General features: G+C 34.0%; 3 protein-coding genes across 4 annotated transcripts; all 3 read left to right on the top strand.

Moving 5' to 3' along the window:
* The first annotated feature begins 21,637 nt into the window (after positions 1 to 21,637).
* Positions 21,638 to 31,155, top strand: LOC110115169 (oligopeptide transporter 4). Its single transcript, XM_020848319.2, has 6 exons — positions 21,638 to 22,203; positions 22,509 to 22,606; positions 28,102 to 28,665; positions 29,637 to 29,889; positions 30,000 to 30,182; positions 30,248 to 31,155. The coding sequence occupies exons 1-6, from the start codon at positions 21,667 to 21,669 to the stop codon at positions 30,860 to 30,862; spliced, it is 2,250 nt and encodes a 749-aa protein (XP_020703978.1). The 5' UTR covers positions 21,638 to 21,666; the 3' UTR covers positions 30,863 to 31,155.
* Positions 31,156 to 33,224: 2,069 nt separating this feature from the next.
* On the top strand, positions 33,225 to 40,158 carry LOC110115188 (probable plastid-lipid-associated protein 3, chloroplastic). The gene is made up of 3 exons (XM_020848358.2): positions 33,225 to 33,902; positions 38,562 to 38,757; positions 39,700 to 40,158. The coding sequence occupies exons 1-3, from the start codon at positions 33,265 to 33,267 to the stop codon at positions 40,015 to 40,017; spliced, it is 1,152 nt and encodes a 383-aa protein (XP_020704017.1). The 5' UTR covers positions 33,225 to 33,264; the 3' UTR covers positions 40,018 to 40,158.
* Positions 40,159 to 41,669: 1,511 nt separating this feature from the next.
* LOC110115177 (phosphoribosylglycinamide formyltransferase, chloroplastic) lies at positions 41,670 to 65,425 on the top strand. 2 transcript variants are annotated; one of them, XM_020848343.2, is made up of 7 exons: positions 41,670 to 41,916; positions 42,046 to 42,428; positions 48,447 to 48,558; positions 48,810 to 48,986; positions 57,568 to 57,694; positions 58,344 to 58,471; positions 64,624 to 65,425. In XM_020848343.2, exons 2-6 carry the CDS (start codon positions 42,062 to 42,064, stop codon positions 58,446 to 58,448), a joined length of 888 nt encoding a protein of 295 aa, XP_020704002.1. In that variant the 5' UTR covers positions 41,670 to 41,916; positions 42,046 to 42,061; the 3' UTR covers positions 58,449 to 58,471; positions 64,624 to 65,425. The 2 variants fall into 2 exon arrangements, with proteins under 2 accessions (XP_020704002.1, XP_020704000.1); XM_020848341.2 differs by having other exon boundaries at positions 58,335 to 58,471.
* Positions 65,426 to 72,089: the final 6,664 nt, after the last annotated feature.

Raw genomic sequence — 72,089 nt, 5'->3', positions numbered from 1 at the left:
TTTAATGCCAATTATTCTACCATCATTAAAGCTTTGCAGGTCTCACAGTTTATCTTATAATTTTTTCTCTTAAAATGGGATATTTTTCTATCACACAACGATACCGATGCATTCTTCCACTTCAACCAATCCAACTTGTGTTCTGTTAATAATATCCGCCATCTACTTCACCAACGCTTTGATATTAATAATAAATCACGATGAATCTAAAACGGTAACACTTTTTTATGATTTTATCAACCAATGTCACAATCCCACACTAATCTAATATTACTAAAAATTAAACCTTCTATGTATTCTAGTTTTAATATACCCAATGAATACCTTTAAACTTCAAAATGTTAACTTATAAATAAAGTTTTCCTTCAATCCTCTCTAGTCTTATCACAAGAAGAGTGTAGATTAAGCAAAAACTATGCATCATGGTAGCATTTCCTATTCAGATGACTACTAAAACTAACCATAAACTAAAGCAAAAAAAGATATGGCTAAAGCTGGTTATTTATATATATTCAAATAAGAAATTTCTTGGTGCCAACACTTGTTTTAAACATAAGTAATTAGCTCATGTATAAATATCCTTAATGACTTGAAATTAAGTATTTATAAACTCATTTATTTTCGTATAACTACCAAAGGCAACTTCTCGTTATAATTTTGTATCATATTTTTCTTTAAATCAATAATATTATATATAACGATCCTCCTTACTCCTCTTATAACTTCTCCATCGAACCTTCTTCAACAAAAAGTACAACTTCCATAGTAGACCTATCCAGCGGCATAAATCCAAACTAATATTAATGAGAAACTATTAGTATATGTCGTAACCAACGTTGAATTACTCTCTCCTGTGATTTTACTGTATGGAAGTTGGCTTAATTCTTTTTTAAATTCCAATAACTAATAAGCTATAATGGATTTATAGTACTTTCACTTAAAAAATACTTTATAATCTTTGCAACTAGAATGGTCTATTTTTTCTCATAGAAAATAAGCAATTTAAGTTTTCACATCTCAATTCTTATAAGTAGATGAAGATTGCCCTCCTATTTTTAATAAGTTATTAAAATTACAAAATTATAAGCTATAATAATAAATAATCTGATTTTAATCATATCAACTTCATATATCCTTCGCAATCAGAATTGTTCGTAGCAATGTATTCCACATAGCTAACACATTACTTCAAGCAGATAAGATTGATTCTGTATAGCAAATTCTTACTGCTTTTTAAAATAATTTTTTAATACAAAATTTTAAATTTTTGTACTAAAAACTACTTTAAAAAGCAGTAAGAAGACATCCCAAAGGAAGCCCGAATCTTTCAAACTCAGTTTTGGTCCCGTTCTGAAACTTTCAGGTTTGGTAATCCCAATAGTTAACTTAGGTGCTCATGTTGCTGTTTATATTAAAATGTAGCTTTTTTTTTTTGGGGTAAATTTGGGGCAAAGCCCTTCTATTAAAGTAAACAAATTACAAATAACATGTGAAAAGAAAACTATAATCTAAGGATTCTCAACAACAAAAAGAGAATCTTAGATTCAAAAAGAATGAAAGTAAAACCAACCCACCAATAGGAGAAAACAAAAAGCTTATCCAAAGCAACAAGGACTCAGGATACTCAGTGCAAATGCAGTCGAATTGAAGGGTCGGCACATGAGTAAAGCCCCTGGTTGCCAGGGTTGACCGTCCAAGGGGCAGCTGTAAAAAAACAGCATTCATCATTGTCCATACAAAATCGGTCGAGAGAGCAGCCTCAAACATCCTTCCAGTTGGTAGTTTTTCTTCGTACTGCATGCATAATTTTAGCTTTAACAGTCTCAGAGCAGTCAAAAATACCCCCAAAGATTCTATCATTTCTTGCCCTCCAGATGTAGTAAATGACAGCACATCCAGAAAATAAGTAAAAATTAACTCGGTTTTTGCTAAAACCCTGCTCTAATATACTGTCGAGGGCCTGGAACAGATTTGGCTTCATCAAACGATTTCCCAACCAAGGTAAGAAGCTCTTAATAATATAAAAAGTAAAATTGCATTCAAAATATAAATGCCCAATACTTTCATTTTCAGTTTGACAAAAGCAGCAGTTTTGCTCAACAGAGATGCCACGAGAAGCTAAAAGATCTGCGGTTTTTAAACCTTTATTGAATGCCATCCAGGCTAAAGCAGAAAATCTCAACGAAGCTTTTTTATGCCAAATAAGATTATGCCATTGAACCTTAGGCGTATGCTCAAATAGTTGGATCTTAAAATTTTTAGTTTTTGGGTCAGAATGTCCCAGCCAGGAATGAAAGCCCCGATCAGTAATAATTTGAACTTGCAATATCTTAGACACAATATCACTGTCAATGCATTGGGGCAAGACCCAGCTCTCCCCATCATTAAATTTTTCCACAGTCCAGTTTGATAAGTAGGAAAGTCTAGCAATCTTATGAGCATCATTAAGAATAGCAGCAATAGAGTGGCCATTAACCCAGGGGTCCCAAAGAAAAGAAAGCATACTATTGGGATAAACCGAGAGAGTGAGGCATTGAGTGATGCTGGAAGCTTTAGATGCTAAATAATTCCAATATAAAGAGCTTTTACTAGCAATGGGTTTCCACAAAGAGTGGTATTTAGATCTCCACCAAGAGAAAAGAAGATTATCCGAATGGAGAAATCTCCAAATGATCGCACATCCAAAAGCATGATACAGAGTGTCAATAGAGTCAATACCCAAACCACCATTCTCCTTCGGAGTACAAGTATTATTCCATGAAATAACATGTAGTTTCCTCAAGTTTGTATTCCCAAAGTATAAAAATCTGGAGCATAACCGATTAATCACTTTGCAACACCCTTTAGGTAAAATGGCACCACGTATCCAGTAAGCAAGGGTGTTGGAAATGGTAAACTTTATAAACTGTATTCTACCAGCAAATGAGAGAGTTTTAGCGGTCCAGCCTTCCAGTTTTTTTGAAATTCTCTGAATGAGGTGCTGAAAATCACAGTTTCTGAGTTTTTTATGGTATATGGGCAATCCGAGATAAGTGACAGGGGAGTTAGCTTGAGTGATATTAAGAGCTTCACAAAAAGCATTAGCCTCAGGGGAATCTTTAGAGAAAATAACAGTGCTCTTGTGGGGGTTGATAAGCAACCCAGAGGAGGACCCAAAATCATCAAGAATATTTTTAAGATTGAGAGCATTAGCAACCTGAGCTTTCCCAAACAGAAGAAGGTCATCCGCATACATTAAGTGTGACACAACACAGGTACCATGAGAGATGGCCGAGAAAGTGGAGTTAGAGATGGCATTCTCAATTCTATTTGAAAGATCGTCCATAACAATGCTGAAGAGATAAGGAGACAATGGGCAGCCCTGACGGAGACCGGAAGTAGTGTTAAAAAACCCTTCCAAAGAGCCATTGATACACACAGAAAAGTGAACATCAGAGGTACAAGCTTTAATCCAAGAGATAAATAAATCAGGGAAACCTTTATCAGCCATACGTTTGTATAGAAAATCTCTAGAAACAGTATCAAAGGCTTTAGTGATATCAAGCTTTGCACAGAAGTATTTGTCTTTGCTGTTTTGATTGAAAATCCCAAGAAGTTCAGATGCTAAGATGATATTGTCAGAGCTAATTCTTTGATGGATGAAACCACTTTGACTAGGATGAATGATAAAAGGCATAACTGTTTTCATCCTATTAGCAATAAGCTTCGCAATGATCTTGTAAATAACATTACAGAGAGAAATGGGTCTAAAATCTTTAATATGATTGGCGTGAGGAAGTTTAGGTATGAGTGCAATAGCTGTTGCTTTAACATGTTTAGGCATATGACAAGAAATAAAGAAATAGTTAACAGCTTTATAAATGCGAAGTTTAATAGTTTCCCAGGTAGCTCTGTAGAATTCGAAGGTAAAACCGTCAGGACCTGGAGCAGAGTCTTTCTTTCCAGAGAAAATAATGTATTTGATTTCTTCTAAAGTAACGGGTGCAGTAAGTGAAGAAATAAGATGAGCAGGGATCACATTACCAACCGGGCTGCTCAAAGATTGAGCAGAGGAGTTCTCAGTGTTGAAAAGATTGGAGAAATGGTTGATAAAAGCTTGAGAGATGCCATTATGGGTGTTGAAGCAACCCATATCAGTATTTATTTCTTTGATGCGGCTATAGTTCCTGACAGCATTAATCTTTGAATAGAGGAATTTTAAATCATCCTCACCGTGAGTAAGCCACCTAATCTTGGCTCGTTGAGCAATCCAGCTAGACAGTGTGGAGTGATAGTAATTGAGTTTGCTGTTGACATTTTTCAGATTTTCATTGAGGTGACCATCCAGAGGATTTTCTTGGATTTGACTGATAACAAGATTTTGAAGCTCAGATGTTGACCTCCTTTTCGGCATCGGTCACTTACACTATCTTATCTTGCATTTTGTAGATTGATCCACATTCTTGTATGTTGCATCGTTGTTTCGATGAAGAGTCACTTTGTGTATGTTATCTCGGCTCGTCATTGGCCTTACGATTTACCCCTTTTTGATCACATGTTACCCTGTTTTATTCTAAAATACATGTGGTCGGGTTTATAACGATTCGAGGTGATTTTACGCATTTGAGCCTTTATCGTGCATCTTTGCTCCGTATTTAATATCTTTTGATCTTGATCATGTTTTGTGAAACGAATTATACGAGCGTGCCCGGATCATCGAGACCTTTTAAACTAGTCCGTTCGAACTTGAATCGGACATCGTTTGGTGCGTGTCGAGGCAAGAGAAAGTGAGATTATTGTTATTATTATAATTTTTTTTAATATAAATTAAATGTAATAAATTATGTTTATATTAGAATTTAAGCATAAACTATATATGTAAATATACTTTTGAATAACTTAAAGTAAAATACATATATATCATAAATCAAATTTATAAGATATATATAATGAGAATTAATTCTGATTAAATTTGAATTCAATTTGGCTTGGAGCTAACTTTATATGCATTCTCAAATTAAACCGTTTCTTATCTAACGGCTGAGATAAAACTTCATAGATAATATTTGCTATGGGCCCTTTGATCAAGGGTTTATTGGAGCTGTCACTACGTGGAGAGGATTGGTTCAATTGGCCGGTTCACAAGCAAGCCTCCAATGCCTTCAGAAGTTCAGATTTACAAAATAGTAATATCTTACAAGAGACTGGCTCTCGATTGGTGGGCGATCCCCATTCAGCTTTTGGTCCGATACTCAGAACAAGTTCAGAGATAGGATAGGGGGATCTCGGGCCCGGTTCCATGAGGAGGAGGAACTCCACTCTTACCCGGAGAGGCAGAGATGGGATGCAGTAAGCTCTCCAACGGCAGGATCCTGGGTTGGGAGAAATCCTTCCTTCTCAACTCTATGGCTACAGGTCCCCCTTCTTCGTGACGGGACGGAGCTACGGAGATGGAAGAAGAGTGACTCCCTAACCTCCATTTCGCCGTCGGTGTGACCCAAGCCCACGTCGGCCATTCACATGCTGCCGGTCATCGGATCACCAACTATCCTCCTTCCAGCCACCGGCACAAGCTCCCTTGCTTGGGCTCATGCCGAACCTAGCCTCCGACGTCGCTGGCCACAATCTGGCTTCTACGCCTACTGACGCCGGCCCGATATTCCCTCCGGTCACGAGCTCCATCCAGTACCGACGCCGAACCCCCTGACCCCTTCTGGTCGTCGCCGAACCAGCTCACCCACATTTTTCTTCCTTCTTCTTCTCCGACTTGAACGAACAGACCCTGAAGCATTGAATATGCTCGGAGCAGATAGCAAGGCGCTAGAAAATACTGAGCTCAAGATTCAAATTAGCTTGTTGTCGCTCAAGTCCAAGTAGAAATGTAAGTCAAATTATTTGTAATTCCATTTTTTTTAAATGTTTGGTACTATGGATCGGATCACTCTTAAGCAATATAATAAAAAGAGGTTGATAGAAGGTGCATTATTTGATTTCCCATGTTTCAGTTGGTGTAGTTTGAGACTTTTGATTTTCATCTGGTAATGATGAAAATTTGTATTCTCATATTTGCTTGTTATTTAATGAATATTGTTATGCATATAAGTGTCAGATTTGCTTAACTCATCGGAATATTATATTAAATATTGCTTTAAATCCTTTCGGTGGATATCAATTTTGTAAAGGTTGCTAGATATTTTTGTTTTGCTAATTGTTGACACTTACTATGATGCAAAAGAAAATGAAAGTGGCGAATTTCAGATCAATTCAAACTTATGTTTACGTCAAGAAAAAAAAAATAAATTGCCCATATTTATTTATTTATTTTTAATAAAAAAAATAATAATCAATGAATTCATCTACTTACTTATTTATTTATTCATTTATTATTATTATTATTATTTAAATGAATATTCTAATAGATATTTAAAACCTTCTCATATTTTTAAGTTTAATATATATAATAATTATATTTTAATCTATAGAATGATGATAGTTTGAGATTACATTCTGACGTGATAAATATATTGTTTCATGAGTGGATTCAATGGATTAGGCTACATATCATAATCTATTGTGCACCTTTAGTATAAATTCTCTTATCAAATTCATCGCAGTAGAGTATGAAGAGTGCTTTTGTCTCACTATTTTCTTGATAAATATATTTTAGTGGTCTTGGCAAAAAGAGTTTACTATTTTCTTGTTATAAAGGGCCTTTGCGAAGTTGATTTTTTTTTATTAGAATTTCTAGTTGAAACAATAATGAGGCGGTATCGAGTAGTTTTATTTTGTTAATAATATTTCTACAAGCGATTATTTGTTACAAGTTTGGATTTCAATTACTCGTTGTGCTTTGATTTAGCAATCATGGTCATTATCAAAAATCTGATTGAAACATTGCATTTCCTTTTAAATGAAATTCTCTTTTTAATATCATTCATAATAAAAGATGAGTACATATATGTATATATTTCACCAATTTAGGTCAATAGAGTTCATAATTCTTGACACAAGTAATTAACCTTTCTCATGATTTAATTTTATTGAGTAAGTACTATCATTGCCCTCCGCTTTATTATGTCTCGTTGGATACAAATTTCTGATGCCAAATTAGTTATGAAATATAATATTTATTTATATGCTTTTGATGAGATCATACTGAGGGTTTATATATACTAATTTATGCTCAAAGTTGTGCATGTGTGTTCTTTGAAAGGTTATGGGAAAGAATTAATGTCTTGTGATGAATTATAAAACGTTGACAGATTCTTGTGAAAAGTTATATAGTGTTGGAATGTCCTTGAGATGGGTTATACATTGTTTTTAAAAAAAAATCTTTGTTTAATTCACTCACATTTATCATTTCTCTCTTTCTTTTGTATTCTTAGTATTTATGTGTTGAATATACATAAGTTTTTTTTTTTAAATAAGTTTTGTTAGTGAATGTCATTATGTTTAAAAATTTTGTTTAGAATTGAGATGGTTGTATGTCTTTTAGTTTCTCATGTGGAGTTTATGTACATTATTATTCTCAAATGCTATTTCGAATTTCATATGCATATGAATTTAGATATTAAAATATATGAAATTCTGACACCTATTTCTCTCATCGCCTTTATCTGCGAGGTACATTTGGTGCTAATGGAGCTGCTGTGACGAAGGAGCCTACATAAACAAATCAGTCGCCCCCATTCATTCCGGTGGGGGCGCTACGGGCGGAACCACCGGGTCATAGCCCCCGGTGCTGTAAGTTTTCTTAAAAACTTAGAAAACTTTTAGGGGCCTTAATGATTGCACGATCCCTACCCTTTAGGACCATTTAGAAACTTCAATTTATAATTATGATTGCTTTCTTTTCTTTTAGATCCCTAAACCTACTGACATCTGTACGAAAGTCCTAAGGGTTAGAAAACAAAACATCTTTTAATTCCATGACTTTAGTGACACCTAAGGACAAAAATTAAGGACTGAGTCTTAGAAAATATAGACTTAGGATGCATGCTCCCCATAGGGTTGAGACATTAAAACAAAAAAAAACTTAGTGACACGCTTTCTTAGGTTTGATTTTCTTTAATCCACTAATAATCAATCGATGAAAATCAACATTAATTCAATCCTTTAAAATACACTAAAACACTTAATTTTTACTCTAACCATAATTAAAATTTCATAACCATTAAAAATATAAAACCTAAACCAATTATAACTAATCTAATAATTAACTCCTAACCAACCTAAAATTTAAAAGAAGTAGATTTAATTAGGAGATCAAATCTTAAACTAAAATTCATTAGGATAAGATATTTCTAAATATCAAACTTTAGATCAATTTCTAAAATCAACCAACAAATTTGATTAATAAAAATGATTAATACTTTTTTTTTTTGCTACTTGTGTTAGCTTTTTCTGTGGTGCTTTTCTGTGACGGTTTTCTAGTTTTCTTTCTGCACTGTTGTTGTGAGCATTAGAATACCCATAGGTTAGGCACGCTTTTTCATACTAATGCTGTATTCATGCAGGTGGCCGTGCTTACACAGCGTTAAAGGGGGCTAAAATTAATAATAATAAACGTATAACTGTTTTAGGTACCTGCTTCAGCTGCTTAGCCCCCAATAATCAGAGCACGGCCAAGTGTAATTTATTTTTATTTTTTTATTTTTTTATTTTTTTGCATTTTCATTCATATATAACTGCGTGGACGATTTTTCTTGGATGATTTTGATTATAACTGCTTAGGATAACCCCTGCAGGAGAGTCTAGATTTTTCTTCTCTTTCTGATGTAATGTATTTGATAGTAAGTTTTGTGAAAATCATTAAAATAAGGCATTTTAGATGTATAGGAGTCCAAAGGGAAAAGAAAACCCTTACAGGGGGTTTCCTTTTTCATTTGGGCATCCTTTTGGAGCATTCACTACAAGGAGCCCGAAGGACTGAAGATGATCCAAAGACGAATCAAGGAAGTGAAGAAGAAGACTGAAGAGATAAAAATGCCTTATTTTAAGATTTGCGTCGTTTCCGGATTGTTGTCGGTGGAGCCCGGCCACCACTACTTTTCTGTACTCTGTGATGTAATATTGTATGGCACTTGCCATGGACTTTGGAGACTTTGTTTTGTTGTCTTGTTGTGTTTACTTTGTTTGCGCATTCGAACTGCATGCTTTTTTTCCTAAGTTTCTTAAATTGTTTTGTTTGGGTGTGGCTCGGACAGAGTCAGCGTTAGGCTCTTTAGGATGTTAAATTTTCTATAAAGTTAAAATTTATTTAAGCAAGATTAAAAGTGAATATAGGATTAAAATCAACCAATTTTTCTAAAAATTAATGCATGATTCTTTTAAAAGAGTCATTTTTTTAATTACAGTAAATAAGCCCTGCTCACTTTACAGTGACTACTGGCCAGTCCTGATTGGCCTTACCTACACATGCATAGCCTTGAGTCGTCATATAGATTTTTCTTTTGGAACATAGAGGGATAGTTTATTTTGCATAAGCATAGTACCATTCATAGTCGGGCTTGATACTCATTTCTTTTTCTATCTCCTACCACTCTTGCATTTGCATAAGACTTGATAACATGGATTTGATACGCTAGGTGGAGTTTAGTTGGTACCCCTTTCCGAGCAGGGTGGTAAATCCAGGTCGGGGCTGCTTAGATCCCTAGTGGGGTTTAAGTTATAAGTCCCCTAGGTGTGTCTCTTTCATCTGTGTTGAATTCTGAATCCGTTATTTCCCTTAGGATAATAATCTGGTATTCGATCTTTTAAACTCAAAATCTTAATTATATCTTTATTCATTTAAAAAGTCTAATCATCGTTAAGGATAAAGAGAAGAGTTTATCTTCTTCAGAGTAGAACTTAGGAACTTTCTCTGTGCACCAAATCAAGAAGAAAATAATACACCATCCTTAATCGAGAGTTTTTTTAGATCGAGGTCTATGATGTAATTAACTACCGGGGCTTGCGCCCGTAGGAAATCGATCCCCACAATCAAATAAACTCTATTCGAGCTGATGTATCGAATAGGAGAAATCTCGTGAATTTAGAGTTATATATATTATTATCCATCGAGGTGTGTAGGTGAAAGCCGCTATCCTCCATGGCTAATCGTATCTATAACTCCATCTGCTCTTCCATCGGCCTGCTTGTGTCGATTGTAAAGGCCTACGACCATTTTGTCCTACGGGATAGTGTGGTCGTATTCTTTGCATTCGAACCCCACGAGCAGAATCCTTTCGGAGACCCACATCAGACAAAGTGTCAATTTCCTTTTGAATGTTGTTTGAGTTAGCCCAAGTCTTGTGTTTGATTTTGTTTTTGAGGGTTTTGAGTTTGTAGCTAAAAGAGCTAAGGGGGTTGCTGTCATTGGGCTGAGAGAAGGTGTCCAGTAAACAATGCTAAAAATCGGGAAAATTGGTGCAGTAATTCTTGAACATGAATCTGTGACCCAAAAGAGCCTCACCCGAATTCATAAGAAGAATTGGGGAATGATCCGAACAACTAGGGTCCCCCACTTTGTAAAAGGAGTTAGGGAAGGAATTAAGCCAACTGTTATTAACCAACACACGGTCAAGTTTGATGTGTATAGGGTTATTGTGCTGTTGGTTAAACCAAGTGTAGAAGTGACCTACAGAAGAAAGGTCATGCAGTCCAGCATTAAAAATCAAATTATTAAAGTCACCAAGACTGGTGCTAGAGAGTGGAATTCCTCCAGCTTTCTCGTTGGGCATCCGACAACAGTTGAAATCACCAATGACCGCCCAAGGATTGTCAATATCGTTTGCAATGTTGAGTAAATCATTCCAGAGAGTTTGCCTTTCCGAACTAGAATTGCTAGCATAAACCGCAGTGATAGCAATGGTGGAAGTAGCATTCAGTTTAATGAGTCCGTGAATCAGTTGGCTGGTAGAGTGAATTGAATTAAAATTCACACAGGCCTCATTCCACTTAACCCAAATTCGACCAGGTTTGGAGTGGTGAAAATTATCACTAGAGCGTTCCAAGGGGAAAATTTGATGTTGTTTTTGAAACCAGGGGTTGGAGAGGTTAGAAGAGGAAGTTTTAGCTTCTAAGATGAAAAGCATATCCAAGTTGTGGGCTTTCACCAAATTTCTACAGCACAAAACCTTTTCATGGCTATTAAACCCACGAACGTTCCATGCTGCTAACTTGGGAGGTTTTACTAGCATTTGGGGGTGGAGGGTTTTTTGGCATTTTTGCCACGGGTTGATTTTTGGTTTTGGTGTTGTTGTGTATTGGGCTGGGAATTTTGTGATTTGCTAGAGTTTGAGCTAGTGGAAGGTTGTTCTGTGGAAAGCGGGATGGTTGGCTGGTGATTTCTTGGGGAGGTTTGCGGTGGACTATCATGATTTTGGTTTGTAATGGGTGTGGTGGAGCTGGGTATTTGAGCATGGTTTGGGTTTGTAGTCAATGTAGTGGAGCTATGAATTTGGGTGGTCGAAGTAGTGGGTTCATCTGAGGGGTCTTCGGCCAGAGCATTGAATTTGTTCTGGGTCTGGATTATGGGTTGTTTTTGCAGAACTTTGGCCGGGCTTGTCTCGAGGAGGGTTATCAGTTCCCCAGAAGGAGAATTGAGGTTAGGAATCATAGGATTTTGATTTGGAGTGGGGTTTTGAGTCAGCATTTCAGCTTGAGAAGATTGTTGAGGGTCCGATTTATTGGCCAGAGTAGGTTTAGGAATGAGGAGGCGTGGCGGAGGGGTAAGCCTTGGCCTGCGACTGGTGCTTCTACCTATAGGTTTATGGGCAGTAGGCGGTCGAATGATGGGATCTTTGGGGCATAGAGTAGGTGGGTGCATGATAGATCCACATTGGGAGCAATGTTCTGGTTTCCAATCATATTGCACACGCAAAGGAAAAGATTTTCCATCTACAGAATAGTAGATTTCATCAGGAAGAGGCGATGAACTGGTTACTTGCACACAAATACGGGCAAATGTCAATCTGGTTTTAGCGGCAGTAAGAGCGTCAACAGCAAGTGGAATACCTACACTCCTTGGCCTATTGGTTGAGAGCTTAGGCTTCTAACTAAGAGGTTCAGGGTTCGAGTCTATGTGTATGCGTTGTGTGAAGGTATACTGCTAAGCAACAAGCAACCGACCCAACAACACGACAGGAGTTGAGCATCTAAATCTAAATGATAAAACACCTGGAACACTTTAAAAGTAGAATGATACATCCAGACCTCAATAATAGATAAACCCCACCCAGAATAACAAAATAAGCAAAGCATAAAATAAAGAACAGCCTTGGTCGAAAGCCAAAACCCGACCACCTGATGCACAAGCCACAAAGCAAAAGAAAGCCAAATCATTTAGATCTAATATAAGGTAAGCCAATCTTATCCAGATTAACCAAACCTTTTAACTAGTGAGGAATATTGACCGAATCAAACTCTTTCTCCTCCTCCAACTTGCTACAAAGTTTAGCTAAAAAATCATTAATCTTCCCATGACTAGTAGCTTTAGAAACAATGAAGGTACTTTTATTTTTGTTGATATAAAGACCACTCAAATTTTGAAAATCATTTAAATAGTTAATAAGATAACGAATATTAGACAAAGAACTATTGGCAAAAATGATAAAATCATCGACAAAGCTAAGATGAGTAATAGGGATACCACCCATCGTACGATAAAGCAAATTGGGATACTTTTTATAAAGAACCTCCAAACCCCTAGAAAAATAGTCAACCGCAATAATGAATAAAGCAGGGGAAAGAGGATCCCCTTGACGCAAACCTTGACTAGAATTAAAAAAACCATTACTTTTACCATTAATAATAACAAAAAAATAACAATGCTCAATACTATTTTTAATCAGTAAAATGAAGGTTTGATTAAAACCAAAAAGAGCTAAAACTTCGTATAAAAAATTCCAAGAAAGGTTATCATAAGCCTTAGTAATGTCCAATTTGAAAATACTATTACCACCTTTCACTTTCGCATTGATATCGTAAGTCATTTCTTGCGCGAGTAAAATATTATCAAAGATGCTTCTACCTTTCACAAAACCAGTTTGGTTTTGGGAAATAATTCTAGGAAGAAAATGAGCAAGTCTAGTAGCAATGATCTTAGATATAAGCTTATTAAAGAAAGAACATAAACTAATCGGTCTAAAATCATTCAAGTTATTGGTCGCCTCTTTCTTAGGAATTAAAATAATGTTAGTAGAAGAGAAAAATTTAATATAAGGCTTACCCGAAAAGAACTCAAAAACAGCGTTCATAATATCCCTTTTAGTAATATGCCATGTCTTAATAAAAAACTTAGTAGTAAAGCCATCCGGCCCAGCCACAGAATCCACATTCATCTCCTGCATAACCTTCCAAACTTCATCATCAGACGGATTCATAGTAAGAAATAAGTTATCGGTCTCCGAGATACAAGAAGGAACAATATGAGTATTAAACATATTAGAAGAAACAAAACCACTATTAAAAATATGTTTAAAGTGACCCACACCAGAATTTAAAATAGAGTCTTCCTCTTCCACAATAGTACCATCATTAGTACAAATTTTGAAAATATGATTCCTGATTTTCTTTTTATTAGCGAGAGCATGAAAAAAATTGGTATTCCTATCACCTTCGGCCATAAATTTAGTAGTAGCTTTTTGATGCCAATATATCTCTTCCTGTTCTTGCAAAGTAATAAGATTGCACTTAGCAACATTAAGCTCAGAAAAAATAGAGCTTTCAGGGTTAAGTTGAAAAGATTTTTCAAGCTCTAAAACCTCATTCTCAGCATTCTTAATGTTAGCAAATAAATTTTTAAAAATATGTTTGTTCCACCATCTCAACATCTGCTTAAGTCTACTAAGTTTGTTCCATAACCTAGCCATACCTGAAATATTGTTATTAGGAAAAACAGGAGCCTGCCAGTTTCTCTCAACAGCATTAAAAAAATCAAGATGAGAAAGCCACATATTTTGAAACTTAAAAGCAGAAGGAATAAAATTGTCTTAAGGGAGAAGTTGTGGGGGTGCTAATTAAGATTAATGGGTTAAATTAGAGTCTAATTTGAATGTAATTTGATGTGAAAGTAGTCTATTTGGCTCTAATTCATATATTAAACTGGTCAAAAATCTCAATTTGAATTCAAGAAAATAGGGCATGACATAGCACTTCATGATAAATAATTAAGGTTTCGTTTGCGACGATTTTTTTACTGTTTCTTAAATTAACTTTTTAGTACAAAAATAAAATTTTTTGTACTAAAAAACTGCTTCGAACAACGGTAACAAAGCAATCCCAAATGAAGCATAAGTTTTGCTGCATTAACTTGATTTGAAATAGATGTGGTTAGTTGACTTTGTTTTGAACATTATAAATTAAAAGCTAAAGTTTATAATGTATAGAACATAAGTTTTAAAATAATTAATAAAAAAGAAGAATAAAATGAATTAATTTTTTGTTTTTGTTTTTTGGATATATATGAGATTAAGCATCAACATTAATGTGTGTATTGGGATTGAATTTGCTGAAAACTACACAAAAAAAGGAGTTGAAAAAGATTTGTCGACAAAGTGAGGTGTGTTTTAGGTTATTATCAAAATTATTTACTTGTAAGTGTAAAAAAACTATCCGACTCGAAAACCGACTTGAGAAATTTGTTTTAGGTTAACCCGCACGATTATTTTTTATGTTGGATTCAAGTTTGAAATCTTAACCCGATTAATTTTCACGTTGATCCAAAAAATCAAATTGACTCCAAATTGACTTAATTTTCATTATGGCACAGGTTAAACCGTTTCGATTAAATGGATTATTTTTTAGGCGTGCCAATATTAAAAAAAAAAAAAAGTTCGATCTACATGATACATGGGTCAAACCGGTTATATTTAGATTAAATTTGGGTCAAACATATTCAAGTTCGATCAACTTTAATTCAGATTCAAACCTTACCTATGCCAACCCAAATTGACATCTTGACGTTTACTCCACTCAATTCAAATAGCCTTTAATAATTAATGGGCTAAGTGCTCACTTGATTTCGACATTAACAAATATATTTTAAAACTAGATAAGTTTAATATTCATTTAATTATTTGATTAGATGTGATTAGAAGTTACTATGATTTTAATATTTAAGGTATCTTTAAAAATAATTTCACATTCAAAATAAATAAAAATATAATTATCAACTTTTGAAATAAACTCTTCATTTATAAGCAACCAATTAAATGAGCCATAAGTAGAAATATAGTATTTTATAATGAGATGAGGATTTAAATTTCCTACTACTTGATAATAGAGTTGTTGGATTTTAAAAATATTTTCTTAAGAACATATTATAAAATGTATGTTATAGTATCTACTTGAATACAAGGCTTGGATGAGAAAAATAGGGTTACATTAGGTAGACAATAATTAGAGTAAAATTTGTCAAATAGTTTTGACATGAATCTTTTGATATATTTCTTAAATATATTCGTTTAATTCTTAAAACTTTAATATATATTTATGCTAAAGTATTTCTTAAAAGCAATGTGTACGTTGTATGGCCTTATAAATACAACGAAAAGTGTGCGAGTACTACTGCACCAGCATCTGTGTGCAGTGTTAAATAAGCTAGTGTTTCTACATCATGATGCATGAATGTGGGCAAAAAAGCTAGTCCATGAAATTAGAATTAGGATAAGAACTTGAAAATTGGGTTCTCTTATAGGAAAAATAATGGAATTAATAGATATTATGATTCATGGGAATATAAACATTCTTTGTATTCAGAAAACTAAATGTATTAGAAAACAAACTAAGGAAATTGATAGTTTACGATTAAAACTAAGATATTCATGTAGGAGTCATATTAGAATTGGTGTATGTGTGATTATAAATAAAAGTTTGAAGGATAATATTATATAATTTTTTTTGAATCTGAGATATAATTATAACTTTAAAGATCGTTTATGCTAATATTATTAATATTATAAGTGCTTATGGTTCTCAAATAGATTTGAATATGTATTTAAGATTAAAATTTTGAAATGACTTAAAAATATTAATACAAAGAATGTCAATTAATAAATTAGTTTTAATTGGAGGAGATTTAAATATATATGTTGGGAGAGTGGTAAATGAATTTAAAAGCATTTATATTGATTATAAGTTAGGAGTGACTAATGAAGTTGATATGATTAAAACAGATTTTATTAATTATTATAGCTTATAATTTTGTAATTTTAATAACTTATTTAAAAAAGAGACGGGCATTTCATCACTTATAAGAATTGAGATGATAAAACTTAAATTGCTTATTTTCTTATGAGAAAAATAGACCATCTAGATTGCAAAGATTATAAAGTAATTTTAAGTGAAAGTCTATAAATCCATTATAGCTTATTAGTTTTGGAATTTAAAAATGAATTAAGCCAAATGCCATACATTAAAATCACAGGAGAGAGTAATTCAACGTTGGTTACGACATAATACTAATATTTCTCATTAATATTAGTTTGGATTTATGCCGCGTAGGTCTACTATGGAAGTTGTACTTTTGTTGAGAGATTCGATGGAGAAGTATAAAGAGGGTAAGGAGGATCTATATATAATATTTATTGATTTAAAGAAAACATATGATAAAATTATAAGAGAAGTGCTTTGGATAGTTATAGAAAATAAATGAGTTAATAATACTTATATTCAAGTCATTAAGGATATTTATACATGAGCTATTACTTATGTTTAAACAAAGTGGTTTGACCAAGTAATTTCTTATTTAGAATTATATAAATAATCAGCTTTAAGCCCATATCTTTTTTGCTTTAGTTATGGTTAGTTTTAGTAGTCATCTCGAATAGGATGTACCATGATGCATAGTTTTTGCTAATCATACTCTTCTTGGTGATAAGACTAGAGAGAGAATTGAAGGAAAACTTTATTTATGAAGGTCAACATTTGAGTTTAAAGGTTTCATTTGAGTATATCTAAAACTAGATACATAGAGTGTAATTTTAGTAATATTAGATCTAGTGGTGGGATTGTGACATTGGATGATCAAATCATTAAAAAAGTGTACGTTTTAGTTATCGTTGTTTATTATTCAAAGCGATTGTGAAGCAGATGGGGATATTATTAACAGAACACAAGTTGGATGGTTGAAGTGGAGAAATGCATCGGGTATGTTGTGTGATAGAAAAATATCCCCAAATTTAAGAGAAAAAAATTATAAGATAACTGTGAGACCTGCAAAGCTTAATGATGTAGAATATTGGCCATTAAAAGTGCATGAAACAATTAACTTAAGTGTTGCATAAATGTGGATGCTCACATGGATGAGTGACTATATACTTAGAAATGGAATGCAAAATGAGTATATACATCAAAAGGTTGGAGAAGCTCTAATGACAGATAAAATTAGAGTAAGATTCACCTTACATTAATTGTTGGACTTTCTATGACCAAATTAATTAGGAGGGTAGATATATTAGATCCGGTTTTTGTTAAGAAAAGTTGAGGTAGACCTAAAAAGAGTTGTTTAAAAAGTATTATTAATGATATTTTTAATTAGATTTAAATGATAATTTTATTCTTAACAGGATATAATAGAGAAAATGGATTCATGTAAGCAACCCCACGTCGTGGGATAAAGGATCGATATTGTTGTAGAAAGCAAATTCCTCAAATCTTAAATCTTAAAAAGTCATTCACTTTATTTTGATATAAATATTATCTGAAAACAAAACCTTTTTTTTTTTTTTTTTTGAAATATTCAAAATTAAGGTGACCAACTAAGGTAAGCTTTAACTTGTTTATCAATGTAAAACTCATGGTAGACAGTAGTGTGTCCAAAGGAGTTGACTTTGAACTAGAGTTAAACATTTTTTTTTTATATAGCTAGAGTTAAACTATTATTTTTTTTTTTATATAGCTAGAGTTAAAATATTAAGGGTTTATTTTTTCTTGCATCAATTTTGTTTTTTACTTTAATTGTTATACATTCTGTTAGTGTATGTTTATTATCTTTATTTTATTTTTCAAAATAAATTTAAGATTTTTTTAAATACTTAAAAATAAATTTTAAATGTTTTCAATATTTTTAAAACAAGAACATATTAAAAAATATTTCATTATATATATATATATATTATTGCACATAAAAATATTTATTTATATAAATATACATATATGAATATAAATGTATAAAATTTATATATTTATTCACACATATAAAATATAAATACATATAACAACATAAACTCTATGTACTCTTCCTAATACTAAGATTTTCTCAATGTCATGGGCCTAATTAGGCCTGCTAAATGAAGCCTGGCCTTGAAGGCCCACAAATCTAACACGTAAGGATCTATTTCATTTCGCTTCTATTTTTTATATACATAAAATTATAATTTTGCATCTATTTTTTAAAATAAATTTAAGAGACTTAGAAATATTCATAATTTAAAATTGAATTTTTACAAACATTAATGTTAATATTAATGATTAATTAAGATAAGAATTGTTCAAGTTATTTTTTACGAATCTACCTAAGATTAATTTAAAGTATCTATGGAACAATTAATTTTTGCCACTTGTCATTACAAAATAGTAAATGCCCTAAAAATCTATCTAATACTTTTTGGATTATGTGTTCCAAGTCTTCATTATATTTTTTCTTTAAAAACAAAAAAATTACATAAAAAATATGAGAATTTTGAAATTATAGTGTTTCAAACAATTTCTCTTTTAAACTTTCATTAGCTCTAATTTTGAAAAATGATTGGTTTTTTAGCTGAAGTTGATGAGAAGGTTGATTGCTACAATTTGATCAATCATGAAAATAACTAAAGTCAAATAGTTTTATTTATGCTTTGTTTAGGACAATTTTCTTACTGCTTCTTAAAATAGTTTTTTAATACAGAGATTATAATATTTGTATTAAAAAACAACTTTAAGAAGCAGTAACAAAACCATCACAAACGAAACCTTAATCATTTACAACTTTGATGATGATTTTAATTTGAAACCCTAAACTTTAATTGCATGTTGCTTGATCTTTATGTTGGTTTATGTTTTAAATTTTCTTTAGTTGATCTTAGACTTTGTCTAAAAATGCCTATTATAATTTATCTCTTATTTAGATTTTGTTTGAGATGACTTTTTTTATTACTTTTTAAAATAGTTTCTTCAGTATAAATTTAAAAAAATATTATTCTAAAATCTGCTTGAAAAAATAGTATGAAGCATTTCTCACTAGTAAGAGAAGAAATAATAATAATAATAAATTAAAAATAAAAAGTTAAAAATATCTTACCATGTATATATATATATATAGTAAAATAAAGATTATGAATTGGTCCATAAAACATTTACTAGGTCGCTTTAACATTGATATTTTTTTGGGAGATATTTTCAAGGGTTTTATAGACTTTGAAGTTTATAATAATTTTTTAATTATTATTCAAAGAAAAATTATAAATATAATAAAACTATATATATATATATATATGAACATAATGAGAAAAGTTGTTTAACTCGTCAAAACGAAAATATATAATAGCTCATGACTCGCTTCAATTTGATTTTAATATTAATTGGTGAAAGAATAATATATTGCCAATTGACAAATGATGATGAGAACAAAATGATAAAAATTAAGAAAAAAATTGTGGTAGGACATACTGAAATAATTTATATTAGAATGGGCTTGAAACCTAGCTATTGTATTTGCTTTTATATTAGAGCTTTGCTTTCAGAGTAGAGCTGCATATATGAAAAGTTTGCATTGAATTAATCTCAAAGCAAATCCAATATATATACTTTTTAAAACTTATTATGTATAATATATATCTAGCTATTCTAATATAAATTTTATTTTAATTTAAGATGAAGATATCATTGAAGAGATCATCAATATAGACTTATGGTGTATAGCTCTTTCTATTCTAGAAGGTAAGATACATCATCTTCTCGTAAATAGCGTCAATGATTTTTAATTCGACAGAATACGACCTGATCGTGATCCTCAAGGTTCGCTCCATCTCTATTATTAGACCACTTCAAGCCATTGTTATTGTCAAACAATTGCTGAGCTCAGCAATTGTTTCCGGGAGGTAGCAACCAAACATTGCCATATGACCATTATCGTGATCATATCATCTTCTGATTACCTTCATTAAGTCATCACTTGGCCATCCTTATTGATTAACCACTAAATCATATCTGGAGCACCTCATGGTCGCCATTGTCCGACTATGAGTTTTTTATCATCATTGCATCACTTTGATCCTCTAACCACCCCTTAACTAATGCCACCTTATTAGAGTCCATTGATAATAGTTTACCTATTACGATCCTATGATCATCATCGCCCAACTATGATCCTTAGATCATGATTGTTTGTCTATAAATTTTTAACCATTGTCACCCAATATATATATAATTCATATTATAGATTTATATTTTTGTAAATTCATACTTAATTATTTGTTTTAGATTTTCCATTTTTATTATTATCATTTAATTTCATTTTAAGAGAGAAGTTTTAGAACTTTAAAAATTACAACTAATTATATTCTATTTGAATGATTATAAATATATAAATAATTATAAAATTAAGAATTTTAAAAATTAATATAATCATTTTTTATCTGAATATTCCATACAATTTTTTTTTTCAAAAAATCTTAATGGCAGTACTTCATCATACACACATTGTACAAATTTCTGCTAGTTATTTTATCCCACATCACTAGGAGATTTATATTATATTTTAATATAGCTTTTATTGTATCCATAAGTTAAGAGGCACGTGAGTGGTGGAACCATGTCGCCATGATTTGTTAGTGATTAATCCATAACAATTCAAAATTTTTGAATATATATTATTAAATAAGATATATTATATTTTAATTAATTCATTCAATAAAATATTTTCTATTTAATTAAATTATTTAAATATGTTTTGAATTGAATTAGTTAGTTTTTTCAAAAACAAGGACAAATTCAACGATTGGTCCGTTGAACCGGCACTTCAAATGGGTTCTTACCGATTTGATGCTGCATCAATTTTTCATGAGGATCAAACCGGTCATAGGACCGGTTCATGATCAAATCATTTGGTTCACTCCGATTTTCCAAAAACATGGAGATCTCATAACTTATTCTCAAATTATCATTTTTTTTTACTATTCCCTGTAAATATTTTGGTTTTAAAATTTTTCTCTTTACATAATAATTTTTTTTACATCGCTCAAATATAAAATATACAATATGCCAACTCAAATTTTTTTGGAGATAACAATTTCTACACGTGACAAAATTATGTTCTATTTTTCCGATAAGGAAAAGATTTTATGGCATTCAAAATATTAACAAAAAATCTTAAATTTTCGAGAAAAAAATTTATTTAAGAAAATTAAATACTTTTAAATTATTAAATAAATAAACATTGACTTTCTTAATTCCTGGCGTCCATCACCTCTATGATATCCGTCGACCCACCGCTAATCAGGGCCCACCACAGAACCAATTACAAAAATAATACTTCCATCCGCGAAAAACTATTTAGCCGACCCAAATACCCCCCACAATCCACGTGGAAATATGATGTCGTGTCACTCAATTATACGTCGGTAACGAATTGGGTGCAAATTAACAAGGGATAAAAAATAACAAATATTTTTTCTATAAGATGATCCTACTTTAATGACCATGCAGCAGCAACTGTAGTAACAGATGGCAAAGACGCCGGATCAGGAAGAGCAATACCGAGGATCCAAGCAGCCGGAAAACGGCAGCGCCGCCGGCAACAAGGCCGACGAAGAGGAATCATCTCCGATTGAACAAGTCCGGCTGACCGTATCGACAACCGACGACCCCAATCTTCCGGTATGGACGTTCCGGATGTGGTTCCTAGGGCTTCTATCCTGTGCCCTAATGTCCTTCCTGAACCAGTTCTTCGCCTACCGAACGGAGCCTCTTGTCATCACGCAGATCACCGTTCAGGTGGCCTCTCTTCCGGCTGGGCATTTCCTCGCTCGTACCCTGCCGCAGGCGAAGTTCCGGCTTCCTGGATTCGGCGATCAGGAGTTCTCGCTCAATCCGGGGCCGTTTAACATGAAGGAGCATGTCCTGATCTCGATCTTTGCGAACGCTGGGTATGCTTTTGGAAACGGAAACGCATATGCTATTGGGATCGTTAACATTATCAAGGCGTTCTATAAGCGGAACATCTCGTTCCTGGCTAGCTGGATTCTTATCATCACTACGCAGGTTTGTTTGTTTCCCTCGATGATCTCTCGGACATTTTGTCCTGTTCGTTTCTCTCCTTTTCTTAGTTGGTGCGCCCAAGGGATTTGACAACGAGTTTTATCTCAATTAAAATTTGAGCAACATTATCCTCAAAATATAATACAGATCTATATATTTTCTAATATAATTTATTGATTTCAAAGCTTGTCGTATTGCAAAATTTTTTAATCATGACTTATCTTGCATTCGTTGATCATATTTTTGCTGGGATTTTTTTTTTTTTTTTGGGCTGAAAGTGGGAGGCTAATGTGCTCTGCTCATCACAGGTGCTGGGGTACGGATGGGCGGGGCTGATGAGGAAGTACGTGGTGGAGCCGGCGCATATGTGGTGGCCGAGCACGCTGGTTCAGGTGTCGCTTTTCCGGTTAGTTCACCGTGCAACTTTTTTTTGCTTTTTTCCTTTTATTTTAATGATTATAATAAGTAATTATCGAATGATTTTGATTACTTTATCGATTCAAAACTAAAGCAAATTAAGATTCCAACAATTAGGCAACTTTTTTTTTTTTCAAAAAATTTCCATTAATATTGAGGTAACGGAATCACGGCGTCTGCGTGAGATTCCACGGATAAAAAGTTAAAGATTCATCTTAAAAAAAGGAAAATTTGAGACGCCATATTCATTTAAAACTAAACTTAATAATTACAAAATTCGTCGATATTAAAATTAATCTTACCAAAAAAAAAAAAAAAATTCAAGAGTTTCCTTATCACGCAACAGTGGGTCCGGGCTGTATGAATTTTATTATGAATTATTTAATTTATTTTATTTTATTTTTAAATGTCAAAATAAAATTGATAAAAAAATTCTTCATACAAATGGGAATATAATCTATTAATTACCTAAATTATATTTCAAAAATTGAATTAATTAATTATTTTATATCTCTTCACAATTATAAAAACCAATTTTGTTTTGAATGCTTTCAAAGTCTGAAGGCGGGAATTATGGAGTCAAATATACCAACTAAGCCATTTACACAGCAACCTTTTCATTCCTTCATAACTCTTATTAAATTATTATGTTGACTTAACAAGTCTGTTGGAGCAAGCTTTTCACAAACGTAATGAATATTCAATGATACTAACCGAAGTCATTCATTTCACATTGAAAGTCTTGTGAAGCAATTATTACAAGTCCATCAAAGAATTCCGTCAGTAGAAACCAATGAGAAGCCTCGGACAATAAAAATCTGATTATTCTGTGGAGTCATCGAACGCAGCTCTACATCCGGATATCAATTAGAATCAACCACGTCAGCGATACCGAGGTGCAATACCAATATGTATCGAGCCTCAGTACCACGTCGCAGGCTTAGGTATCCAGATGGAGTTCGACTTCTGCACAGAATAATTTTTCGGACAATAGAAGTCTTAGAAAAGAATGCTATTAAATTTATTCAAACCCAAATATTAAATTTATCAAGCCAGATTGCTTAACGATTCATAGTAATATTAATGTTATATATATTTTTTTAACGTGTTGTAGCTGTAACATGTGAGCTGATCACTTCAATTAACTTCGATTAATTAACTAGCAAACCGCAATGCTCACTTTGGAATTCCTTCTTGAATGTGCCGCCCTTTGACTGAGGCGTCATGTGTGCTGACAATATAACCAGTCATCTAAGAACAGTAATATTTTTTTTCAACTAATCTTGCTGATTTTATTAAATTAATTTCCCAACGGCCACAGATTGGACAAATTTTTGACGCCATGACCCCTCCCCTTGCTTGGCAAAAACAGATGAGACAAGCGAGTTAATTTCACTTTCCTTTGGCCTTGAATTGATCAACGTAACGTGCGTTCGGGCGGGTTGTATTTGGCCACTGGAGCATAACTTTTTTGCTTAATTGTTGTCATGATGGCTACCTTCTGAGTTTCTAATGCAACGATTTTGTTTTTCTTTTCTGCTTCCATTTAAACTTGATGTCATCTCTCTAAAAAACTATTTAATAAAATTGATCATTAGCTTACTTCGTAATCTGAAAAAAATTATGATTTGATTTAATTGACCAAGTAAAAACACGTTATCTTTTTGTTTCTTTCAGTTAACTCAATATGCTGATGTGTCTATATGATTAGGATAACATATCTTCGCTTCTTTATTAAAGAGTGTGCCATCTTTTTTAAATTAGAGCTTTTTTGCGTGCTAGAAAATTTGAGTCGGTAGAGTACATATCTTACGTCTTAGTATTATACAAAGATTTTACACGTATAGTTAAAATTAATAAAAACAGAGAAATTTTTACGTGGTGGAAAATCTGAAAAAAGTAAAATTACGGGGTCTGACCCAATTATAAAATATACTTGATATGGCATCACAAAATTAGCTTGATCGGGCATGAATCTCGAGGCTAAAGCTAGTTGGAAACTTCAAAAATTAATTCCGGGAGCACTCGAACTCCTATTTCAGCGAGCTTATAGTCAAACTGAGCGTCTAGAAAATACAAACCCAACGACACCAAGATCAACCCAATCCGAGCCCAAATGCGTCCGAATCAAGGGCTCAAAGCGCTGTTGGAAGGTTCAAACCGCAATTTGAGTTACCAAACGGTCTCCGATTTTGACGAACTTATACTCGAATCGAACGGCTCGACAAGAAGAATCCAACGAGCCCAAGATCGCCGAATTCCGACATCATTAAGGTCTTCAAATGCCTAACGAACGGTGAATGATCAAAGGATTCAATATCGGCCGTCCATTCAAAACACTCCCAATTCGCCCCTGATCTCACGCCTATTTACGGGCTATGCCACTCCAGAAAAACTATAAATAGAGCCTTCATTCTACACCAAAGGGGGGAAGTGAAGAGAGAGAAGAAGAAGAGGAGAAAGGGGAAAAGGAGAATCCTCTCCTCCTCGACCACCGCCGGAGCTCTTCCCGCCGTCCGAACACGCCGAGATTCTGTGTAATATTCGGGAGAACGCAGGAATTCTTCCCAACTTCCACATGATGCTGAAATTCTTCCCAATTTGGAATAGAGTTCCCTCATGACGCCGAAACTCCGCCCAAGTGAAGCCGGAGTTCTCTTTTGCTGCCAACAGACGTCAGACTTCTACCCGACGTCGAACCTTCACTCTTCGCCAAGTTTCTACCCGGCGCCGGGCTTCTACCGGTTATCGGACTTCGCTGGACGTCTATGCGAAGATGGATTTCTTTCCATTGTTGGACTTCTACCTGACGCTGTCCTTCTGATCTTCGTTGTCAGACTACAGTCTTCCGACCTCCATCGCCCGCCGACTACGGTCCTCCTGACTTATGTCGCCCGCCGACTACAGTCTTTCAGACCTTCGTCACCAGCCGACTACGGTCCTCCGGACTTACGTCGCCCGCCGACTACGGTCCTCCCAACCAAACGAACATGTCAATAGTGATTCTTTGTATTCATATCATGTAATGTACTCTATAAAATGTACATCAAGCTAAGGCCTTCTCCTAAGGAAGGGCCTCATTTGTAATCGACTGCAATACTAGTGGATTCATTCAAACTGGGTTAGGCCCCGTGGTTTTTCCCCTTTTCAGGGGTTTTCCACGTAAAAATCTTGGTGTCTCATTAATGTTAGACCCTCTCTCTTATCTGATTGCGTGCCGAATTTTCGTACAACGCTAAGACGATAAATATGATATTTCTCTACCGCCACGAATACTCCTGGCCGCAACAATACTATATAGCAAGTGATACAAAAATCATTTGTTCTTCACCGTTGAAGAAGAGGGAGAGTACAACAGGGCTTAATTTTTTCAATAGGGATTATTATAGAAATAAATGTTTACAGAAGGACTAATATACCCATACACAATAAGGTAAAATCTTGTCAGTATTCGATCTGGAGATGGTCGTGATTTCTGATGCTAGTTGTCGGTGACAATGCTTGTTGTCGGTAGCAATAGATGGTGGTGATTGTCAACGGTGATGGATGGAAAATGCAAGAGAGTTCTCGCTATTGCTCTCTTCCTCTTTCTTCCACCCTCCCTTATGTGAAGAATGATAGTCTATTTACAGGTTTTTGGAAATGACAAGCTCAATAAGTATGAAAAAATCTAGGGCAAATTCGGAATGCTCCATCAAATGGTCTATATTGATTCCTTTGATCATAGAGCTTTGATCAAGCATTTAAGTATCTTAATTATGTCAAATTTAAGTGATCTTGGGCTTGTTAGATTCGTCTCGTCGAGCCGCTTGATTCAATTATAAGTATGCCATATTTGAAGATTATTTGATTGTCCAGTTAATGCTTTAAAACTTTCAAATATAATTTGGTCCCTTGATTTGAGCTATCTTGAGCTTGGAATGGACCGATTAACTATAAGTTTGCTAATATCAGAGTTTAGATGATCACAAATTTAATTATGAAAGTTTCAATTCAAATATGCCTCGAGATTAGTGCTTGATTAAGATGATTTTTCGTGACATATTAGCTACTGGAAGCTTTAAACTATCTATCTTGGTATCATATTTATCCACAATTATATGAAATGAAAACAAACTTAAATTACTTTTATTATTTTCATTTCTAAAGAAATTTTTGGCTTCCATCATGGTCGAACTTTCTAAAATCAAATTTAAGTTTATCTATAAATTATAGTTATTTTCCTACAAAAAAGGTTAACTTGCACCAGAAATATGCTATGCAAAAATCGTAAGCCTTAATGACTGCAACAATTTGTGGGTCTTCGTATCCATCTTGACTTCAACTTCTTGCTAACTTTTTTCACTTCTTCCTCAAAAAATTTTTGTGTAAGATGAGAAAACCTTTGTGATCTGAAGAATCAAAGTTCGCATGAAATTACGTTGATAAAGTCATCTATGAAAAACGGAAAACTTGTGGCTTATAATATTCTAAATTAAATTAACTTTGCGTATAACAATTATTGCTAAAGTGTATGACGCATTTTCTTTCGTATTAGAAGCCAACGTTTCTTGTAAAATACTCCATAAATATTTTTATCGTTTTCCTTCAAAATGGGAAAGGTATTTTACAGTTGGACGAAAGTACACCTAAAAAAGTCTTATATATGTGAGCTGAATTAACAACACTACAGCATGCAATGGAGCTACCAATGAACAAATTGGGCTTCTTTTGGACTTTTAGCTCACATATATATAAGAATTTCAGGCTCAGATCATTTAATTTACGTACATGTTTTTCATGAACAACTATTGAATCATGAACAAGCTATTCACTAGGAGGTCAAGTGGGTTAGGCTACTCATAATTTCTTTATCCGAAGCTCAGATCACTCTTATAGATTAGCCCTATTGAATCTGAGCTAAATGGTTATAGCGTGTTGTGGACCAATCATTGGCACGTTTACATCATTTAAGCTCATCAATGCAGCAGATTCACCGTCAACAAGCTTGTAATAAAATAAAATAAATATTTAAAGTATGGTTTGAACTGTTGTTCGGTTAGAACATAATAAAAGGCTTGTCAATAAATCACTTGCTATTATATATGAGCAAAATTATATCAATATAATTAAACTTGATTTCGTTCAGATGAACTTACATTAAGGGCCCATTTGATCTACTAAAAAAGAAACGCAGTGAAGCATAATTTAGTGTATTTTATTTAAAATTATTTGGTTGCGTATAAAATAAAGATAGGAGATTTTTTGTGTGTGTGCGCGCGCTTGGTTCAAAGTAAAATGAATTCAAGTTAAGTGACAGTAAAGAAACGTTTTGCTTACATCCATCAAATCAATATATTCAACATTATCTTTATACTATGTCATATTAGATGTTGTGAGAGGACTCACCAGTTTCTTACATTCAGTGATGCTCTGCTCACATATGTATAATCTCACGTAAGAAAAAAGGGATCTTAATAATGTCCGTTTTGATTTTTTCTACAGGGCATTGCATGAGAAGGAAGACCACCGCTTCTCCCGAGCCAAGTTCTTCGTAATCGCATTGATCTGCAGCTTTGCTTGGTATGCAGTCCCTGGCTACTTATTCCCTACCCTGACTAGTATCTCCTGGGTCTGCTGGGCATTCTCCAGGTCTGTCACTGCTCAGCAAATCGGCTCGGGCATGAGAGGCCTTGGCCTTGGGGCCATTACACTGGACTGGTCCGCCGTCTCCTCCTTCCTCTTCAGCCCTCTCGTCTGCCCATTCTTTGCCATTGCCAATGTTTTTGTTGGATATTTTCTCGTTGTCTACATAACAATGCCAATCGCTTATTGGGGCATGAACGTTTACAATGCCAAGACCTTTCCAATATTTTCCTCCCATCTCTTCACAAGAGAAGGGCAGCCCTACAACATTAGTGCTATTGTGAACAACAAGTTTGAGATTGACATGAATGCTTATCAGGAGCAGGGAAGGATTAACCTGAGTATGTTCTTTGCATTGACATATGGATTTGGCTTTGCCACTATTGCTGCTACGCTTACACATGTGGCCTTCTTCTATGGAAGGTATGCTTTTCTGCTTTACTTTCTTTACGGCTCTCCTCGTAGTTTGCTTCTTGGCAAATAACAAATCTTAAACAACGTAGCAATATTTTGAATAAACTCAAGAAACTTGAAAAGTAAGAACTTATGGGGCTGTTTTATTCACTCAGAACAGTTATGCAGTGTTAGCTGTTATGTTGATACGAGATATTTGTTTAATTTTGTCGCATTTATAAAAACAATTTCATAGAAGACAGGGGGGGGGGTCAAAAGAAACGGGGGGGGGGGGGGGCTATTTGGTTCAATGTTATGTAGATAATTGTGTTATTTGCATAACAAGTTTTTCTACTATATATAGTGGAGGATTGGAGGTATATCCTTGAATATTGTAACCTTTGGCTTGCCTTACGAATATTAGAACTTCAGGAGATGCGTGGGGCAAAAGGTCTTGTTAAGTGAGTGTTGACATTAAACAATGCATTCAGCGTTTGCATTCGTGTTCTTTTTTTCTACTTTTGAAGGGAAACATCCACATTCCACAGTATTAGAATTAGTGTAAGGCAGATGGTATAGGTTAATGATCTATCTTAATAAAGGCTACATCTTTATGAGGGACAAATACAGGAGAACTTCTGAGAAAACCATTATGAGCTGCAAGATTGAAAATGCAGATCTCACCTATTAATACCATTAAATACAAGTCTGAAGACGCGGAAAAAAGAACCTGAGATATTTTGTACGAGGATATCTGACTCATTTTTGTGTCAGTATGAAAAAATTTTAGATTAGCAGGTAAATGAACTAAATAGATGACATTTGAGCAGAACTAGAAACAAACAAATGCTATAAAAATATCTCTAATGTTTTTAAATGTCTTCTATATTTTGAGCATTTATCTTCTAATTTTTGTCAAACTGTTTTTTTTTTCCTATTTAAGAGCTTTTATACTCTGTGCTTCTTCTATGCTATAAATGCGATTCCATATGTAATTGCAGGGAGATCTATGATCGTTTCCGTGCTTCATATAAAGAAAAGGAGGACATACATACAAAGCTGATGAAGAACTATGAGGACATACCAGAATGGTGGTTTCACTTATTACTTGGATTCACTGTTGCAATTTCTTTGATCCTATGCACAGTCCTGAAAGACCAAGTTCAACTTCCATGGTGGGGGCTCTTCTTTGCCTGTGCCATGGCCTTCTTGTTTACTTTACCCATCAGCATCATAACCGCAACTACAAACCAGGTATATATTCACAAAACATCTGAACCTTTTTTTTGGCGCTGTTTATTCTAAAAGTTAAGCGGCTATGAACTGAAACTAAACTTTGCAAACTCTCTATTTCCATTTTTAAGACTCCAGGGCTGAATATCATCACAGAATACGTAATGGGACTTATCCTACCTGGGAAACCAATTGCAAATGTCTGCTTCAAAGTTTATGGATACATGAGCATGTCCCAAGCAGTTGCTTTCCTCTCAGATTTCAAGCTCGGTCATTACATGAAAATCCCTCCAAAATCCATGTTCCTTGTTCAGGTACTTATTCCATTTTACACTCCAACTAAGCAAGCATGATATTGAACATGTTTTCCATCCTGCAGTTTGCTGGCACCATTGTTGCTGGAACAATCAACCTCGGTGTTGCATGGTGGCTTCTGGGCTCAATTAAGAACATATGCCAGGACGAGCTCCTACCGCCAAACAGCCCCTGGACTTGCCCCGGTGACCGTGTCTTCTTCGACGCATCCGTAATTTGGGGCTTGGTAGGCCCGAGACGGATTTTCGGTTCGCTCGGCAACTACGGTGCTTTGAACTGGTGTTTTCTGGTCGGTGCAGTTGGCCCAATCATAGTCTGGCTCTTCCACAGAGCATTCCCTCATCAATCATGGATCCCACTCATAAACCTTCCAGTTCTTCTTGGAGCTACAGCCAACATGCCTCCAGCTACTCCACTCAACTATAACGTTTGGGTCATTGTTGGAACAATCTTCAACTTCTTCGTCTTCAGGTACAGGAAAAAATGGTGGGTAAGATACAATTACATCCTTTCTGCAGCACTGGATGCAGGAGTTGCGTTCATGGGGGTCCTGCTGTACTTCAGTTTAAGCATGGAGAACTACAGTCTGGACTGGTGGGGCACTAGAGGTGAGCACTGTGATCTTGCAACTTGCCCCACCGCGAAAGGAGTGATTGTCGATGGCTGCCCTGTGTTTTAAACACTTGCATATTCCTTTAAGAATTGCCTTCTTTCTTTGACAAATGCTGCTCAGGCCAAACTTTTTTATTCAATGAAGTGCTGACACTTCAAATTTTTTGGCTGAGTAGCATTTCTGTTCTTCTTATCTTGAAAATGTCCTGTATAAAAAACTTTCAGTTTGTGTTTTTTTACATTGCTTTTCATGCATGTTTGTTTCCTTAACTGTAGCTCAATAAAAAAGAGCTGCTTAAATGAATATTATGTATTGATGTCTTCATTGAATGATATATATATAAAGTTAAGTTTCAGCTATATATATATATAGTTTTATTTTGCTTGGCAGTTCATTAGAATGAAGTTTTTTCTTTTCCCCTCAAATGTTAAGTTTGAGCTAAAGAGAAACTTGTGAAAGGATGAAACAGAATGATCATGGGAACACTGAGTGTTCATGAGTGTCAATATTTGACATGACCCGAAAATCTGACCCGAATCCAACTCGAAAATTTTGGGTTTGGCTTGACCCAAACCGGCTCGGGTTCGGGTTAAGGATTTTGATCCGTTTACAAAAAATGGGTTGGATTTAGGTTGACCTGAGTAATGCCGGGTCAGTTTCGGGTTCGATCTCATGACCCGAAATTAACACCCCTAGTGTTGCAATAAAACGAACTCAGCATAAGAATTTTCAGCTTTTCACGTTTCTTGATTTGACAGCACTATGGACAACAATATCAAATATATTTAATTTATGGCATGTGTGGAGCCTAAATGGATCAAATTGGCTCAGCCCTTATCAAACCAAGCTAGTTCAGTGAATTGGACTCCATGTCTTCCTTGCTCTTCTACAAGGGCTGGATGTAGCATATATTTGGACGAGCAGCTCTTGGGAGCAGCACAAGTCCTCTGAAAAGCTCTCGCCAAAAGTCATATATGTATTTGTGATTTTCCTTGAGATTCTATGATTTCTTCAAATCCTTGGTTTGTGCATCATTTATTACATTGAAATGTCCTTGAATGAGTGAAATTATTCTATGGATGTACCTCTATGACCGGATGCCACGGTATTGAGTCGCGGTATTGTAAAAGGGTGACGTTGTGCATTTTTATTGGTCTTCGGACAAAAAAATTTTCTTAAATGGACAAACATTTTGACATATTATCACTATTTTTTTATAATCCTATAGTTTATCTTGCCATTTTCTAAAAATTGTAGTGACTACAACAAGACCCTATTTGAAATTTTGGATTCCTCTTGAATGTACAAAAAAATTGTTATGCCAATGGAGGCCCTTCTGCAATTTTTTTTTTTTTTTAATCCTAACTCTTGTCTATTTGATTATTCCTAAATTATTCATGTCAATCCAACTATAAAAAATGTGATATGTTTATTCATTATAGCAATAACATCGAAGGTCTAGAGTGTCAATTTCTCTATTCGATGAAAGGGGTGGTCTTAATAATCTCTAGTTAAAATATAGACTCTATGTTACTCAATTTTTTCCGTCTTTGTGATTATTATAGCGATAATTACTTTTCCTTCAAATATAAGTCTCCTAATCCGTCTAAAATGTCGCCGACATCCATGCTAACTCCATTGTCGCATTAGCCATCCTACTTCATTGATTTCTCCAATATTCAAGATTAGCTTTGTATGATAGCTTGCATTTATAATGTCTTAGCCAAATGCATCATGTGATGAGTTTACTTAAAGAGTTATAATATATTTTATTTACATTAAAAAGTTTATAATCAATTATTTGTCTCTAATAATAAATTTATATTTCTAATTCATATTCATAATAGTAGCCGGTCACTATAAATATCAAGTCTTTACCTTTATTAACCTTTGAATTTAATTTAGAAAACAATTATATTTTTATTTTTATTTTAGGAAATTTACATTCATACCACTTTATTTCATAACATTCAAAACATTAATATTACATGCATACCACTCATATACAACTTTAATATCAAATATATCACTCATGTAATTCATTTGTATCATTCATATCATACTATAAACTTTAATATTTCATTCCATGCCCCCAAATTTGTTCTATGAGTGGTAGGCATGTAATATTAATATTTTGGGTGTTAGAAATATAAATAATATGAAAAAAGTTGTATGTATGTAAATCTCCCTTTTATTTTTTAAGATTCAAATTTATGAATACTTTTTAATTGGAATTATCAGAGTGATTTTTTCAACTTCTAAAAATTTCATATAAATGCATATAATATATAATAATACACAATTTTGAATAATTATATAAACATTTTTGAAATACATAGCTGGCACCAATCTCCGCCACGTGTTTTGTACACGTCGCCACTCCCAAGCTTCAGCAACGAGCCTTCGCCACTCTCTCTCCTCTATTTTCCATTTCCTGAAATCTCTCCACTGTTCGAAGAAAATATAGAATGGCTGGTCTTCTCGCATCATCCCCACGCCCGTACGTCGCCCTCCCTTACAAAACCCCCCGTCTCCTTCTCCCCCGTTCTCTCCATCTAACCTCCCGCCGGAACCCTAGACTTTTCCGCCTCCCCCCTGCATACGCCGGAAAGGCCAGACGGATCCGGATAGATCGTTCCCCTGGCGGCGACGACAAAGAAGGCTCCCCCAGCCCCAGCCTGTCAGGCTTCACGGACGAGTGGGGCGAGAGATCCGAGCCGGAGGTGGAACCCCCTGCAGAAGCCGATCCGCCCAAGAACGAAGATGAGTGGGGGAGTGAAGGGACCTCAGAAGGAGCCCCACAAAGGGCTTCTGTGATCACTGATGAGTGGGGTGAGAAAACGGAGTTGGAGCCGGAGGAGCCGGCGAAGCCTGATCCGCCGGTGGATGAAGATGAGTGGGGGAATGGAACCCCGACGCCAGATGATAAACTTGGGGATCTGAAGAGGTGTTTGGTTGATACGTTTTACGGAACTGAGTTGGGATTTAGGGCTGGTACGGAGGTTAGGGCGGAGATTGTTGAGCTCGTCAGCCAGTTGGAGGCGCAGAATCCTACGCCTGCACCCAATGAGGCGCCGGAGCTTCTTGATGGGAACTGGATTCTTTTGTGAGTCGATTGCTACCTTTTCTCATTTATTTGCGAACTTTTTGTTTATTCATATTGCAAGGTTTGCCCAAAAATTTAAGCTAATGGGTAGGGACGACTGCTGAAATATTATGAAATCACCTTTTGTTTTAGTTTTAATGTGAAACTAAAGTTTCGCTTTTATGTGTATTTCAACGGCACGTAAGAATTGTCCTCATTAAGATCATTAGCATCAAATATCATGCTCTAAGTGCCTACTCAACCATGATTTGCTCTTGTAACTTGCTCAACTAGGATGGAAAATAGTAATACTCAGCGGAAATATAAAACACATAAATCATTAATCTCAGCTAAATCGTTGACTATGATACATCCTGTTGGGTGAAATTTTTGAGGCCCTTAATTTACCCAATACACTAGTAGATAGATATCCATCATTTCAAAAGCTTGAACTAAAGGTAAAAACTAGTAATAGTGTATTTGGAATTCAAATTTTACTTCAATTCAAAAGCTAGACTATTTTTTTTTTTTCAAGAGGGTTGGCCAAGCAAACCGACCCTATAATGTCCATAAATTACGTTGGCCATTGTCTTGATAACCATACAACGTCCATCAATTAAAAGATGTGTATGTCATACATAGCCAACCGACCCTTTTAAAGCTAGACTAATCTTCAATCTTCTATAAACCCTAACAAATAGCACTGCAATGTGGGCCTAGACAGTTTTGCTACCTAAACTGCTTCATGATATATGATTATGATGTGATCCATGGAGACATGCTAACTTAGTGATTAGTTTTAAAAATGATGTTACAATTAAAGATGGCCATACAACCACTAAAGTTGATTTTATTGAAAGCTCTGATCAGTAAAAAGAATTGCTCCAACGTTGTTCGTTGTTAAGTAGAAAATTTGATCATTGCGCTGCTTGCTTCTACTTTGTAGTTAGTGGTCCTCCACTTGGGCTTTGTTTGGTTTCTTTTTTATAAGTTAAAAAAAACCCAGTAAATGCTACATGTACTTTTATTCCCACGTTTTATTAAATTTATTTATTTATTTGAGTTAAATTCTGTTTCTTTGGCAAATTCAATAACAAACAGTTAAATTTCTTTGTGATATCTGAATTGCATTTGATAAGGACTTCATTCTGTCAACGTAGTCAAATCAACTAACATTACATGACATTTTAACTCCAGTTTATATTTCTCATGGAATAAGAGGTATGTAGGCCCAAGGAAGTTTAATCTAGGCATTATTTGTGGTATAAGACTTTAAGCTGCATGTGCATAGCTAGACATTAGTGTACATTATAGATTTTTGGTTTATGTGTTAAGTTCATACTAAGTTTGTAGTTTTTATTTAGACAGGATTTATGACCATATGAAAACTTTCAATAGTTACATGGCTATTGCCCAGCATTTGAGGTTACATGGAATTTTTATGCTGCATAATTTTGATTTATCATTTCAAGTTGTGGTTCCCAAGAAGTGACTGGCGCTCTATTATGATATTGAGGTCATAACAGAATGTGCATTGATGTTGCTTTTTTGTTATATTAAAAAGATGTATATATTATGAATTGTTTCTGGTTTGACATGACTACAGAGAAAGTGAAACAATATTGAACTTGTCTTAAAAGAAATGTACCCATTGAAGTAGAGTGTGAGTTTATACTTCAAGTATATTTTAAAAAAAAAAACAACTCGCTCTTGCTCGATCGGGAAGAAGAAAACCAATCAGCCGCTGAAAAAAAAAAATTTACCTGTGCGACCTTGAGCAGGAAACAACGACTTGGCTTCGGGAGCGGCTAGGGCACAGGATGAAGATGAAGCCGCGCCTTCCTCCATGTACAAATGGTGGTCGAGCAGTAGATGGCGACACGGGCGCCGCACAAAGAACTTTCGCAATGTAAAATGCCTTAAATCCGATGGTAGCTCGCTCGCTGTAACTTTCTCCCTTTCGCGCGGTTCTTCGGCCAAATCCCGTAAATCCGACTTCTACCTGGATTAGGATTTACCGGGATTTAGCGGATTTACGCCGTAAATCCGCAAATCCAGAATTTACGGATTTACCGGATTTATTGCGACGTTTTTTGCGTTTGGCTGGATTTACCGTAAATCCTACTTAAAAACCGAAATAAATCCGATACCAAACAACCCCTAAAGTACCGCTTTTATGTTTATTATAACTACATATAAGAGTTGCCCACATTAAGATCATTAGCATTAAATAATTTAAATATCACTAAGTTCGCACTTAACTATGATTCACTCTTGTAACTTGCTCAATTATGACAGGAGATACTAATACTCTTATACTCATCGGAAAGATAAACACATGAATCATTAATCTCAGCTAAATCGTTGACTATGGTACATCCTGTTGGGTGAAATTTTTGTGGCCCTTAGTTTACCCCAATACACTAGTAGAGAGATATCCATCCTTTCAAAAGCTTAAACTAAAGGTAAGAACTAGTATTAGTGTATTTGGACTTCAAATTTTATTTCAATTCAAAGCTAGACTAATCTTCAATCTTTTATGAACCCGAACAAATAGCAGTGCAATGTGGGCCTAGTCGTTTTTGCTACCTGAACTGCTTCATGATATATGATTATGATGTGATCCATGGAGACATGCTAACTTAGTGACTACTTTTAAAAATGATGTTGCAATTAAAGATGGCCATAGGACTACTAAAGTTGATTTTATGAAAGCTCTGATATGTAAAAAGAATTTCTCCATCATTGTTCGTTTTTAAGTAGTAAATTCGATCATTGCGCTGCATGCTTCTACTTTGTAGTTAGTGGTCCTCCACTTGGGCTTCGTTTGGTTTCTTTTTTATAAGTAAAAAATTAAAAAAGAAACCAGTAAATGCTACATGTACTTTTATTCCCATGTTTATTAAATTTATTTAATTTTTGAGTTAGATTCTGTTTCTTTGGCAAATTCAATAACAAACAGTTAAATTTCTTTGTGATATCTGAATTGCATTTGATAAGGACTTCATTCTGTCAACGTAGTCAAATCAACTAACATTACATGACATTCTAACTCCAGTTTATATTTCTCATGGAATAAGAGGTATGTAGGCCCAAGGAAGTTTAATATAGGCATTATTTGTGGCATAAGACTTTAAGCTGCATGTGCATAGCTAGACATTAGTGTACATTATAGATTTTTGGTGTATGTGTTAAGTTCATACTAAGTTTGTAGTTTTTATTTAGACAGGATTTATGACCATATGAAAACTTTCAATAGTTACATGGCTATTGCCCAGCATTTGAGGTTACATGGAATTTTTATGCTGCATAATTTTGATTTATCATTTCAAGTTGTGGTTCCCAAGAAGTGACTGGCGCTCTATTATGATATTGAGGTCATAACAGAATGTGCATTGATGTTGCTTTTTTGTTATATTAAAAAGATGTATATATTATGAATTGTTTCTGGTTTGACATGACTACAGAGAAAGTGAAACAATATTGAACTTGTCTTAAAAGAAATGTACCCATTGAAGTAGAGTGTGAGTTTATACTTCAAGTATATTTTCCTCATTTTTGAAGTAAATTAATTTGGGCCACTGCGTTGACATGAATGTTTTCGGCTTTCTTAAATCAAACTAATTTGGTTTATTGTGTCAGATTAACAGTTGTGCTTTAGTAATAGCATGATATGCCACAAATTAAACTATTATATAGAAGCCATTATATCCTTCGTTCAATTTCATTGTATTTTTTCTGCCAATAAGGTTTTTATATTTTAGAATTTTATTAACTTAATATATAGTTTTGGCCCGGAGGTTAACGTTGTGTGTGGAGATGGTGAAGAAACATGAAGTTAAGGTTGCGTAAAATATGGGAATTAGAAAAATTGTGCTAAGATTACTGTTTTACATTTTTTTGTTTAATAGTTTACATATCCATGAAAATCATGTTTTTCGCTTGCGATGAAATTTCTCATGTGATATCATTTGTTTAGAGAACAAGAGCATGGAGAAGGTCCCTTCACATTCTTTCATCTTGTTGTATTGCAATAAATTAAACTTTATTGTAATATTCATGTTTAAATTTGCCTTATAATGAATTGATTAGTTATATACGTCTCTCATACCTCTAACAAATAGAAGTTAGTCCCATTTCATTTAAAAATTGCCTCTGGCCATCCCTCTAATTAAATTATCGTTGTTTTCATGTTGAGCCAATTTCTAAATTAAATCCCTTCATTCTCTCTTTGTTTTCTTTACCTTTTCATTGTCAAGCCTCATTCTTTTCTAATGCTGGCCAACTGTCATCAATGAAGTTTTAGTTTATGATGCTCAAATAAGATGGCATATACTCTAAAAGCAAGAAAGATACGAAGTCTTCATTTTTTTTATGATGTCCTTCTTAGTTGATTACGAACCCCCTTTCCTGTAGTGACCTCAGGTAATGGATCTGCTATTGCTTTGCATGAGGTTACGTTTGCAATGCTTTTGTTATCGATCATATTTGCCTTTTTGTCCTTACAAGCCCAAAAAGTTCTACTATGGTAGCAAATGCCTTTTACCATATTCAATTACTATGGAGATATTTTCTTTCTGCTCAGAGTCAATTAAGATGTCTAAATATCATCCCCAGAATTATTTGTGTATGCTTTAACTTCGTCGCAGTTTATTGAATCTTATTATTAAAATTTCTTAGGTACACAGCTTTTTCAGAGCTCTTACCTCTTCTAGCAGTTGGGGCTACACCGGCATTAAAAATTAAGAAGATTTCTCAATCCATTGACAGTAAAAGTAGAACCATAGTCAATGCTACAACACTTGCTAGTCCATTCGCTACTCTCTCTTTCAGCGCATCCGCTTCATTCGAAGTTTTAAGTCCATCAAGAATTGAGGTAACACAATTTAATCCTAATTTCATGCTACTACGTCACAGCAGTGGCAGTTAATTTTTATCTTGATTGCACAAGTGAATCTTATACTTGTGTCACTGTATGGCATTTGTCTTTGACATTTTAACTTTAAGCGGTTCTCTGCAATCTGGATGTTACAAATATATATATATATATTTAAACTGTCATATGAGCATCCTCCACTGCTCCACATATACGTAACTCTTACGCATTAGTTTTGATTTTTATTTTATTTTTTTCACTTAGAAGTAAAAATATGTTTAAATAGTCTTTTAATTCCCAATTTCAGAAACATAAAATCAAAACATCCAATCTCACAAATAAAAGTATGTATATTTAAGTAGTATAATAAGTCTGTTTAATTCGTAATTACGTCCATATAAATGCTGATATCCTAATTTATCTAAGTTATGACATAACGAATGTCTTAGATTACTTAATATTTTATTAACTAATTCATAACTAAGCAGTCAAATTAAAATTTAATTAACACATTAATTATTCCAGTATTAAATACCCTGTTAACACTTCTAGAATATGAATTAATTCCTCTTTCTCGTTGATATTGGAGTTTAGGTACTTGAAATTCAACGCCATAATTTGGCTTGACAGGGGTCATGGATCAGATTTGAGTTGACCTGACCTTATCCAAACTTTAATCTGACTGAAACTTATTTGGATCGGATCAGGTTCAGTGTTGGTTTGATTTGAACCCTTCTTATTGGCAATCCTAATTAAGTACTATTTAGGATAGCAGATTTCATTAAAATTGCTTTGAAAAAGATGCTTGCTCCTGTGGAAGCCAAAGCTTCCTAAGGTGTTCCTTGGGAAGATCCTCCTGTTAGTTAATGTAACTTCTATAATCTGTATGCCTTCTAAACGTTCCTTCTGCATTATTCAAAAAAATTTTTTTTTTTCATGCAGGTTCAGTTCAAAGAGGGTATTTTTCAGGCCCCAGAAGTATCAACAACTTTGAATCTTCCTGAAAAAATAGAATTTTTTGGGCAGAAGATTGACCTGCAAACTGTTCAGCAGTCGTTGAATCCAATACAAGAGGCCGTTGCTAACATCTCACGTGGAATTTCAGGCCAGCCACCTCTCAAGGTTCCAATTCCTGGAAACAGGTCAAAATCATGGCTCTTAACAACCTATCTTGATCAAGATTTTAGAATTTCAAGGGGCGATGGTGGCTTGTTTGTCCTCGCAAAGGAAGGAAGCCCCTTACTAGATCAACTCTCATGAAATCTTTTGCATATTCATGGGATTTGTTGGGCCCCTTTAGTTACAATTTTAATGAAATATTTGTATGCTTTTCCGTCCTTTTTGGACATCTAAAAGTTCTATCAATCTTCCAAGGTATTTATTTATGAGAAGTTTGCTGAACCAGTGGGATTTGGCTTCCATTCATGAAACAATGATGTGGAGATTGATGATGAAGTTCTAAAAGAATTTATTTCTTAGTTTGTGGATGGAAGAAATAACAGAAAATCAATCAAAGAATCAACAAAACAAAGTTTTCATGAGCCACAACCTTCAAACCCAAATCATCACTGAGGCTTCGTTTGGAACGGATTTCTTGTTGATTTTTAAAGTAGTTTTTTAGTACAAAATTAAAATATTTATACTATAAAGCTGCTTTAAAAAAGCCGCCCCAAATGAAGCTTGAATTTGCTTGCTTTCTCTCTATTCTCAATACGCGACATGCTCGCCATAAGTTTTAAAGATCGAGTCTTTCTAATCAATGTTCTCTCTCATTGCTAATTGAAGGAGGGAGGAAATGGACATTAAAGCAAAAAAGAGAATACTTAAACAAATGAAAGAAAATATTTCTTAGCATATGTGCATCTTCTTATAATCAACATGTTGAACTTAGAATGTGGTTGAGTATTAATGATTTGGGCAAAAAAGGCATTCATATGCCGAGTACATAGGATGACTTAGGTTTTGTTTGGGACATCTTTCGTATTGCTTCCTAAAACAGCTTTCTAGTATAAAATTTTCTAATTCAAGAAATTTTTGTACTAAAAAGCTGCTTTAAAAAGTAACAAGAAAATTGTCCCAAACGAAGCTTTACTCTCGCATAGCTAGTTGTCATCCAAATCTACCTAGAGTTCTTTCTTTAATAAGCCATAGAATATAGGGCTTAGCTTTCTTAGCTTACTAATGGACATAATTAACAATATGGCAAACCTAAAAGATTTAAGCTCATTTAAACATGGTTTAGCCCTAATTAAGGCTTCATTTGAAATAGCTTTTTTATTGCTTCATAAAGCAACTTTTTAGTATAAAAATTAAAAATTTTATACTAAAAAGCTGTTTTAAGAAACAGTAAAAAAATCGTCCCAAATAAAACTTAAATCTCATCAATATGGCACGTTCTTTAACTTTTAAAGGCTTAATTTTTATGCTTGTTACAAAACTCAAAGTCCTTGGCAGCTCTTTATTTTGAGGGTGTCTTACAAGATAAAAATTATTAGGTGTCACTATGCACATAATTTTAGATACGAGATCTAATTACATTTTTTTATTAAGTGATTAAGAAATAATTATTTGGAAATTAGATAATTTAAAATATAATTAAAATTTGTAAAGACTTATTAATGTTTTTTTAATCATAATTACATATAAATACTTAATTAACAGTTTATGATAGATCAATTAAGAATTAGACATTAAAAATTAAGTAATACACAACTCATCTTAGTCGACCAATTAAGACGTCTTCCGTTTGAGTGTTGTGTATGTAATGTGTGTATGAATATACTTTAATTGATATGTAATATTAAAAATTTAAATATTAGATACATAAATATCACTAAATAAAATGGTATGTATGTAAATGATCAAACTCAAGTACCTGATTAATTAAGTTTGTTTAAATTATTAGTTAAACCCTCTTCTTCTACCCTTCGCTTCCACTTAAATGCCCGAAACCCTGATAGAGCAGAAGCCTCGACGGGAGCTCGCGGGGAAGGCATCGACGGGCGTGTGAAGGAGAAGTGGAAGTCGCGACTGGAGCTTGCAAAGGGGAGGCATCGAGAGGACCGGCGGCGCTTGGTGGAGAAGAGGTGTTCGTGACGGGAGCTCGCTGGGGAAGAAACGCCGCGGATTTAATTTAAATCAGCACAACAGTGGCATTTGGTAATCAAAGATTTAAATTTGCGTTTTTAACCGTTTGACAGCATTTAACTTGGTGAAATGCGGCTCAAATCCTGGTACGAAACAGCTCCTTATCCGCTGAAGTGATCAATATTTTGCTTTTCTTTGTAGGCATTAGGTTTTTTTAATGGATGCAGTGGGGTTGAACTTAGGAAATCGAGTTCCTTCCAACAGAATAGTGATTAATTTTTTGGAAAGAACTCACTCCACGAGTTCTGGGACTTATCGACCTCAAAAAGTAGATTTTGGCGAAGTATGTTCTTATGGAAATGTCACATTGAGAAAACAAGGCGGAGCATTAGAAGTCTTGCGTAGAAATAGTCTTCCTGGAGCTGTTAGTTCTCTGGAAGAAAAATATGGGTCGGGAAGTTCTGCAAGAAAAAATCTGGCAGTTTTTGTGTCCGGTGGAGGATCAAATTTTCGTTCCATTCATAATGCTTCTATTAATGGATTAATTCATGGAGATGTTGTTGTTCTTGTGACTGATAAGCCTGGTAAATTCCTTTGCTAGACAATTTTATTGATAAAAAGTATTTCCTTTTGTGGATTGCGCATCAACTTTGGACAAAGATGGTATTAGTTTTTTGTTTTGTGCATCTGTTTTTTTTTTTCACAGATCTTTTTTCTAATTAACCAAAAGGTGATCGGGCGTGTAAATAAAAAAATTGCAAATTTCATCTATTATCTTAAAGTTTTAGTAGTTTTTGGAAATACTGGCTAGTTTATGGAATTGGACATGGTGAGATCATTCAAAGTTAAAATAAATAAATACTCTTTGATCTAAGCATGGGAAGGCTATGCATGAATTATATCTTACTTGTCTGATTATAGTATTTTTTTTTTGGAAACGTTCAATAGTCTCTCTGCAAAAGGACTCAAGTCTTAATAATTTTTATTTATAATTGGGGAAGCTTACAATTTTCCTCTACTTAGCTTCATTGGAGTTCTAAATTGATTAGTCAATGAAAGTGTATTCTGAAGTTGACCTATTCTTCCGTTTATAAAGTTCTGAAGATTGTGCATGTATTAATTTGCATAACAAATTAAATGGGAAGGAGACATTGGAATGGTGTCTAATCTATGATGCGCAAACACGAAAACAACGACTCAGATATGACACGGACACTAGACATGTCAATTATTAAAAATATAGTTAACTGACACAGGTTGGATACTGTAGTATAATTTTCATATTTTAAAAATAGTGTATAAAAATTGAATAAGTATAATATTAAAAATAATTTAGAAAAAGTAAGTCATTTAGCTAGAATTTGTGCTTAAAATAATTAATATTATGATATCGAGAGTTGGACGTCGATGCCGTGTATTAGATATCGATAGAGGAGACGACAATGCTGTCGAGAGTCAGACATCGATGTTATGCAGTAAAGTATCGGGAGGCATTGATGTCAAGAGGACGTCTGTCGTTAATGTTGAGAAGGGGTTGGTCGTCAATGTTAAAACGATACAACAACAACAACAACCACAACAACATCAAGCCTTTATCCCACTACGTGGGGTCAGCTACATGATTCATTTTTCTCCATTGTGTCATATTAAAAATCAAATTCTCGTTTAAATCTAATAAAGAAAGGTCATTCCTAATATTTTCTAACCAAGTCTTTTTAGGTCTACCCCTACCTTTCTTAACATAAGTCAAATCTAATACCTCTATCCTAACCGGGTCATCGGAAGGCCGCCATTTTATGTGACCAAACCATCTAAGGCGACTCTCTCTAATCTTATCTTCTACTGGAGCTACTCCAACCTTTTCACGTATATGCTCATTTCGTATCCTATCTCTAAGGGTAAAGCCACTCATCCACCTAAGCATCCTCATCATAATTCAAGTTTACCTTAAACTCCCTCTCTAGTATTATCAACAAGAAGAATATCATCAGCAAAAAGCATACACCAAGGTACATCCTCTTGCAAATGTCTAGTGAGAACATCCATGACTAAAGCAAAAAGATATGGGCTTAAGGCTGATCCTTCATGTAACCCAACCGAAATAGGGAAATACTTGGTCAATGTTAAAACGATGTCGGAAAAAAAAAATGAGCTGACAAGTTGTGAGTATAGAAATTGCTAGCGTCGAGCATCAATGTCAAGACAATGTCAGACTTTAATGCTGAGATGGTTTTGAAATGTCAATGTTATAATGACGTCAGACGTTGATGTTGAGATGATATCGTCATTGTTGTAAAACCAAAGTCGCAACCTGCCAAAGAGAAATAAAAATAAGAATATTCAATAAATGAGGTATTGAATGCTAATGATTGATTTGGTAACATGGATAGAAAATAAGAAATTCAATTTTTATATTTTAAATAAATAAAATTTTAAAATGCAAGAAATTATATTTTTTAAAAAATTATTAAAGTATTTCGACATCTGTGTCCAATTTGTATTTAATATTTTTTAATCGGACACGTTTTCGGCGTGTCTGACATGTTTCAGGGGTGTGTCGAATGTGTGTCGTGTAGGATACGTGTCGGACACTGCACGTCTCTTTTAGGAGAAGTGTCGGTGCATTATAGTGTCTAATTGTTTGTCCACTAAATTTATAAAACTTGTTAAAGAGGATTTCTTAATCAAAATACATTGGCTTTTGGATAAATAAGAGATCATTCGTGCTCTTTGAAATAGAAAAATAATATTGAGGGGCATGTCGTCTATCACTCTAGTTAAATTACCATTATTGCCTTTTATGAAGTAATATTGTGCATGGGGTATTCAGTTTTCCTTAAAAACATGCAACTTGAGGGGTTTCCTGTTGTCAGGTATCCTTTACTATGATGCCTAGCAAAAACATAGTGGTATTGAGTAGAGAACATGAAAATGATTAATTTTCCTGTTAAGATTTATATTACAATAAATGCTTCATGTTAAGAAGTATGGTCAATGTATATAATATTCATTACAAAAATAGTTTCCATAATTAGTTGAGCAAATACTTAAGTATGCAATAGCTGCTGTAAAGGAAAATTTTGAATCTTGAAAAACAAAGCTTTATGCTATGCATATATTACTTATTCCTTTTAAAAAATTCTTGATGTAGGACATCTTAGCGACTAGGTTTTCCAATTGGAAATCTAAGATGAGATGCACGAAGAAACACACAAAGTTCATATTTCGTAGAAGGACACTTTATTCATTCTAGATAAATTAGAAGTCAACTAATTTTAAAGTCCCACTATAAATATGAGAATTGTTATGAAATTTAGCAACTAATGAAATTCTTATCATAAAAGGAAAGCCATCACATATCAAAACTGATAAAATTTCAATCATGCAAATAGACTAGTCAATAAAATAAATTAGTAGAATGAACAAGAGGTAAAAGTTTCTAATTGGATAAGCTATGCCTCGCTATGAGAAGTGGCCATCAAAACTTGTAAATAACTCAAAAAATCCACATCTACTGTTAAGCAACAACATATTCAATTGGATACAAAAATAGTGCAGGAACAATGCAACGATTGGACTAAACATTTGGAAGGACAAATTAAAGCAACAAAACACATATAAAGGTCAATCATCGAAGGAAGAAAGCCAAAGGAAGTAAACACAACCACATGGACATGCAATAAGCTGACTGAGTTTTCCGCCCAGTTCCTCTGCCAAATTGCTTTCGGTTCAGCATTTACTGCCTCAGTTCAGCAGCTGTCTGGCCGATTCAGCTTATGGAAGCAGTAGATGTATTAATAAAATAGTTTTTATATATATTTCTGCTTTATTCTGATTATATATATATATATATATATGTGTGTGTGTGTGTGTATTAATAATTTTCTGCTTCTTTCATCTTCCTTTTTTCATGTCTTTGGATTTTGCACTTATTCTAAAAGTGTTTTCCCCATCTTGATCCTTCAAGAATCACAACAAATTGATGTTCTCGTTGCTGTTTTTCCCTTCTACTGATGGCGGTACAGTAAGATTGTCATTATTTAATGTTTAATGATTTCAGCATACTTTAGAGATCCCATTATAATCAAATGACCCAAAATAAGTAATTCTTCAAAATCCTCTCAGATTTTTCCAGATATAGTAAGTTTCAATTCAAAACACTTGAATTTTAGCAAGAACAATCAGTTTTCAATCTTAATTTTAGCAAAAGGAGTAAAACATTCCAACATTAAAATATTGTTTCAACAATTTCCACATTGCCCTTTTTTTAAGTCAGTAGAATATAAAAAAAAGGAAGGAAATCATTAGCTGATTCAATTATTGTACCTGTAAGGAAAGGAGCAGCCAAAGATAATCTCAATCCTCACATATGGAAACATCGAAAGCAACTAAAGCCACCATCCTTGAAAGAACGGCAGTTAGGCATTTGTCGAAAACAATATCGTAAGCAACAATAAGAACAAATACAGGATCAGCTATATGTGGAAAGGTGGGCTGAATCCCTATCTACAATGCTTTCCTGAGAACATATAAGTTAACTCCATAGGAGGAAATAAATAACAGAATAGGGGACTGTATTAACAACCATTAGCTATAGCACAAAGTCCTAGGCCATGTAATAACTAAATAGTACAGCAATGGCAAAATCTTCAAATAAGGAAGTAAATAACAGATTAGGGGACTATATTAGCAACCATTAGCTATAGCACAAAGTCCTAAGCCATGTAATAACTAAATAGTACAGCAATGGAAAAATCTTGAAACGAAAGAGCTTGATATTTTCTGGAATGGGGAATTGGAAACAACTGCATTAGGGAATCTTAGAGCTGAATTGAAAATACTTGCAGTAATAAACTATATTTAAAGGTGTAATAAAAACATTGGATAACATAATTTGTTCTCAAAAGGATAAATATTTTCATTGGCATTTTTTAACAAGAAAATAAACTAAGAAACTAAGAAAATACAACTCAAACTCAAAATGCTCATCTCAACATTTATTGTGTGCTTTTGATGAACATACATTCTTAGATTTTCATCAATCCTTGAGTTAGTTTAAATCATTAATAGTCAATAAATTTCTTTAAGGTGACTCAAGTGAATCTTCTTGATATGATTCATGCATGCAAAGTAGTCCTAAATTGTTTCTCCAACTTGGAGAAGGCTTTTTCTGCTATTTCATTGTCCTTCACATAAGCCTCATGTGATTCCTTGTTAGATAGTTTCCACGAATGGGCTCGACTTCCTAATAAGCATTCACAGAAAGTTGAGAGCTTTTTGTAGCATAGAAGTTTGGATGAGTGCTTTTTTGTAATGGACGTGCAACTAGATCATTACCAAGTTTTCATTATTGTGATAAACCAACTATGGGAAGGGCTATTGCTGTTAATGGTGAGCCAGACAGTCTTTAGGTAAGACAAAGCGATGCAAGGTGAAGCCATAGCATCTTATACCCTTGTCTAGTGAGCGTCCTTATTGAGGCACTTTTAATGCAAGTTACTTCCATTAATGCGCTACTCATTGTGGTGAGAACCTTGCATTTTTTGAGAGTGATGATTGCGAATACTTCAATGCTAAATATAAGATTATTATTTATTGCGGAAACATTGATATGAGTTGATATGAAAGAGCATCAAAAGTTGGAGAAAGGAGGGTGAACATTATGAAACAAGTTAGATGAAATATAAGTATAAGAGCTTCAAATTCTAGAGTAGGATGAAGAGGATGAGTTCTAGAAGATCAAGTATTACTATTACACCATTCTAATGATTGAGAAAAGATCATAATGATAATGAATATGTAATAGATACTAGTAAAGATTGAATAATTTTACATGCTATAAATTTATTGCTTCAACTATTCAAATTATTCAAGCATGCATTTTAGCGTTTGTTTTATATATGGTCTGTTTAGTAAGATTTTAGAACATGGTATGTAATAGAACATGAAAAATTACTATTTTGTTATATATTCATTGTGGTGATTATCATTTATATTCTTTAAAAATATTCCTCTTAGTTGAACTGGGTTTATTAAGTGAAATAAATATTGTCTTTTTAGCTCCATGCATTGCTTGGGAGAATTCCTAGGGTGGAACCTAGTAACTCGACCATTGGTGAATCATAGCCTTGCGGTAGATTTCCAAGGTGGAGAAGTTTGAAATTGTGAAAATACATATTTTTTCCCTAAAAATCTAAACTGTGCTCAACTGCTAAATATTCTTAATGAACAAAGTTTCTGGTGGGAATTTTAATTATGAAAAAAATGGGAAGGATTCTTAATTATTGAGGTTATTAGTAGAATAAATAACACCATTGCCACTAAACTATATCCATAAATAATCATTATTTGAGATGAATGACCCCTTTGTCAAACAAAGTAATGAGACAAATTGAACATCTTGAAAACATCAGTCTCATTAATGAAGTTGTATCACGTAAAGGATGTCTCTGGTATTTCTTATGAATATTAAGTTTATTAAAATCTTGGTTGTTTGGTAGGTAATATGACCTTTTTTGTGTATTATGGCAGCTAACAACCTGGTAAAATTTTGAAAACTAGATATGCACATAACTTGATTGTTCGCTTTATCTGTACTGTAGGTTGTGGTGGTGCTGAATATGCAAGAGATCACAATATTCCTGTTATACAATTCCCAAAAAGTAAATATTCTCTTGAGGGGTTATCACCAACTGACCTCGTAATTTCCTTAAGGTGAAAGTTTTTGGAGTTAACTTTTCTATGTACGACTATTTCTTCTTGTCGAGGCTTGATTAAAAATGTATATTTTTTCTCAATGATTTTTGTGCATGCCGCTATATTATTGATCTTGATCAAGACCATGATAGTTGACATTTATAGATGGATTTTTATAAACTTGAAGTGCTGCTTATTTTCGTAGAGCTATTATTATGTTTCCTTTCTGTCTTCTTGTTCAATCTTAACAGTTTTTTTCTTTTGTGAAGGAAATGGAAGATTCAATATATTCTCCTGGCTGGCTTCTTAAAATTGATTCCCACTGAATTAGTCCAGGCATTTCCGAGATCTATACTGAATATTCATCCTTCTCTTCTGCCAGCCTTCGGGGGTAAAGGATATTATGGGCTAAAGGTGCATAAAGCTGTCATTGAATCTGGGGCTAGGTAAAGTGAAGTGTGTCTGTTGATCTTCTTCATTCTTGAATGTCAACTAAACATTTCTATTATCTTCACCTTTATATGGTAACTACTTTGTGAAATTATTTTAATTGTAGAAAATCTAACTTCTTAGCAAAAGCTCTACACTTTTAGAATAATTTTAGAAGTGTGTTTAGTAGCTTGTTGTCACTGTGGCTAGTTGTTGATATTGATTTAACACTCTTTAGGAACAAACAAAGTAAGATTATAAAGGCTATCCCATATAGTTGGGATAAGAGGCTAATGATGGCGATCATCCTGTTGTTGGACCCATGTTTCAGTTTCTTACATATTTCTTTGATTACAAATGTGTTCTTTTATGGGGTTAACTTCTTTTAATGAACATTGTCATGACTGTAACTCCATGTATTAATGCTTTCTGTTGTTTGATTACGCTATTCAGAATAACAGATAAGTTTTTATGTCTATAGTAAGGAGCAGGTAAGTTATTGTGAGAAAAATGTCAGGTTTCTGAGAGCCAGAAAATTGTTTTCTTAGAATTATGGGTTGGATTAACATTCTAGAATCATGTTTTTAGGATTTATTTGCTTTTCCACTTGCCATGACAAAAAATAGTGCTTTGGTTGAAACTTGAAAGTTAGATATTAAGTGGACTAATTATTTGATTGATTAAAAATTAATTAGGCTAATGAATTTAGTATTGATTTATACTATATATATCAAATTAAAATTTAATTGAGCTAATTAGGGATACATTATGCCAATTAGTAATAAGGTAATAATTGGGGTAATAAATTAGACAAATTGTGTAAATATTTATTTTTTGGTTGATGATTAGAATATTAATTAGATCGGTTAGATTGCAAAGATCGGTTAGATTCCAAAGATTGTAAAGTTATTACGAGTGAAAATTTATGTATTCAACATCGATTATTAGTTTTGGACTTTAAGATAAAGGGACGGATAATAAAAAATAAAGTAAAACGATATTCTAGGATTAGATGGGGGCATTTAGAGAATATTAACAAAAATATTTTTGAGAGTATGATTTTAGATCTTAAGATTTTAGCTGTGCATGAGGATGCTAATATTATGTGAGATAAAGTGGCTAGTGATATTAAGAATATTGCAAAAGATGTGCTTGGAGTATCAAAGGGAAAAATTCCTAATAGTAAAAAGGATCAAAATGGTTATTTGACTCTTTATAAAGTATTAAAATAGTCTCCAACTATATTAAATAATCATTTTAATTCATGAAGTCTTTAAAAGACAATAAGCATAGTCCCATGATAAGATTATTTTTAATCCTCTTTAAAGAATTGAGAGACCAAAATAATCCTTTAATATTGTTGAAGATTATTTTGATCTTTTTGTTGACTATAAAAATATAGAAATAAAAAAAAAGAAGCAAAGTAACGAACCTGCCTCAGAGCCGACCCCACCCTAAACCCTAAAAAAGGAGAGACTTTCAAACAGATGTGGAAGACCCGCGCCATCGATCTTAGATTTGGGTGGATGGTTTTAAAATTCGAATACCTGCGCCGTGATCTTAGATCCGGGCGGATGATTTTAAATTCGAAGCCCCCCGCGCCATTGATTTTAGATCTGCGTGGGATAAAATAAAATTCGAAGACTCCACGCAGTCGATCTTAGATCTTGGTGGGATGGTTCAAAATCGAAAATCCTACGCCGTCGACCTTAGGTTCGGGTAGGAAGAAATTATTGCAAGTGTCGTCCCGATTTCTCCCTCAGTGGAGAGGTGAAGTTGGGAAGCTGTCGAAATTTCCTTAAAATTTTAGATGACAATTCGAATGTTAAATAATTAATTTGGTTGATTAATGTTTATAAAAAATTTTAATCAATTAAAATTAATCAAAATAATTTATTAATTTTGGGAATACATAAAAGCTTTGAATAGATTCAAGACAAAGGAATAACTCAATATTAACATTATCTTCACTATGAATTGAGTTTATCCATTTCTACTTGTATTTGTGACATACAAGAATGAAAATATGAATCAAACGGAGAATACCTCAAAATGAACGTATTTTTATAATCTTTAATCAGCCTTATATCTCGCACTGGAAAAACTTAATGACTCGTGTACATCTCCTATTAAGGGTTAATCTTGCTTCTTATCATTCTCCCAAATGTCACCCTGAATAAAAGAGAGCTTTTTGGACATCATTTTTTATCCAGAAGACTATCTTGAAGTATTTCAAATGTCTCTAAATGAGATTCTTTTTAAATAGATTCCAACATAAGAAGCATTGCATTGAAGATTTTGAAATTGTTGTGAAATTTTAAATACTCAAAATAATTGATCAATTAAAATTAATTGGTTAATTTTTTTAAAATTCAAGAGCTTTTTGTAAGTCCGTGAGTTTTAAAATCTAAGAGTTATTTAAAATATGATATTAATTTTAAAATCTAAGATCAACTTTGAAATCCGAGTTTTAAAATTCGAGAGCTGTTATTTAATTTTTTTTTAATATTTTTTGCTAATTAAATTAATTAATCAAAATTGAATTCTTTATTAAAAAAATAATAAAATATAGTAAAATGCATTAAATAAAATGAAGAGGGGGAAGAATGTTTTTCCACTATTTGGCATATACAAGCTCTCAATACAATCCTTCACAAACTCAAAAACTCTCCAAACAAATAATTCTACCAACTCAAACAAGTACAGAACAACACTCTGCTAGCACCCCAAGATCTCCCCGATACAAGCTCCTATAGCTACTTGTGGGCTCTATCCTCTGCAACTGCAAGCCTCGGCTACTACAACTACTGGCTACAAACATCTACAAACAAACAAATGAAGAGTCAGTACATCATAAATAAATTGAATGAATGCTGATAAATCTAAGCTACTGCAAGTCAATGTTTAAAATTGCATAATCGGGTATTGAGGCGTTTTTTGTTCGTGAGGTGAGGTATAAGCCTCAAGGCGTTTTGAGGCGTAAACTTCAAAATCAAAAAATTGCGTAAACATAAAATAATAAATTTGATATATACTGATGAGTAAATAAAATATAAAATATAAAAATGCACAAGATATGAAGTGAAATCAAAATATTCCAATAATAAGACAATATGAAATATAGTTCAACTCAAACTCCATCTTTTCCAAATCACAATATTCTTTTCATTAACATATAATTCAGAAAATAAATATCAATGACATATCACATAAGAACTCATAAGTCATCAGCACTGTCATCACTAAGGGGTTCTTCATTTGAATCATCAGTATGATGAACTGCTCTCTTCCCTTCCTCCTCTCCTATAGAGTCCAATGTCTCCCAATCAAGTCCTTCCTCAATATCAGTTACTTTCCTCTTCTCTAAATATTTTAAACAATCTCAAAATAAGTAATAGTATAATACATTAATAAAAGTCTAAGAAAGCTTTATTATGTATATATCTTTTTTGATTTGTTCTTGAGTTGTGATGGATGTAGATGCGTTAAGACCATAAAAAAAAATTAAAATTTAAATCTTCATCTTATAATTCAGACGGCGTCACTTCAACTTCATAATCTACAAACCACTCATTATCAGATGTCACATCATCGCAAAGCAAATGATCTTATCATCCATTAATCATTTTTTTTTAAAATTCCTATCTCTGAGTCTCCTGTTATACATAATGTACACCAGTGAATTCATCCTCAATGTGGACAAGCGATTTCTCATTTTTGTATGTATTTGGTTGTAGATACTCCAATTTCTTTCACAGTCAGATGAAGAGTATGTCAAGCCCAAAACTTTCACAACAAAACGCTACAATTCTGGAGTCCCATCGCCAAATTGAATCCACTACTTAACTAATATTTATTTTAGAGAGTTGAGAGTTTAATTAGTGCGAAAAAATAACTTTTAAATAAATATTTAAAACATTAAATAAAATTACCTGGAGATAGTTTGGCAACTATATCCTTTGCTTGTTGTAATACAAAAAAAATCTTCTTTGTTCCTAAAATGTACCAATTGCATGTCAGCATTTGATCTTTTAGTTGCATCACTTATTAGCCGATCAATGCAATGATACAATCCCAATTTTATTTCAGGGTTTGTAGACTTATTCTCTGCATATTGATACTAAGGGTTTAGGTAATAACCAGCTGCATGCAAGTGCCGGTGAAGTTGTAGCTCCCATCTATCATTAATAATTTCCAAATTTCCCTAAAGCTATCCTCTTTGCCTCCTAAGTTGGAGGCAATCATTTTTTTGGCTTCATCCATGGCATTGTAGATAAAATCCATTGTAGGCTTCTTCTTAACATCCACCATCCTTAAAACTTGAACAAAATGTCTAATGGTTGTAATGACATATAAGATACTTTGCCAAAATTTATCATTTAAAATAATTTTTCTAATCTCTTTTCCCTCAGCCTTCTTCGCCCAAGCACAACTCAACCACTGTGTAGATGTGAACATAGCCTCTAAAGGTTGTCTAGCATCTAGCATGCTCTCTAAAGTCAAGTAAGCGATGACAAATCTTGTTGCTGCTGGCCTTAGAATTTCTTTCTTTGAAAATTTTCGCATGAAAGCTAAAACTCATGAGTGGTTGTAAATAAACTTGGTTATTTTTTTACTTTAGTAAGTGTATTCTTATGTTGAGGTAGCTCACAAAGCTTCTCGAAAATCAGATCTATAAAATGTGCAGCACATGAAGTCCAGTGCAGATGTTTCCTCTTCTCCATAAGTTTGTTACCTATAGCCTTGTAAGCACTTGCATTATCTTTCACAACTTATAACCAAATGTTCTCCAACCTCCTCAACAATGTTATCTAATAATTCAAATATGAACTCAACATCTTTGACCTGGTCAGATGCTTCAACTGATCTTAAAAACACAGTACCATAAGGATTATTAATAAGAATCTTAATAAGACTTTTATGTTTAATATCAGACCACAAATCTGACATAATTGTTACTCCTGTTTGGGCCCAAGTCCTCTTCATTTCTCCGATGCTTTTATCAGTACTTTCCAACTCCTTCAGAATCCATGTTCTCAAATCATACATGGTTGGAGGTTTGAATCTTCTCCCAAATGTCCAACTAAGCGAATCATGTTGTAATAGGCAGGTGATGTTGCAACATTAAATATAATTTCATTTTCATAGAAGAATCTGTCTATATCCTTACACACTCTTCTTTGTGCCTCCCTTGCATTTTTTGGGGCCATCTTCTGTGTAGTAGGAGGCATATCCTCTGATGTGTCTACCATATAATGATCTATAAGCCCTCTAGCACCTCTAGATGAAATGGGCTTCATCGAAGAAGATGAATCCCTAATGCTGCACTCACTCGCGTAATAAGAGCCAATATCAACTCTATCCTCAAATTGCTTGTGTGCAAGATGTTTTGACGTGGTAGACTTATTCATGTATGACTTTATCTCATCCCTTACAGTATCAGGAACTTTTGAGCATGGAGCAACATTCTTGTGAGACCCTGAAAGATAATCTTTCATCCTAGTCACACCACCCTTCACAACTTTATCATAGTAATTGCATTTTAGATAGATATATGTTTTATCACTTCCCCTTACATTCACATGAGTGCTATATTTTCATGCTATATCTTTTCTATGACCTGACGCAGCTTTATCCTTACTTCTGACCATCCTTTATGAGAAGAATATATATATTAGTGCAATATATCAAACCCCTAAATATAATGCTTCACTTATTCTATATTAATAAAACTTATATAAGCATGCACTCATGAAAAAGTAGACTAACACTAACAATTACTACTAAAAATAATGAATACAACAATATATCAGTCTGCCGGGGGTCCAAGGGGGCCTGCTCCTTGGCGGGATTCGACCTGCTCGGTCAGGTCGCGGGGTCAAGGGGAAGCACCGCTGCGGGGGTTTCCGGGGGCAGCGCCCCCTTGTACTGAGCATGTACCACTCAGTACCAAGCATGTACCACTCGGTGCCGAGCATATACTACTCGATACCAAGAGGTACTGGCTCGGTACCGAGCATGTACCTAGTGGTGTCGAGCATGTACCGCTCTGTAGCGAGCATATACCTGTTCGGTATCGAGCGGTACTGGCTCTATACTGAGCATGTACCTAGTGGTTCCGAGCATGTACTGAGTGGTACTGAGCATGTACTGAGTGATACCGAGCATGTACCTGCTCGGTATTGAGCTGTACCAAGTGGTACCAAACATTGTTGTACCGAGTGGTACCGAGCATATACCTAGCGGTCTTAATGTGGAAGCAAGCAAACGCTGAACGAAGAGGGAAAAAGGTCGCGATAGAAGATAGCTCCAACCCAACTCGTGGTAGAAGATAACTCAAATCAATAAGCGAAAAGCGACTCAATGTGGAAGGACGCTGACGCATAACGAAGAGGGAAAAAGGTCGCTCGAAGAAGGGAGAAAACCTATTTTCGGGAAATGACGGAAGATCGCGCGGGGGTTGGGGGGTCCGAACCGAACAAATATATATTAGATTAGCATTTTTTTTTTTAGAGGCGGACGCCTCTCAACCGTGAGGCGAGGCGCGCCTCAGTAAAGTTGAGGCGTACGCCTCAAATCTTGAACTCATTGCGTAGGCTTTGAGGCTTAAATGGGCGAAATTGCGCTGAGCCGCACCTCTTATTGCGCAATTTTAAATCATGTTGCAGGTAGAACAGAATACTGGAAAGCAAGAAAATCTAAGTACGAAAAAGCTAGTAGAGCAATAGTGTTGAAAAAACAGGTAGAGTAGTGGACTACTGTAGTAATAAAAAAGACTACGAACACAGAATAACTAAAACAATAACACCAATGTCAGAACTCTAAAGTATCAAAATCACAAACTCAAATCAACTCAAACAAAATACATAATAAATCTCCAAACATCGTACAAGCAACTACTGTCTATCCAAACAATCACTCAAAATATTTGAGCATCCTTGTTTATAAGAACTTGGTTGTAAGACCCACTACCCGGCAACTTTCAAAGGAAAGCAGTAAGTCCGACCTTAGGAAAAAGTTTTAGGTAAAAATTGACCTAACCCTTAACCCCCAATTAAAACATAGGCGACTTCTAATAGAAGTCGTAAGTCCGGCCTTCGAGGGAAATGTTTAGATGATAATACAACCCTAGACCCCTCACTCGGGCATCCTAGCTTATTAGGTTAGGTTGTAAGACCCACCAACGAGCAACTTCTAAGTGAAGTCGTAAGACCGACATCTTAGAAAAATTGTTAAATCAATAACAATGATCCTAAATCCCAAAAAATTAAATTTAAACTTATGGGCATCTTAGTCTATAGGGCTAAGTTGTAAGACCCACTTTCAGGTAATTTCCTAAGGGAAATAATAAGACCTACTCCAAATCCAAACAAAATCCCCGGACAGCCTCGCTATAGAGTTAGGTTGTAAGACTTATCCTTAGGCAACTCATAAATAGAGTAATAAGCCCCAATTCCAAATCAAATTCCCGGGCTACTTTCTATAAAAGTCATAAGTCTCAATCTGAATTTAAATACTTGGGCTACTTCCTAAAGAAGCCATAAGACCCGCTCTAATCCAAACTCCGGGGTTACTTCTAAATGAAGTCATAAATCCCCAAACTAAATTAATTTTTGGGTATTCTAATAGATGTAAACCCCAAACTCCAAACAAAAAAATTAAAACTAAATTCCACATCTAACCACTTCAGTCTACTCGGGATATCTGAGAGGAGGCAACCTATGACTGCTAATCAGATTTCCTGGACAATACAGTCAATGATTTTTAGTGTTGGTGTACTGGAACTATGGTATACCCGGGATGACAGAACTATGGGATCTTGATCAGGTTACTTTTGAGACTAAAATTACTTAAAAGTTATTTCATCCTTTATCGAGAGTTCTCTCTTACGTGTTAAGATGGGTAATTAACTATGAGTGCTTGCGTTCATAGGAAGTAAGGACCCCAGATCTTTAAACCCTGACACTACTCTCAGGGGAAAACTGGTTAATTTCAATCTGACTTGAGGGAAGTGAAATCCTACAGCTGCATAGCAGGATTCATGCATTCGTGCCGCTTTTCTTGAGCCAACACTTTCATAAAGAGTAAATGAATCATTTTAATCCTTTTCATGTTTACTCACATTAACATTATAACTTTTATTAAACAGCCTCAGTTCTTTCAGTTTTTTACACAATAGTTTCAACCAATATTTGCCCAACGATTCATTTTACTCGAAAGCATAGCACAACAGATGTAAAACAACATTGTCAAACAGTGCCTCCATTCGCTAAGAGGTATGGCAAGTGGAAGTACCAATCTACACTTGCCCCCATTGCATGCAAATGCCCACTGTGCCGCTGCCATGCCCATAGAAAAACCTCCACTGGTGTATGGAAAATTTAAGGTTTCTTCTCTTTGTTCTCCATAAAGCCAAATAGGGCCAAGTGCCAAGAGAAACTTGATATCGAGAAATTTCAGCTCCTCTAACATTTCTTAGCAGTAAATATTAAGTCATAGTTTTTTTTAATAATATTATTTTCAGATTTACTGCGTGGGATTGTACTTCATTACACATTATTTTTATTAGATAATTATTCTACCTTCTTTTCCTTTTAGATACTCCGGTCCAACTGTTCACTTTGTAGACGAACATTATGATACAGGTCGAATCTTAGCTCAAAAGGTTGTCCCAGTTCTAGCAAATGATACTGCCGAACAGCTGGCTGCAAGAGTTCTTTGTGAGGTGCTTCTTTAGCTTATGTTCCTTTAGACATAATCGCCTGCTTTTCTTGCTTTAAACATTTCACATGTTTGCTTTAAAATTGTGTGTCTACTCTTAATTCACGTTTTTACTTCAAAATTGTATTTTCTTTAAGGCTTCGTTTGGGACGGCTTTCTTACTGCTTCGTAAAGTCGATTTCTAGTACAAAAATTTTAATTTTTTAACTAAAAAATTGTTTTAAGAAGCAAAAGAAAACCTTCCCAAACGAAGCCTAAGTCACATGTTTTACTTCAAAATTCAAGATGTCTTTTATATTTTACAGTATGTTAAATTAGTTGGTGTATGAGTGATGGTGATTGTGATAACCAAGGTAAATGTGGATAGAAAGGTTTCTAATGCAACCCAAAACGCACTTCCCAGCTTCCTCCCTAGCTAAATTGTTTTTCTTTTCTTGTATATGTTTAATTTAAAAACTTGTCCCATTTGCTTAAAGAACAATTTAAACTTGAGCATGACCTATTAGGAGATATCGAGCTGAATTGACTACCATATTTATGAGAATTACCAAAGAAAATATTACTGCATTGATAATTTTTTGTTAGATTATATTACTTCTAAATATTATGAAATTTTGTTAAAACCAACAATGTTTTTGTTTTAGGAGCATCAGGTGTATGTGGAGGTGGTGTCTGCATTATGTGAGGACAGAATAGTCTGGAGGGAAGATGGAGTTCCTCTTATCCGGAGCAAAGAGAATCCAGATGAGTATAACTAATACCTGTTGATAACCTTCCCCAGGTATAATGCAGAGAGATGCCAAAATTTTTTTTTTTGGAAATATTTTCATCTTATTTTCATTTTTCAACGAAGTTGGGAAAAAGCTGCATATAAAATCTTTTCAATGTTTTTACGTGGTCTTTTGTTAGACCGGTCTAGCCGGTCCACACAGTACCGGCTCAGGCGGAAGAATTTCGCCTCTCCTGTACGCTGCTCAAGCTGCCAGGTCCAAGGGAGCTGTTAGGAAGGATTTTTGAGGGAGTTAGGAGGGAAATTTGAATATAAGGACTGTTTAGAGATTTTATTTTTGATTGTATGCATTAAATAGTTTGTTTTTCTAAGGTTAGGGCAGCTTGAATTTGGCTGAAATTTGAGATCTCCTAGGTTTAGATTTTTGGGCTCTTGCGGCGTCTAGAGATTTGGGAGAGATAGATTCTCTTCTCGAATAGATGATCAATTGTATCTTGTTATTTTTCTTCCGTTAGTTAGATTATCGCAATAAAATTACTCTTTTCTTATTTTTCCTTTGGATTTGTGGTTCGTTCTATCTGTTTTCATCAAGATAGTTAGATTTTACTTAGGAATTCCAAGTATTTCCTAACATTTTTATTATTTGATTATAGTTAACGTGTATTATTGTTTCAATTTATGTGTCTTGTGTGTTGAGGTCTTTTTTTTTTTGAGAATTGAGGGCATTTCTATATAAACCAAACGTTTTTTTTTTTAACTCAAATTTGGATTCAGTTTGATTGCTAATTTTTTTTTAATACGACAACAATATCAAGCCTTTATTCCACTATGCGGGGTTGGCTACATGAATCCTTTTTCTCCATTGTGTTCTGTTAAGAATCAAATTCTCATTTAAATTTAATAAATAAAGATCATTTATAATATTTTCTAACCAAGTCTTTTTCATGTCTAGCTCTACCTTTCTTAACGTAAGTCAAATCTAATGCATCTACTCTCCTAACCAAGTCATCTGAAGGCCGATATTTTATGTGAACAAACCTTTTAAGGCAACTCTCTCTAATCTTACCTACCACTGGAGCTACTCCAACCTGTTCACGTATATACACGTTTCGTATTCTGTCTCTAAGGGTAAAACCATTCATTCACCCAAGCATCCTCATCTCTGCAACACTTGACTTAAATTTATGCTCTTTTAATAGCCAACATTTTGTGCCATAAAGCATTGCTGGTCTCATCACCATCTTATAGAATTTTTCGTTAAGTTTGAGGGGTACTTTTCTATCTCACAACAAGCTTGATGCATTTCTCCACTTCAACCATCCAACTTGAAATCTACTATTAATATCCCCATCTATTTCACCATCACTCTGAAAAATAAATTCGAGATATCTAAAACGTGTACTCTCCTTAATTACTTGATTACCCAAAGTCACAAGCCCACCACTAGATCTATTACTACTAAAATTACACTCCATGTATTCGGTTTTAGATCTACGCAAATGAAAACATTTAGACTCTAAAGTTGACCTCCATAATTCAAGTTTACATTCAACTCCCTCTCAAATGTTATCAACAGAATTATTTTTAATGATTTGTTGACCCATACACCAAAAGATGAGCAAAAAGTGGCAAATTAAACGACGCGCGCGTCTGCGTGGCATGTCGACTAAAGGGTCGAATGACCTCCGATCGTCAAACGGAATGTGTCGTTGCGATCAGAGCGTCGAATTCGGCCAAGAGGAAGCCCATCACAGACAAATCAGACTAAAACGATCAAAATCGGCGACCGGTACCCTAAATCGACACGCGATACCGTCCAAATGACTTCCGATCGCAAAGCGAATTTTTCCGTTGTGTTCGAAACATCGAAAATACCAAGAACGGCTATAATTTTTCTTGATGAGAGTCACGAAAAAAATTGGCTCGTATCCCATGACGAGGCACGGATTTCAGGAAAATGCACGCAAATTGAGACTGCGACGCACAGAATTTAAGTAATTTGAAATTGTGTTGCATTTTTAATGTCTCTAATAATATTAATAAATTATTATTATTATTAATAGCATTTAACAGAATTTAAATAAAAAAATATAAAATAGAATAATATAAAAATATATAAAAAATCAAAATCAAATCAAAATACCTCATATCTTTTCGAATTGACCCGAAAATCCCTTAACCCAAGAAGCCATATAACCTAGCCCAACAGCCTATCTCATCCATCTAAACCATCTCAAATAGAAACCCAAATCTCCTAGCCATCTTTCTCTATTTAATATTACTCCTAATTTTATCATTAGCATTGTTAATATTTAATATTAGTATTAATATTTCTGTTGTTGTTACTATTATTGGTGTCGTTGTTGCCTTAAAAAAAGAGAAAGGAAGAGATTAAAAAAAAAGTAAAAATGAGGGGAATTTCTTTGTGATTTGATTGTCGCCCTACTCTTGACCTCGACACTGCTACCGTCGACCTCATTTGCTCTATTATAATGTCTTCAAATTCAAAACCCTACAAAAATCTCACTTTCGACGCTTGGGGCATGTCGGGGGACCCCTCATGCACGCTTTTCTCTAGCGTGGTGAGAGGGTGCAACACTTTCGACGAAGCTGGTGAGCCTTGCGCACGCTTTTCATAGCGTGGCGGGGAAAATTGCGTTTCAAACATGTACCTTGAAGACCGATGCACGTTTTTCTCGGGCGTGGTGAGTTCGAAGATTATGGTCGCAGTGTCGTCCGACATCGACCAAGCACGTCTTTATATGACTTGGTGGGAAGGCTAAGACTCTCGGATTTTCTCCTAAATGGAACGACGCCTAAAGGCTGCCGAAATTCAAAGCACATGGAACCTAATTTGAACAAAACGACACAAAACTTGAACAACTACAAGGGATCTGATCTAAACAAAAATGAATAACAGGGGACTTGCAAACTTAAGTGGGCCATAGGGAATCGAACATTAATTTAAAAAATGCACAATCAAAATCTAAATGCTAAATAACAAATCGAGTTATTCAACTAAACATTAATGAACAAGCATAATATGAGTGGTTAATTGACATGTCAAACTTGCTCGCTAGCAAAATGAGCAACATACGACGAGTGTAGTAGTTTACCTACGCTTAATAATCAATTAGCTTGCAAATGAGCATATTAATCCACTTACAAGCAAGGACAGTGGATGAGCTGTGAATGTGATGGGTCCCCTACAAACATATACAAGCAACATGCAACAAAACCTATGACGTCCCCTTCAATCAATAACAACCAGCTTGCAAATAAATGCAGTAATTCCTGAAGTCAACATATAGCGAGCTTAGTAAGTTGCCAATGAACGTATGCGAGGGAAATCTACAATGAGTGCTACATCACCCTCGTACTCAACATCAATATGCAAACAATCATATTAAATGATGCAAGCAATAACGAGTGACATGTAAGGGATGCAAAATGTCTACAAGAAAAAAAAAGAAAGCTACAAAGGAGATAGCCTCCTTGCTTCCAATGTCGATCGAGCGAACCCACCAAGCCATCTACGACTAATGACAATGGACATGGTGTAAGTACAACGAATACCCTACAACTACTGACAAGGGGGCTGCAAAAAACATATCAGTCCACATACAAGCAACAATATCAAATATATTGCAAAGATTAGGGTCCTTTGCGAATAAATAGAAATCAATATATAGATGAACATAAGTCATCAATAGTTTACATCAACACACAAACGAATGTGTTAGCTTGCCCACAGACAATCAAATCTCTTGCAAATATACACGGTGCTGCATACGATAAACATTGCGCCTACCGGTAAGGGCAGAAAACATGTCGTATACACAATAGTATTCCTACAAATGGTAGCTAGCAACAGACAGTGAATGCTACAACATCCTCACAGTCAACAACTATCCAATGGAAGGCTAATACACCGATCCCTTGCAAGAAAAAGATGACCAATCTGCGACAAGTGCAATCACTTATGAGTCGGTGTAGAAGACTTGCCACATAAATGACAAACTGCCTACAAGCAAGGGAAGCAAGTATACGACAAATACAAGCTATTGTTAGAGACTCATTAGTGCACAACAGTTTACTTGCATAAAGCAACAAATGACCTGCAGCGCAGCACAACACCACCGAATTCGCAACACTGGTACAAGCAGACAAAAGGCATTTGCAGATGCCAAAGGCACTCTTTTAATAATAGTCGTTTGCACAATTAATTATAGTAAAATATTTAGATTCCCCCTCATTCATTAAAATTTGATTTCCCGTTTGGGCCTCAACGAGCGTGTTGTATGTATACCTGTGACATTTGAGGATAATGCTCGGGTCGAGAAATGAAGCTAAAGATTGAGCCCGATTCTTTTATGTGGGTAGATAAGAGTCGACATGGTTTGAGCTATCAAATAATTATATTGTTACAACACTGACTAGAATATTTATTTTATACGTTCATATTATGCCTTCAAAATCCTCAACAAAGAAAATTCACTAACAAAACCATAAAACCGAAAACGAACATGATCCTTTGTCGTCAAGTTGACAGAGTCGACAAGGTTCAACTAATAAAATGAAATCGCTCATGAATACTTCGATGATGGCCGTGTTTACAGAAAATCTCAAACCAGAAAGGATCATAAATATAAAAATGCGTCTCAAATTCTCATAAAAATACAAAATTAAAAAATCACCAAAACCCTAAGATGTTTAAAATTGAAATTAATCATGAAACACTTAAGGCAAAATCCATCAACTCTTCACAATAATTTGTCGAGATTAATAAATTTAAAAATTAGTTCATCTTACAAAGAGCTAATGTTTGGTCGAGAATATTACTATGATTCATTCTCAAACAGTCTCTTGCTGTAAGGACGTGGTACGTGTCCTCTAACTGGCGATTTCGCTGCCAAATGGTACCATAGATAAACAGTTATGATCGGGACCCTCTAAACTGAGTGGTTTTGCCGCCAAATTGCATCATTGAATTACGGTCATGGTTAGCACCCCTATGTTCTCTAACGGTGTTAAATCATTGAGCAATGAATTAATACGATATGATTGATAGGACACAAAGCCCTTTGTTAGCTAAGGTGGATTTAAATGTCCCATTAGGGAAATATTTACCCTAGGTTTACAAAGTACTCTTGGACAAAGCAACCCATGACTGTTGATAAGGATCATTTTGTTAGGTTGGGTCGACTACCTCCTCTGACTAAGTAGACCAAAGACCACGATGGCCCAGGATGACGGAACCATGAGATCTTGATCTGGCTCATCATCATTCCCCCCATCATCCGCCTTAAGAGTAAGGTGGTGAATTTCTAATTTTAAATATCAAATTTTCAAATACCAAATCATGCTACTACTATACGCCAGATACTCTATATCTATTTGACGACTAGCCTTAATCGAAAGTTCTGTCTCATTATCGGGAGGGGTAATTAGCTATAGGGCTTGCACCTATATGAAACCTGAACTCAAATTATAAAGTCCCCTCAAAATGAGGACGGAATCTTTGGGTAATATCTAATTCAAAACCCAATCTGCCTTCTGAAAATTTGCCTCATAACTTAAATGTTAAAACTCTCATCGACGACCCGAAAAAGAAAAAAAAGGACCGCAGAGAGGCCGGGGCGTGAATTTTTGGAACCAACAAGATTATAAAAATTTTTGTATTCAGTTTCAATTTTGTTTTTTTTTTTAATTATTAAAATGCTAATAAAAATATAATATTAAGTTATTAATATTTTGATTAATTTTGCAATTAAAAAAATGTTAGAATTTTTATTTTTTTATTTTGTAAAATTGTACTATTACTGGTAATGACTCCCAATAATGCTAAAATCATAGTCAATGCCACTATATGGATCATGTCACAAGGTCAAAGTCGTAATCATCGTTTCCTTGTTGAAGTTGAATTTTAATTAAATTATTTTATTTTATCCATCATAACTTATAAGTTACAAAATTTCAAAAAATAGATTTAATTAGCCCAAAATTCTATTCATCTCATAGATAAATTTGAATGGATAGAATATATATGTATAGTTTTTTGGATCATGATTGTCATGATGCTTGATAAGCATAAGATATGTTCTTTTAATATTTTTTTATTCCATGATTTGGATGATGCTTGGTTGGTTCAACGTCGATTTGCAAGAGGTTTCATTGATTCTGTTTAATTTTTGTTCATGTAGATATCTGGAGCGGCCCCTGTAGCGAGTGGTTCCTACAGCGAATTGCTATATCCCATTATTGGCTTATTCAATGATTACTGTTGCCTGGTGATATTCCCTGTTCTCGCTGCATATGCGCTGCTTTGTCCACAGGTTGGTTCCACCTTTCATTACTGGCTAAGAAGGTTTACTGTGGAGTTTTAAGTGATCTACGACTAAACTAGTTCACCGATCTTCTTGATTTTTTGAACTGAAAATTCTGAACAACCAACAAGAAAACGGAAGTTTATAAATACTAAAACCTGACACGCTTAAAAGAAATTTTCTCGCATTGCAAACTCAAATTTTGTTCAACCGTGTGATTGTTAAGTGGAGTGTTCATTCCTTCTAGCGATGCAATGTGACTGAAATTTCAAGGTCTCTTCTATTGATATTTGGTTTGGACACATGGACTGATTACCATTGCAATCCTTTTAAGTTTGATGCAATCTCGAATCATTGTTAGATGATTATCATTGCAGTTATTGAGCAAACTCAAGCTCATTGGTGCATCCAATCCTTGATTATCACTGTAGGAGACTGGTGGATATCGTCATTCTTGTAAACCCTAAGGAAAAAAAAAAAAAACAAGAGAAGAAAAAGGAGAAAAAATAACAACTTTTTGGAAAAGATTGGAGAATGCATGTGAATAATTGAAGAGCTATCGATCTTTCGTCTAGCTATTGTAAACCGCGTGGCGTCTATTTTTGACCGGTTTTGTCTTTAGATCTTGGTGCATCACCTTACTCCTAAAACCATATTTTCTGGTTCATTTCCATTTATCTGTAGTTGTTTGGCTTATGCATTTTTTATTTTAGCTAAATTTAGGTTCGAACCCTTCTCATTAAAATCAGAAGGCAGAATCAATAATTATATAAATAAGAGGGAAAAAAAATCAGAAATTAACAGAGAGCTTGAAATAATTTGGCAGATAACAACTATCATTATATATATATATATATATATGGTGTTTAATGGTTTTTTTTAAGTAAAATACATGAATAAAATGAATTTTATAACAATTTCCTTCTCCATTGTCATACTATTGAACATGACATATAAGCAATGAAACTTTTGAAAATGGGGAGCATCAAAGTATAAATTTCAGTAAAATTAATGTAAATTAGGTTTCATTTGGAATAATTTTTTTACTATTTTCTAAAATAGTTTCCTAATATAAAATTTCTTTTACTTAGTGTGCTCGAATTCAAAGTGGCAGCAGATAAAAAAAAACTTTCAGTTAAGCTTATGCCATAATTATGCTTCTATAAAGTATAATTGACTAAAAGAATATTAATTAATGAGTAAACACTGGCAGCATTGATAAGACTACCTAACAAAAGTGGTTAGCAAACTATGAATTGCATCTAGACTAGGAAAAGCTAATCAGAAGCTAAGTGCATGGAAAAGTGGTAAGCCACAAATTTGAAATTAGTGGAAGCACTGTCTACAACATATCAATACTTTATCTAGAATTCAAATGCAAAGACTTTGAGCTTTCAAATCAACAAAACACTTATTTGCCTTAGGCACACTTTGGCAAGTTGAATTGAAGCTTGAGAATAATTGGTGGTCATGTTACACCACGACGCCTTTATAGTTTATTATCTCTTGCACTTATGAATTGCGAGTTGTTATGTTGCGGTCCCTAGAATCATTCAATCAAGCTATCTTAAGCGAAGTCTTTTACTAGAAAACAAGCTGAAGTTGAATCTCATTAAGCCTTTATTTAGCACATATTCTTAATTCAATTTGCTCTGAATATTTGTAGAAGGTCATATGACGATTAATGGAACTCCTTGGGCTTTATGACTTTAGACCTACTGTAAGTAGATTGGGTTCAGTAATTGATTCGAGATGATAAAATCATAGGATCTTAATTTAAATTTATCTCCAATCTGCAGTCATATTCCTTAACCAAATTTAACTAATTAAGAGTTATGAAGATAATTAATCATAGGGATTTGTACTCATAAGAGCTCTTACCTCGATATGTCTCTTGAAATCACCATTGAAGTGTTTGGATGATCATCATGCAACAATGCTCGGATAGCACGACAATCATTCTAGCTTATGCACCTCTTGAACATATTAAATATGTATATGTCCCAATCAATTTTGATGAAGCACATTTTGCTAGCACCTATCTTGTGATTTTAGCCTAAATTTGACATTCAATTCATATCATAAGTACCACCAATTTTAGAGCCATTAATGTTGATTTGTTTGTCACATTCAAATTTCTATTAGTGTTTTAGAGTCTCCATAGATTCATTGCTTCTTATTAAGGGCATGGTTGTCCATCATGGATCTCAAAAGCAATTCAAATTTGCCTTCTACGCTTTAATTGAATAAAGTACTAAAATGCTCAAAATCTATTCATATCAAGTGATAATAATTATAATATTACTATCCTCACATTCTTATTGTCACAAATATTAAATGGCTTAGAGTCAAAATAGAGAAAATATCAAAATTAATTATCATAATCATTCAAAGTTTATGATGAATTATGAAAGATGCATGAATCATAGTGATTTTATGTCCAAGTTAGAGGCAGCTCAACCCTTTAGATTTCGAGATGATTTAGTAATTGTAAAACACACATATGACATCTAATCCAAGAGTGCATCTATATCATCACAAGAACAAACTATTGACTAATTTGAATATGACTGTTACTCTTATGAATATGAAGAAGGATAAAAGTTTTTGCACCACTGTCCAAGTAAAAGATATATAAATCATGTAAAAATATTTCGAACTATCTTTGTTAACCCAAAATATCTTTATATGATTATTTAGAGTCAAAGTTCATGTTATCTTCGAAAATTATAGTTTAAAAACATGTGATACCAATCATAATTATAATGATCAAGAAGGGCATTTTATTAAATGTGAGATTGTTGGTCTATTTTTACATTTTAGTCAAATATTATATTAAAAAATAATTATTTTGATAATAAATATTTTTTAAAAGAGTCCATTTGACTTAGCATTGCATTTAGTATTAAAATGAAAAGGGTGTTAGACTTGAAAGCTAAACACATAAATAACCTTAGTGACTTGATTTCTCAATAATAACCATATCAGTGATCATATAATAATTTCATTTTAATATTTAATACAAGAATTGTTTGCAGGCATTTGAATATAATTTAGACATTAAAAATTTAAGAATGTGTACACATTATAGGATAGACACATTCAATTCAAAGTCACCAAACTTTGTCCAAGCCCCCTAGTGAAAGTGATTCCTCACTGGTTGTTTCCTACCATTATCAGTATCCCTACTCTCTCCTTACTCTTATTAGGATCATCGGTTATAATTTAATTAATCAAGCTCAAGTTTACGTTCAAATTAGACTCGATTAATTAATCAAGTTCAAGCTCAAATTGGAGGTGGCTCAAGCTTGTTGACTTATTTACAACCCTAAACTTATAAGTAGAGGATGGAGAGGGGTGGTAATGTTGATAGAGGAAGTATTTCCAATGAGTGATGATTTTCGCATTGAAAGCTTATATTCTATAAATCACTCTTAAATGTAAAACATGAGATCAAATATCAAACAATCTCTTAAAGATTCGCCCAATGCTCTAATTCTCTCTTTCCAAAAGTTACACGTTATAACTCCGATGTTCCAAGCAACCTTTTTTTTATCCTTATTGTCTCATCATGTAAGAAAAAGGGTCAAATTCTTTTCTCCATTGTACCAATAAAAGATATATAAATCTTGCAAAAATTATTCAGACTATCTTGAATCTTCATTAACTAAAAACGCTTCTATGTATGCTATTAGGTAGATCTAGCCATTAAGTTCCTGTTCTCGTTGAATTTTTTTTTTCAGGCAGATGATTGCAATAGTTCTAAGAAACACAATAGCAATTGTAATTATGACGATCGTGAAGATCATTTAATCAAAGAAAAAAGTAATTATCCCAAGTTTGAAATATATAGCATTTCATTTAGTATTAAAATGCAAATGTGTGAAGAATTTTAAGGCCAAGTGCATCTGAAACTAAAGCTTAATGACTTAATTTCTCACATGATAACTACGTCATCATAATAAAATATGACGAATGCAATGATATCATCATGCATCATAATGATCATAATCTTAGAATAATTTCATTCACTTTTAATACTCGAACATGTGTACACGTTTACAAGTATAATTTAATCATAAAACTTTACTTATGTGTACAAAATTATAAAGTAGACTCATCCAATTCAAAGTCAACACCAAACTTAGGCCAAGACAATGAATTAAGACAGCTGAGATCAACTTGCTCTATGCTGGATGGTGAGGAGGGCCCCTTCTGAAAATACTTCCTCACCGGATCATCTCCCTCTCTTGCTGTCACTTCTGCCCTCTCTTTAATCCCATCATGATCATCAACACCATTATCGTACAATCCTAACTCTTCCTCTAAGTCAGTAAGCCATCGCTCGCACTCGTTTATGGGGATTTCAACAATGTTATTTGTATCATTTGTCATTGACATCAATGATGGTGGCATTGACATAGAAACATCATCTAATACATCCCATATGTCTAGGTGGGGGTCGATGGGGATCTTTGGATGTTCTCACTATACATTTGCAAGATGATGTACCTTGGTGTATGCTTTTTGCTGATGATATTCTTCTTGTTGATAAGGCTAGAGAGGGAGTTGAAGGTAAACTTGAATTATGGAGGTCAACTTTAGAGTCTAAAGGTTTTCGCTTGAGTAGATCTAAAACGAAATATATGGAGTGTAGTTTTAGCAGTAATAGTCCTAGTGAGGGGATTGTGACTTTGGGCGATCAAGTCATTAATAAGAGTACACGTTTTAGATATCTTGGATTTATTGTTCAGAGTGATGGTGAAATAGATGGGGATATTATCAGCATAATTCAAGTTGGATGGTTGAAGTGGCGGAATGCATCGGGCTTGTTATGTGATAGAAATGTACCCCTCAAACTTAAGGGAAAATTCTATAAGATGGTAGTGAGGCCTGCAATGCTTTATGGTGCCGAATGTTGGCCTTTAAGAGAGAAGCATAATACTAAGTTAAGTTTGACAGAGATGAAAATGCTCAGGTGGTTGAGTGGCTTTACCCTTAGAGATAGGATACGAAATGAGCTTATACGTGAAAAGGTTGGAGTAGCTCCAGTAGAAGATAAGATTAGAGAAAGTCGCCTTAGATGGTTTTGGTCACATAAAACGGCGGCCTTGTGATGACCCGGTTAGGAGAGTAGAGGTATTAGATTTGACTTGTGTTAAGAAAGGTAGGGGTAGACCTAAAAAGACTTGGTTAGAAAATATTAGGAATGACCTTTCTTTATTAGATTTAAACGAGAATTTGGCTTTTAATAGGACTCAATGGAGAAAAAGGATTCATGTAGCCGACCCCACGTAGTGGGATAAAGGCTTGATGTTGTTGTTGTTGTTGTATATATATATATATATATAATTTAGTTTTTATATTAACAAAAGCAAGAATAGTTAAGAAAGAGTATATTTGTATAGTTGAACATCCATAGACCCAATTGAAGTTGAAGTCTACATGGTTCATATGTAGTATATTCGGCTCGAGAAATGCTTATCGAGGCTTTTGAAAACTCACCCAAGTGAACGACACCCTTGTATAGGCTTGGTGACTCCCTCGAGTTAGGTCTCTAATATTCTAGGTTAGGCTGAGTAGTATGACATTATGAGGTTATCAATTAACATACATTTGTGTTATTGGGCTATACAGCTCCTTGAGTCTTATCATTATATTATAGCCATATATTTAACTTATTCTGTGGCATCCCAAGCTCTAGCCTGATCTTATAAACAGTTGGTCAAAGATGGAGCTCAAGTTAAGCAATATAGATAATTCAAGCTCATTCAAAGAAGATCGAAGCTCCACTAGAATTCTTTCTCTCTCATTCTCTATACTCTTCACACAATGATCTCTATAAAGTTTGAGCTTGATCGATGAATAACTTAGGTTCCAACAATGTCAATATCACATCACTAAATTTCATTGGTTTGCTCTATACATCATCCTCCGAGTCTCGAGTGGAGTCCTTGGTCACATAGTTTATGAAAGTCCTACATTGACAGACCCCAAATTTTTGTTGTATGAAATTATATTATTTTTTTAGAAAACCTCTGAAAAACCGTTCATCGAGACATTGCAACTCTTCCTCTTTCAATTCCTCCTCAAACATCTAATCCCGAGCCTCTTGAACCCCATCTTGAATCTTACAATGTTATTTTCATTAACTCTTGCCTCTACTAATGGCCTCCATCTTAAATTTATGATGTGTTATGTTATAATGACAAATAGTCTATTTTGAATATTTATTTAGATTCACATTGCTAGTTGCATGCTTTCCTTCATGATACTTAGACTGATTTGTGGCCATGAATTACTATTATGTTTCTTTCCTTCTTTCCCACATGTGGTTGAATATTTTGTACTAGTACTTCTTAATTATATTTTAACATAAATTAAATCATATTATATTCTAAATAGGATTTGTGAATGATTTGATTTAGAGCTGAATTAATTAGGCTTGTTTACTCATTTATTATATGATTAAAAAATTTATTGAATTTTGATCATCTAAAGCTTATTATAATTAGTTAAATTTCTTTAAAAAAAATACTTAATGCATTATGTTTCTAAGTCATTTGTATTTATGTTTTAGTCATAGTCCTTTGATGGTCATAACACTAAATTCCACAATCCAAACACATCATAAATTTAAGCCTAATAAGTCTAATTATAATAGACTATAAGATATGTCAATTTGTGAAATTTTTCTACATATAACATCATTAGTTGTAAGTCCAAATCTGACCAAGCTAATTGGCTAATAATTCCAAGGTTTAGGTGGCCATCTCCTATTGCATTTTTCAAATCAATTGATGTTGCCTTTCAATACTAATCAAAGAAAAGGACAAGATAATGAAAGGCTTTGCAAAATCTAATGCCTTTTTTACCCTATCTTTACCTAACTTCCAACCCTTTCCTAAGAGTTAGGACTTTGGGCACCAAAACTTTGCTCATCTTTGAATTGGCTTCACATTTAGCTATTTACTTGAGCTTGTGTTCTCACTCATGGAGTTAATGTTTTATTTAGTTATTGCAAATGTGCTTAAATGATCAAAGAAACAACAAAATTCAATCTCTTCCAAGGAAAATGTTTATATTATGAATTTTGAATATATGAAAAAAATTATAGTTATGTTTAATTAAGTGATTTATATGGTTTTAAACATTAAAGAAACCTTAAAATTCATTAATATTGCAGAGGGAGTAGGGCAATCAACCTCGAGAATTTTAAGGTCATTTCATCATCAATCAAATATATCAAAATTCTCTCAAAATTTTCTAGGTTAGACTTTTCAATTAATTTGGACTTGCCTATATGACTTTTTGATTATAATAGGTTATATTACATAATTTTG

Source organism: Dendrobium catenatum, unplaced genomic scaffold (assembly GCF_001605985.2).
Source record: "Dendrobium catenatum unplaced genomic scaffold, ASM160598v2 fragScaff_scaffold_1220, whole genome shotgun sequence".
Lineage (NCBI taxonomy): Eukaryota > Viridiplantae > Streptophyta > Magnoliopsida > Asparagales > Orchidaceae > Dendrobium > Dendrobium catenatum.
This window is presented reverse-complemented; position numbering and strand designations above follow the sequence as displayed.

Coding starts and splice junctions, on each gene's coding strand:
- LOC110115188 (XM_020848358.2), top strand. CDS start 33,265: ATGGCTGGTCTTCTCGCATCATCCCCACGCCCGTACGTCGCCCTCCCT. Junction 33,903..38,561: donor GATGGGAACTGGATTCTTTT/GTGAGTCGATTG, acceptor AAAATTTCTTAG/GTACACAGCTTTTTCAGAGC. Junction 38,758..39,699: donor TAAGTCCATCAAGAATTGAG/GTAACACAATTT, acceptor TTTTTCATGCAG/GTTCAGTTCAAAGAGGGTAT.
- LOC110115177 (XM_020848341.2), top strand. CDS start 42,062: ATGGATGCAGTGGGGTTGAACTTAGGAAATCGAGTTCCTTCCAACAGA. Junction 42,429..48,446: donor TCTTGTGACTGATAAGCCTG/GTAAATTCCTTT, acceptor TCTGTACTGTAG/GTTGTGGTGGTGCTGAATAT. Junction 48,559..48,809: donor GACCTCGTAATTTCCTTAAG/GTGAAAGTTTTT, acceptor TCTTTTGTGAAG/GAAATGGAAGATTCAATATA.
- LOC110115169 (XM_020848319.2), top strand. CDS start 21,667: ATGGCAAAGACGCCGGATCAGGAAGAGCAATACCGAGGATCCAAGCAG. Junction 22,204..22,508: donor TTCTTATCATCACTACGCAG/GTTTGTTTGTTT, acceptor TGCTCATCACAG/GTGCTGGGGTACGGATGGGC. Junction 30,183..30,247: donor AATCCATGTTCCTTGTTCAG/GTACTTATTCCA, acceptor TCCATCCTGCAG/TTTGCTGGCACCATTGTTGC.